At 45.4% G+C, this 72,089-nt stretch overlaps 1 protein-coding gene and 1 pseudogene across 1 annotated transcript; both read right to left on the bottom strand.

The window, feature by feature from the left end:
• Positions 1–20,616: 20,616 nt before the first annotated feature.
• LOC147968098 (WAT1-related protein At5g64700-like) lies at positions 20,617–58,633 on the bottom strand. The gene is made up of 6 exons (XM_087523387.1): positions 58,253–58,633; positions 57,539–57,575; positions 55,163–55,178; positions 52,883–52,932; positions 36,979–37,278; positions 20,617–21,112 (listed from the first exon to the last, which is right to left on the bottom strand). The coding sequence occupies exons 1-6, from the start codon at positions 58,506–58,508 to the stop codon at positions 20,617–20,619; spliced, it is 1,155 nt and encodes a 384-aa protein (XP_087379513.1). The 5' UTR covers positions 58,509–58,633.
• On the bottom strand, positions 56,081–57,872 carry LOC147968099 (uncharacterized; annotated as a pseudogene).
• Positions 58,634–72,089: the final 13,456 nt, after the last annotated feature.

The raw sequence follows: 72,089 nt of genomic DNA, 5'->3' as shown, positions 1-72,089 counted from the left end.
CATAGTCGGACCTTGAGTGTATCTGGACGAATGTAATGTTTTATTCTTGTATTGTGTGAAGTGGCGATTGTAAGCCAACTATGTATCACTTTCCATTATGTATTACATGGGTTGTTGTGAAGATTACCTCACTTGCGACATTGCTTTCAATGCGGTTATGCCTCTAAGTCGTGCTTCGACACGTGGGACATATAGCCGCATCGAGGGCGTTACAAGTTGGTAATCAGAGCCTTCCCCGACTTAGGAGCCCCCTGCTTGATCGAATCGCTAACGTTGTTGAGTCTAGAAAAATGTTTTGAGTCATTTAGGATTATATATCGGAGAGTTAGGAATTATTTTTACTCCTCAGTCCATTCGTCGCTCTGGTGAGGCATCCTGACGTAGAGTTTTGACTCTTCTCTTCTCAAATTTCACTAAAAAAAATTTAGGATCACACGGGTATCTTGGAATCGTTCCGATGGTTTTGTGACGAGAACATTGTTCTTGGTGCCTCCTGACATTTAGGGGTTGTGGCAGTGTCCCGGGGAGTTGAGCTTCGAGGTGTTGTCGTCACAATTTTATCGTTGCAGTTCTGGAATACCTGAGTTAGCCGACATCGAAAATCTCTTTTATGCAGTTATTGGTGAGATAACCTCGACGCCACCCAGTACTGGGCGGGAGTTCGGGAGTATTTCCATAACTCGTATAATAGATGCTTTTCGAAGGTTGAGGTAAACGATTTCCGAAGGTTTCTTGGTTATGTGTTGAAGGATGGATACAGCTGGATGTAGGATTTGCTAGCTTTGGGTGAGATATTATGCTTCCCCTGTATCCCCAACACCTGATTGCATAACCGGAAAGGTTCGGGAGTTTATAAGTGGGAATTCAAGTACCTCTTAGGATATCTTTTCGACAGAGGTATGATATGAAATTGGGGTTCGACGTGTAGTGGTCTGCCTATCCACGGTTGGTTTTACAGTGGTCTCATTGTGTCTTAAAGAGTCCTTGGCTATGCTGACTCGGGGACGCTTCGTATGTCATGTGCACTGCCTTGTACATGATGGTGTTGTACGATCGAGCCCGTGTAGGCCCCACCATGAAAACTTCGGACGAAATCTCTATCATATATTTGTTCCGGCTTATTTTGCAAGCCAGTCCTTTGTTTTGTTTTGAGTTGTGGTATTCGAGTTGCTTCGAAGTCAAATGTTGATTCCATACCTTCCCCAAGCGGTGTTCTCATACTCCGATGTGAATACTAATCCTTCATGATAATCGAGATTGCCATGTCAATCCTTTTTCAACCGGCGTGTCTCTTTTCAAGTGGATCCGATCAACATCCGCAAAATCAATTCTCATTTCTTCTCAACGGTGTTTGTTTCATCCATCTCCAAGTTGCCTTTGTTTTTCTCGCCCTCCCTCCCTTGTTTTCTCCGAGGACTCAGAATTGTTACTCAAGTATCCTTTTATTGATGGGAAGTCTCTCCATTCCTTTCCGTCAATGTTCGTACCCGGTGATGCTCATGAAGATTCTAACGGAGCCTCAAGTTTATCATTCTTTGTTCTTTTATCTTCCCCGGTGTGTTCAATGCAATCTTTCGATGGTGATCACATCCTTTTCCTCGTTTCAAATGTGTTCTTATGCCGTTGCACCTCATAATCATTCCCCGCTTGCTATTCAATTTTTCCGGAGTGGTGAAGAAATCTCAAAAGGCTCGTTTTGTCATTCAAGATCCGTTCAACTTATTTCGAGGTTGTTATCTCATTCAAGCCGTTAAATTCAACCGGTGCATTCTCTCTTTTAAACCATTGTACGGTGTTTCTTTTGAGTGGGCCCTAAACCACAGGTCTTTTCCCAGGATCTTACCCGACTCTTCTAATTTTCCCGGAGCTATTCTCAAATCTTTTAAAGTTTGACGTAAGAATGAATTTTTCATCAGTCAAATGCTTTTCTCCAAGATCTTTCAAATTCTGTTCATCATTGGCTCAACCTTTCTATTCTTCATTCCGGAGTGCCTCAACAATTCTCAGTGGTGGTTCTCGTCATCATTCTCAACATTTGAAGACCGAAGAAGATTTTTCTCTCAGTCTTGCTCCATTATCTTCAAGATTCATGGTTCTAGCTTGATGCCATCCTCTCATAATTGTTTTCATTGTGAGAATTCTTTTCACCTATCTGGAGCAGTCCAGGAGTCTTTTCAGTTTGATTCTCCATAGCCCATCATCTCAGAATTATTCATTCTCAGCTTTCATCTCTCGTTCTCCAAATCTTACTGGTGCATCATTCAAGTATTCTCTTGTCAGCTCGTGATCTCTTCGTTCTCATGGATCTAAATTCTCTCTAGCATCTTCGTTTATTTGCTAATCCTTCCCGGTGTTTCTTCATGTTTTATTCGTTCTTTTTCAATTCTTACCGGTGGTTCGTTCAAGAGTTCTCTTCCTTGGTTATCATATCAATTCATTCGCTGTTTCCAAATCCTACCGGTGCTTCGTTGAAGACCTTCTCAAGTTTATGTTATATCTATCTTAATCTTTTTTACGAGAATAAGTAATATGTCAAATCCGTTGATTGTCATCAATTTAATTGGTGAAGGATAAGCATAATGTAATTCTTATTCTTGTTTCATCGAGTGAACTCAATTCCCTATTCCGGAGGCTCATCAAATTCTTGATTTCATTTGTTCATCTTTCTTTCCCGGAGTCCCAGGCTCGCACAATTACATCATCACAGAGATCCATCTAAATCATTACGAGGGTTCACCTTCTGTTTTCAACTTCTCTATCTTTTCGTTATCCTTTTGTTTACCGGAGTTCTTCATGGAGGCTCTACATGATGGTTCATCAAGGATTCAATTCCTTCTTGAAGTGTTCATTGAGATTCTTTTCAGAGGAGCTCAAGTATTCTTCATTTTGCATTCCGAAGTGCAATTCGTTCTATCGTATCATTTGAGGTGGTGCTATGTCATTCTTCATAATTTGAGTTCATGTTTCATGATTCACATGTTGTCAAGAATGGGATATCTTAAATCCATCAATCTCTTCATTGGAGTTATCTTGGGTTATATTTCACCTAAAACCTTCCCTAAGGATTGTCGCTATTTATGGTTCTCATAAATGACCCAAGTTCTTCATTTATACTCCCGGTGAAATAAGTTTCTCGTCTCCTTGTTCATATCAATCCAATCTATTGTTTCCCGTTAGTGGCAGAAGTTCACCTCATAATTTTGAGATGTCTTACATAAGCCCACATCAAGCTTATCCTTTCGTTGTTGATAATCCAACAACTCCGTTCTAGCATTTGTTGCAAGCGTGCTCTCTCAAGACCTTGTTTTCCCTCCGTTTAATCCTTATTTTTAAGGATTCTCTCTCAAATTCATTTGGGGGTAGAACATGTTTTTTTCTTCTCCGTTCTTTTCTTTACATTCTTCCATTTCTTCCGGAGGCATTGTGATGATGCTCTCTTCACTCATCATCTCGTATTGTGAAGATCATGTTCTTTTCTTTGTTTATCTATTCAACCGGAGTGTCATGTTTTCTTTCGAACTCTCTCATCTTATCAAATTTTGCCTCCATTCTCAACCGGAGTGCTGCCTGAGATCTTTCTTACACCTTGCTCCATTCATTCATTAGTTCCGGAGGCAGTGTGTTGTCATTTCATCAAGTATCTTCTAATATTACCAAGTTCTTATTCAATTCCTTTTCTTTTCAATCGGAGTGCTGCCCGAAGTTGTTCTTCCTTGTCCCTCGTTTCTGATGGAGTGTTTTCAACTTCGATCATCTCCGTTGTATCCTTTTCTCGAAATGTCTTAACCTTTTCAAGGTTATTTGGTTTCACTCATTGGTCAAAGAAGCAACTTAGCTTTACCTCTTCTCTTTCTCTTCCATTTTCCCTCTGGTGCCATTCTAGATCTCGGGACGAGATCCTCTCGTAGTGGTGGAGTGTTGTAGCGCCCCGAGACCGATGTGCCAGGTGTCTTCCAGTTATTTGCTGTCGTTGCCTTATCTTTTCTTGCGTGTCATGCATTCCATATCATGTCATCATGTGCATTTCATTTGCATACATGTTCGTCTCATGCATCCGAGCATTTTCCCTTTTGTCCGTTTTGCAATCCAGCGCTCCTATGTCCTCCGGTGTCCCTTTCTACCTCTTTTCGTGTGCGGGTGTTAAACGTTTTCGGATTGGACCGAGACTTGTCATGCGGACTTGGTTTACTACCGGTAGACCGCCTGTCAAGTTTCGTGCCATTTGGACTTCCTTTGATACTCCAACGATTAACCGAGGGACCAAAAAGGCCTCGTGTGTGTCGCAGCCCAACACCCCTCCAAAGTGGCCCAAAACCCTCTCCATCATCTAGGTCGTTCGATCACGATCGCGTGGCCACAAACCGCACCTCATTTGGAGTTTCCTAACTCCCTCTACCTATAAAACTAGACCTCACCTCGAAATTTCGGATCTCTTCCCCGAAACCCTAGCCCCCTTCTTCCTCCGCGCGACAGACAACGTCCGCCGGCGCCGGACGTGTCCGACTTGTCCCGCCGCCGCACGTTTCCTCCTCCCATTGGTTCGGCCGCCCCTCTCACCGCGCGGCCCGGGGATCCCGGAGCAGGCCCGCCCGGGCCCGGTCGCCGCCCGCCCGACGCAGCGCCTCCCGCACTGGCTCACCGACGCCTTCGGCGCCACCGCACCCCTCGCCGGACCGGCGTCCCCGCAGCCGCGCCTCTCGCCGGCGCGCCGCTCGCCGGTGCCGACCCCGCCGCCCTCCGCCGCACCTGCCGCGCCCTCGTCGGCCACCGGATCCGCCCCGCTCCGGTCGGCCTCCTCCAGTACTCCGGCGACCTCGACATCTCCGGCAAACAATACTCCGGAGACCTCGGATTGCGCGCAGCTACAGTGCCTGGATCCAGATCTGAGATCCGGTTGACCTTTTTGACCTAATCCCCGTAATTTTTAGTATTTTTCCGCATGCCATAACTTTGCACCCGTTGCTCCGATTCGTGCGTGTAGCTTATCAAAATGTTCGTCTCGACGAGTACATCATTTCATCTCATTGCATCATTTTCATTTGAGCTCATCTTGATGCCCGAAATGCTGTTGGAAGAGGGCTATGTGATGATTATTTCAGATCTGTTTCAGCAAATAGCCTTTTGTCATTTTTGCCATGATTAATGTGTGCATGCTATGATCTTGAGTTCTACATGTGTTTTGTAGAATGCCATGCCATCTTTATAGGGGTGTATGCCATGTTTTTTTGTGATCTTTGTGGTGAGTAGCACAAGCATGCAAAGTAGCTTACTCAATGATGCTGATTTCAGGGACTTGGAATTTCACCAAGTCCTTGTCCTGTTATTGTTTTTATGCCATATGTTCATGTTGTTTCCTGGTGATCCGTTCCTCTTTTGAGGATGATCAGTAAGGATATTTTGTAGATAATGTTGAGCTCTATCCATCCATGTCTTTGTTTGCAATTATGGAGCACCCTAGCTTGAGTCAATCGAGCTCTACTTTTGCTATAAAATATTCCTGGCAGATTGTTAACATGTTTAGCACTTTTGCCGAGGTTGTTGCTATTGATCCGTGCATGTTATGTTGTTGTTCCTGCCATGTATAGCTTCTATGCCATGTCTACTTGATGGGTGTATGCTTAGTTTTTCATGCCATGCTTTGTAGTGAGTGCATCGAGCTCGTAAACATGCCTACTTGTTATCTGTTTTGCATGCTCCGGTTTTTCACGAAGTCTGAATCTGTTTATGTTTTTGCTATGTTCACATGCTTGCAATTGTATTTTCTGATCCCTTTTGGCTCATGGTCACTAAGGGACTTTTGTTATATGGTTAGAGTAGCTTCATGCCATGCCTTGCTTTCCATGATATGTTCCTGTAGCATGTAGTTTTCATGCTCTCAACATTGCTTCCTGATGATAAATTCCTGATTTGTTGTTATTTCACTAAGTCTGAAACCTGTTATCTTTTGCACTTTTTCCATGCTTGTTTGAACCTGTTAATGGATGAATTAGCCGTAGCTTAGTGTTCATCTTTTGTCAAGCATCATGAGTGAATCCCTGCCATGTATTTTGTTTCCATGTTTGAGTGCAGTAGTTTATTTATCTTGATGCATTTAGTAGGCTACTTGTTGTTTATCGCAGACCGGTGCCATATTTGTTTTGCTTGTCATTTCCAAACCGTGCATCCGATTCCGGTGATCTTTATATCGATTTCAACCGAAATCAACTCACCTTTGCAGTGGCACTCTTGGATTTCCATGTTGAGGCCAGGTTCACTCATTCCTTTCCAAATCATGCATATGCATCACATACCGCATCCCGCATATCATGCCATGTTCATGTGGTGGTTGTTTACTTTGTGTTTTGCTTCTTTCCGGTGTTGCTTCTTCAGGCTAGTTCCAATAACATCGTGTTTGTGAGGATCTGTTGGCTACGTACGTTTGTCTTCTTCATGGACTCGTTCTTCTTCCTTGCGGGATTTCAGGCAAGATGACCATACCCTCGAAATCACTTCTATCTTTGCTTGCTAGTTGCTCGCTCTTTTGCTATGCCTATGCTGCGATACCTACCACTTACTTATCATGTCTCCCATATTGTTAAGCCAAGCCTCTAACCCACCTTGTCCTAGCAAACCGTTGTTTGGTTATGTTACCGCTTTGCTCAGCCCCTCTTATAGCGTTGCTAGTTGCACGTGAAGATTGGAGTTTGTTCCATGTTGGAACATAGATATTTTGTTGGGATATCACAATATCTCTTATTTAATTAATGCATCTATATACTTGGTAAAGGGTGGAAGGCTCGGCCTTATGCCTGTTGTTTTGTTCCACTCTTGCCGCCCTAGTTTCCGTCATATCGGTGTTATGTTCCCGGATTTTGCGTTCCTTACACGGTTGGATTATAATGGGAACCCCTTGACAGTTCGACTTGAATAAAACTCCTCCAGCAAGGCCCAACATTGGTTTTACCATTCGCCACCTAGCCTTTTCTTTCCCTTGGGTTCTGCAGACTCAAGGGTCATCTTTATTTAAACCAGGGGCAACTCTGGGTTGGTCTACCGGAACCTTGGACAATCCGGTGTGCCCTGAGAACGAGATATGTGCAGCTCCTATCGGGATTTGTCGGCACATTCTGGTGGCTTTGCTAGTCTTGTTTTACCATTGTCGAGGATGTCTTGTAACCGGGATGCCAAGTCTGATCGGATTGTCTTGGGAGAAGGAATATCCTTCGTTGACCGTGAGAGCTTGTGATGGGCTAACTTGGGACACCCCTGCAGGGATTTGAACTTTCGAAAGCCGTGCCCGCGGTTATGGGCAGATGGGAATTTGTTAATGTCCGGTTGTAGAAAACCTGAAGTTGATCTTAATTAAAACGCATCAACCGCGTGTGTAACCGTGATGGTCTCTTCTCGGCGGGGTCCGGGAAGTGAACATGGTGTTGGAGTTATGCTTGACATAGGTTGTTCTAGGATCACTTCTTGATCATAGATTCTCGAACGTGCTTTGCCTTCTCTTCTCGCACTCATTTGCGCATGTTAGCCACTATATATGCTAGTGCTTGCTGCAGCTCCACCACATACCTTTTCCCTACTTATAAGCTTAAATAGTCTTGATCGTGAGGGTGTGAGATTGCTGAGTCCCCGTGACTCACAGATTACTTCCAAAACCAGTTTCAGGTGCCAATGATACCGTGCAGGTGACGCAACCGAGCTCAAGGAGGAGCTCGATGAAGATCTTGTCCTTTGTGTTGCTTTCGTTCTAGTTGATCAGTAGTGGAGCCCAGTTGGGGTCGATCGGGGATCTGTGTAGCATTTGGGGTAGTCTTCTTTTATTTTGGTTCCGTAATCGGACCTTGAGTGTATCTGGATGAATGTAATGTTTTATTCTTGTATTGTGTGAAGTGGCGATTGTAAGCCAACTATGTATCTCTTTCCATTATGTATTACATGGGTTGTTGTGAAGATTACCTCACTTGTAACATTGCTTTCAATGCGGTTATGCCTCTAAGTCGTGCTTCGACACGTGGGAGATATAGCCGCATCGAGGGCGTTACATCAATGGTTGTTGGATGTTTAGTATCACCTTGATCTGTAAGAACTTGCCAACTGCTTTCCCATCAGGCCCAACATCCACATCCACCACTTCATGGAAATCCTTTCCTATCAGTTCGCCAGTTGCCCTATTCATCGAGCCAAGCTGGAGCCCCAAAGCCCGAACCCACATAGGGATCAGATTGAAGTCATACTCTGCCACGGTTTTCTCTGGGTCAAAGGCTTCTGTCGTGGAATTGTCATGGCAGATTTCCTAGTGTGAGGACTTAGTCATGAGGCCAACACATCTATGTGGTAGCTTGAGAGGGGTTGAGCGGAATCGAGAGACGCAACACAAGACGAGGATTTAGACAGCTTCGTGCCCCGGGAAACATCATCCGGTAACAACCCTACGTGTTGTTTGTGGTTAGGTCTTATTATCATCACGAGGGAGTCGCCGTAAACCGGCTCTCCCAGTTATGTCTAGCCCTAAGATTATCCTCCCCCTCTTGGGGTGCCCTGCCCCTCCTTATATATGTTGAAGGGGCGGGTTACATGTAGAGTCCAACTCGGATTAAGACTTAAACTATTCTGACTTCTCTTCATGGGCTTCTTAACGTCTTGGGCTTCATAACGTCTTGGGCTTCATAACCCCTAGCAACCGAGTTATCACTGTCTGTCGGGTTATGACTGGTGTCGGTTTATGATGGCCTACCGGGTTATCACTGTCTGCTGGTTTATGATTGTCTGCCGTATTATGATCGGACTTAACTCCTACCGGGTTATCATCTGACTTAACTCATGTCATTTTATCATCTGACTTAACTCCTGCCAGTTTATCATCTGACCTAACTCCTGTCGGGTTATCATCTGACTTAACTCCTGCTGGTTTATCATCTGACTTAACTCCTGCCGGGTTATCATCTGACTTAACTCCTGCCGGGTTATCATCTCCGGCCGGGTCATACCGCGGGGTATATCCCCGACATTAGCCCCCAGTTTAATTTGGATTTATCCATGTTAAACTGATCCTAATCATCCTTAAGTCCTTGTTACGTCCTTCTTCTAGAAAATTCGGGTCAATAGGCCAGCTTCATAATCAATTTGCTGACATTGGTTTGTCACAGAGAAATATTGTGAAGAATAATTCATTTGACTCAGCTCCCAATGCTTAACAAAAATATTGGTCTTTGAAATACTCATCTGATCTTCAGCCGGTTTAAGAATGTAGAACTTTGCCGGTTTATCATTGCCGGTTTACAAATATTGATGGCACCGGGTCATAATTGTAGTTAACATCAAGCTTGAAAATATACCTCTTATATGCCTATCACTTGTAGCCCCCAAGTTTTAAGAAGGTAGCATAGCAACAGCTTAAGACTTGCTTCAATATAAATATCACAATCTTGAAGAAATCCAATTTGTTCATCCCAGTCATTAGTCATAAACTGAGTATTCCATATATGTAGTCCCCAAGTGCCGGGTTGTCATGCTTGCAGCAACCTGGGACTTGTAATTACCTGATGCTCATAAAAACTTCAACCAGTGTAGCCCCCAAGGGCCAGGTCATTATGCAATAATGAGCAGGGACTTTGTAAATATAATCATGTAAACTTTGAACAGCAACGTGTATCCCCCAAGGACCGGCTCAATAAGATAATATTGAGCTGGGACTTGATATATACTTCAATGAAAATAACATCATATGATGTAACCCCCATCATGGGGCTTGAACCCACGTCCACAAGGTTAAGAGCCTTGTGCTTTACCACCTGAGCAGTGGACCCTTCAATATAATGGATTAAAAGCTTTGTACCTTGAATTGTTGACAGGAGCAATTGGTAGCCCCCAAGGGCCGGCTCATTACGATGTGATGAGTCGGGTCTTCAATAAGGTGAGCAAACAATGACTTTTCATTAGCCCCCAAGTGTCATGGTGCATGCTTGCAGCAACATGAGACTTGTGTATTTGATGTAATCCAACTTGAATCATGTAGCCCCCAAGTGCTGGGTCATAAGCTTGCAGCGACTCGGGACTATTCCTTCCATTGTAGAATAAATTATATCCATTGCGCTGAAGCGACTTTGAAAACCTCAATCATAATATTGGTTATTGATAACCATAATAAAAATCCATCCGTGTTGGCTATTAAAGATTTGAATAATATAACCTGGTTTGAAAACCGGTTCCTGCCATATAAACCGGTATATCCGTGCCCATATGATACATGGTATGATGATGTAATGATGATGCAATGTATGACGCAATATATGACGATGTATGTGTATGATCAAGAGGGTTTAAGCTATACGACCAGAGCCCCCAAGTAGTCATAATTATGGCATTGCGCCGATCAAGAGGTGTAGCTATGGTTCGGATATGACCAGAGCCCCCAAGTGATTTCCCTGGTGGCCTTATGCCTATCAAGAGGTGTAGCTATGGTTCGGAAACGACCAAGCCCCCAAGTGATTTCCCTAGTGGCCCTTATGCCTATCAAGAGGTGTAACTATGGTTCGAACCCATAGCCCCCAAGTGATTTCCTTGGTGGCCTTATGCCTATCAAGAGGTGTAGCTATGGTTTGGATACGACCAAGCCCCCAAATGATTTCCCTGGTGGCCCTTATGCCTATCAAGAGGTGTGACTATGGTTCGAACATAGCCCCCAAGCGATATTGTGAGTTGTGCTCAAGGGATACCCATGTTTGAGTTGTGTTGTGTGGCAGACTCTCTTTGGCCCCTTATGATAATATTGGCTTGATAGCCAGATTACTGAAGTAACCAGAGCTGTGCTCTTATGATAATATTGGCTCCTATGATAACATTGGTAGTAACGCTATGTTCTCTTTGGTGAATACACCCATGTTTGAACAGGAAGCCCCCAAATGATATTGTGAGTTGTGCTCAAGGGGCACCTATGTTTGAGCTGTGCTACTCGAACTTGTGAGAGATTATTCTTCTGAACCGGAAATTCTTAAACCGGATATTGAGAGCTTCAAAGCTTTGTGGGAGACAACTTTCCCTTGAACCAGATTTAAACCGGAATCCTTCTTTTTAAGCCGGAAATTTTCTGACGGCCTTTAAATTTGCACCAATATGGCGGTTTAGGGTCCTGCATTAGATAACTTTGCAAGCCGGAGTAATTGCTCTTTTAAAGAAAGCAATATATAAAAAAATATACAGGATGGATTTCACATGATATGTTAGGCTAGAAATTATCCACCGCAGAGTTGATCATCACCACAGTGAAGGTATGTATCCATCGAGCATCACGACACGGACAAGTACTAGTGCAGAAGTGATATTGGCGCACACCCCTTACGCGACACCCACTCTTTTTTTGTAAGGAATAATGGTTCTGTGGGAAATATTATAGACCAAGTAATTGTTCTTTGACAAAAACAATATATGCTAAAATAGACTTAGATAGACATCCCCTGACTTGTCTGAACGACGAATGATCCGTACACATAACGTCCATGAATAATCCATGGTGATTCCAGTGGCGCTTTAATCACTCTCTCGAGGAGACCTTAAACCGGTGCGTCTCTTGTTTTTGATTCTCACGTAGACGTTGGTGCTTGGCCCTTCACGTGGGTGGTTCGAGCAATTTGAGAAGACAAAATTTTAAAGCAGTAGTACCCCTTGCTTCTTTTCTTCACATGATAAGATACCATGACGACCTTGCATCAGCTTTTTTTGGGACTTGTGTAGCAACACTAACATTTTTATCTTGGACTGCTCTTGAGCTCTCCTCCGAGGTGCCCTGTCATTAAACATCTGACTATAAAGGTCCAAATCATCAGAACTTCACCCGGGTGTTAAGTGCTATGAATCCTGTCGCGGGCATGTACTGCACCCGCATGTCCACTATGCACCAGTAGCGTCGTTCGGGGCATGCCGTATGTCCACTATGCACCCATATGTTCAGATTACGTCAATCTCATCAGGTGATTTCGAGTATGCAGCCTGATGTACCAATACCGGGCTTCAAACGCCTCAAATCTGAAACATGTACCCAACAGCGACAATTTCCGGTCAGAGGAAAAAACAGGTTCGGTGATTTGTGATTTTGACAGCCACGTGAGACATAGGAGCAGCGGGCGTTGGCTTGGCACATCAGGCGGCTCACGCCGCTGCTGGAGGCGAAGATAAAACGGCAGCAGGTTCCGGTGCGTGGGGAATAGCGAGAGGAGGCGCGGCCACGACGGGTCAGAAATGGTGCAGCAGAGCCAACAGTGGGCCGGCATGGGCGACCAGCATGAACATCAGCAGTAAACCGGCGACGGCGGTTTGTAGTAGAAGAAATAAACTGGCGGGGCGGCTTGAGACAGGCCACGCGGAGCGGAGGCAGGCCGGGCAGCTCGGAGGCGGGGCCACACACCACCGCGGCAGAGTAGTCCGGGTAGCGGTCATATCCACTTCTGGATCATGGGTGACCTGTGGCAAACAGCAGCAGGCGATGCCGACTCACGGCAGTTTTAGCGATTCAAGGTGCGGTGGAGGAGGCGGCTAACAAGGCCGGCCTAGAACGAGGCGGGCTGCTTAAGGCAAGGCCTCCTCGGCACAACCTCTGCTGAAGAGGTGCAGAACCGGGGCGGTTCGGTAACGACGTCTCAAGGCCACTCCTGGCAAGGGTGGCACGTTGGCGAAGAGAGGCGCTGGCGACTTGACTTGGCACAAGACCAGCGACTCGGAGTGAAATTGGCAAGATGATAGGGGTGGTCGGCGGCTCAAGCACGAGTTCCGCGGAGGCTGCTCGGAGCGGCGACTTGAAAGGTATGCGAGACCGGTGTGAAGTCCGCGCCGGGCGGAGGCGGTAGCTCGGACAGCGGGCGAGCCTAATGGCGACTCGAACGGGAGGTGAGGCCTATCAGCGACTCAGACAAGAGGTGACTCGTCGCGGCCCATGGCGGCGAATTAAGCAGACGGATAGTGGCTCGGCAGTTTGGCCGGCTCAAAGCGGCTCGTCTCTGGCGGCGAGGACGGCCGAACCCGACGCCGCTGTAGAAGGGATGCACGAGCTGAACCGACGCAGAGCGGAGAGGCTCGGCGGGTCAGGCGTGCACTGTGGAATCCAGGTTGTGGCCGTCACAATAAAGAGGAAGACTCGGCCGGCGATTCGGCGGCTAAAACATGCTCGCAGGTGATCCGGCCAGCTTCGACGGAGACCGGCTTGAGACGGGGCGAGGCCGCAGCAGAGGCAGTTTGATTCGGCCGCAACGACGGTTTGGCGAGGCGGACCAGCAAGCCGGTGGAGGGCTGAGAGGCACTGCGAGCCGCCGGCGGGTGGAGAGCGTCTCCACTTTCGAGCCATGGAGAGTTCGATGAATCCACATTTGTTTCCCGTAGTAGCCTCCCCCCTTTTTTTAACTCTGTCTTTTCTTCTATCCAGATCAGTATTGAACTGGCGACGGTATCTTTGGAAGCGCCATCAGCTCGTTGAAAGTGCGCGACGAAGACTGGCGATTTGAGACAGGCCTGCGACAGACAACGACTCGTCGGTGCGAGACGAGGCCTACAGCAGCTTGAAGCAGACGTAGCAGAAGGGCGCCGGCGACTCGGCAAGGAAACGACGGCAGTGAGGCCGGGTCCACTTGACCCGGCGGCGGTTTAACACCGAGACGGCAGCTCAATGATGGATGGCTTTGAGTGCGTGTATGCAGAAGGTGACTTGCAAATTGACAGCAGTGACGTAGCGGACGTTTGCGTCCATCTCGGCAGATTGTACAGGAGCCGATCACCGGGTGAATTAAACAGCAGAGGCAACCGCCATCGTGTCCTCCGCCATCGTGGCTTTTCGCGTTGGAGAGTAGCAGTACTGGTTGATACCCTCGGGACTTGAACTGCCTAATCCGTAAATAGGTTGCGGAAGAATTGATAATCTTGACTACTAAAAGCGGCTCTCTTTCTTTCTGTAAACCGGACAAGTATTATTACCAACAGTAATTGTCTGATCTACCCCAATTAGTCTCAGACTCGGCGGGTTATCATGGCGCATGTAACGGGCGCTCAACCTGCAAACCTAATTTTTTTAATTGTTCGTCGGATGTCTTCTGCGCCAGCTCTTTTTCATCCAACACATCGCAAACTTCTCGATCCCTGAGATAGATCCCTCCAAGAATCTCAACACCACCGTACGCAAGCCCCAAGGTGGGCGCCAACTGTCGTGGAATTGTCACGGCAGATGTCCTAGTGTGAGGACTTAGTCGCGAGGTCAACGCATCTATGTGGTAGCTTGAGAGGGGTTGAGCGGAATCGAGAGACGCAACGCAAGACAAGGATTTAGACAGCTTCGGGCCACGGAAAACATCATCCGGCAACAACCCTACGTGCTGTTAGTGGCTAGGTCTTATTATCATCACGAGGGAGTCGCCGTAAACCGGCTCTCCCAGTTATGTCTAGCCCTAAGATTATCCCCCCCCCCTCTTGGGGTGCCCTGCCCCTCCTTATATATGTTGAAGGGCGGGTTACATGTAGAGTCCAACTCGGATTAAGACTTAAACTATTCTGACTTCTCTTCATGGGCTTCTTAACGTCTTGGGCTTCATAACCCCTAGCAACCGAGTTATCACTGTCTGCCGGGTTATGACTGGTGTCGGTTTATGATGATCTGCCGGGTTATCACTGTCTGCTGGTTTATGATTGTCTGCCGTATTATGATCGGATTTAACTCCTGCCAGGTTATCATCTGACTTAACTCATGTTGTTTTATCATCTGACTTAACTCCTGCCGGTTTATCATCTGACCTAACTCCTGCCGGGTTATCATCTGACTTAACTCCTGCCGGTTTATCATCTGACTTAATTCCTGCCGGGTTATCATCTGACTTAACTCCTGTCGGGTTATCATCTCCGGCTGGGTCATACCGCGGGGTATATCCCCGACAGCTTCCGTTACCAGCAACTCATTGTCAAACCACCATGGTCCATCCTCCAAAACTCTTTTCCAACCTACTGCCTGCCGAAAAGCGAATAAGAAGATGTTTGCTTCTAGTTCTGTGCAACCCACCCCTTTGATTGGGCACCAAATTCTTCCCAACGTGTTCCCAATCACGCTCAAATTCACTGGTTTCTCCTAGAACAACTTCCCAACCACATGCGGATCATCCTCTGCCCACTCAATCACCTTCCCCTTCTCCACCTTCTTCAACTTCAAACCCCTCTTCTCTGCCTCCGAAAGCCTAAGCCCTCTCATCATCCACGCCACCTCCTCCATCCTCTCAATCTCCCCCTCCTCACCTGGACTGATGGGTTTTGTGTGTTTATACGAACGTGGGATCTTACACCCTCGACGGACACTGGGTCGAAGGAGGAGAGACCTAGACCTGGCCGTAATCACAGAGAGAACGGCAGGCCTGCGTTACTGGGAGGATTGACGACCAGGAGCGAGAGGGAGCCGACGAACCCTAGGGTAGATCGGATCGCCTCGAGATCGCCCCTGCGCAAATTACGGAACCGTCACCCAGGAGCTTATATATGTCTTGGAGAGAATAAAAACGGAGTGTAGGAAGCGTGTTACAGCGTTAGAGCATCTCCAACGGCCGCACAAAAATTTGGCGCCCAATAAAAGTTATAGCGCGCCACTTTAGCACTTTTAGTGCGCCGGGACCAACATCGCTTTTCCAGACACTCAAAAACGCGCGCACAAAAAGCACACAGTGCAAATTGTGAAGCGCGCGCAATCCAGAGTCCAAAATATACTGCACGCGATAGCGTTTTTCAGCGCGCGCCTAAAAATTTTTAGCGCTACAGCATCTGCTGGAGCTGTGCGGCGCCAAAAAAAATAAAATTTTAATACGCGGAGCTTTTTTTGGGCGCCTGTTGGAGATGCTCTTACAGCGAATGACTCCTGAAAATCTACTGCCGCTGGAGTCTGCCCCACCCACGGCGAACGTTCGCCGGAATTTGTTTCCGTTATTATTAAAAAGCAGCAAAACGCCCACTGAACTCGGACATCGACTCCTATCTGAAACGTTATGCCCCACGGCCCGGCCGGCCTTTATATATGAACGGCCCGACCGGCTCGTCTCCAACATAGAACGATCGGCTCAAAAAATTAAAATAAAAACATAGAACGATCGATCCATCCGACCCCACAGACTGAATCTTCCGCCGCCGCCTTGCCGGCCTTGCCGTATCGCATGGCCAACTCTTTTCCGCCGGCCGATGGCCACTCCGACCAGGTTCCCATGCATCTCCCGTCCCTCTCTTAACCTTTTTCTTTTCTGCTCTGGTCCACGCGCGGGCGCACGGCTGCGAACCCACAAGCATGTTTTGATTTGTTGTTCACCTTATTAATGTTGAGATTTTTTTTCTCCCTAGGAACAGCGATTGATCTATTCGGGCCCGATTAGTTCTATTTTGACTAATCGGTTCGGATTTGCTTGTGGCAAGCTGGGTGACGGAATTGCTTATTTTGCTCTTTGACGATGTTAGTACGTACTACATCCATTCTGACTTAATTTTGACTGGATTGCAGCATGAGTGGACTCCGGTTGTTTTAGAGTGTAAACACATCAGGAAACCAGACGGTACTCCGCTCTGACTCCATCTTCACTGCAGGCCAAATCGTCCAAGAACTCAACAATACCCAACATACACCACCACCACCACCACCGACCGTCCTCCGGTGCCTCCCGAAGCCGGAGCGACCAAGGTGGTACGCCTGACCAAGATGCTCTCGCCGGACGATCGCCTTGAGGACGACGGGTTCGATGGCCTGGTGGAGGATGTCACAGAAGAAGCGCGCAAATTCGGTAACCTTGTGATGGTCGTGATCCCGCGGCCCGGCCCCGGCAGTAGTCCGGCGGTTGCTGGAGCCGGGAAGGCGTTTCTGGAGTACGTGTGCCTCGACAGCTCGTCCCATTGCAGGAGGAGTATGGATCGCAGGTGGTTTGCTGAGAGGCGAATTACTGCTGGGTTCTACCATGAGGACATGTTTGCTGCTGGAGACTACGGCTATGACGTTGACTGCCCTGAAGATGATGGATAAAGTATTTGGTAGTTAATTAATCTCTTGTTTCTAGTGCCTATAAGACATGCACGCGAGCATGGATGTTGATCTGAAAGCACATTGTATGAATGCTACATGTGTTATATGTAATTCAAACTAAGAAGTTCGAAGAAGGAGGAGGAGGAGGAGGAGGAAGAAGAAGAAGAAGAGGAAGAAGAAGAAGAAGAAGAAGAAATTGAACGATCCTATATGATTATTTTCAGGTTAGCTTGGCAGATTAACAGTGCAAATTAAAAAAAAACTTGTGGCAGATTATCTGTTTACAGTAAAATCTTGTTTTTCGCTGGCAGACCTTGAGTTTCCGTCCGGGATAGGTCACACTACTGTTATCTCTAAGGGTCTTGATTCAAAGGAATTTTATGATTTGTGGAGGATTTGAATTCTTAGTATTTTTCCAAAACATTGCTCATTTGATTCACATCATTGGAATCCTTACGAACATTTCCTTACAATTCATTTGCACCCCAGGAAAAAAACATTCTATCAACTCAAAACCATTTTCAGAATTCCTTTGTTTTCTCTATGCTATGAAATACTCTCTTATACTAGGATTCAAGAGGATGTGGCACTCTAGTTATATAGGTTTTTCAATTTGCGCGTTTTGAAAATACTGTGAATGGCCTCTTTGAAAAATATGCTACTAGGGTTCCTCTGACAGCCACCGGTTCCCCTCGGTTCCAGGTGCCTTCGGCGCCGAGGAGGAGGGGGACCCCGGTTGGCTTGTCTTTGTAGTCTTCGGTCACGCTAACTTCAGTTAGGATCAAGTTCATGTATCTCGCTAGTGGTGAGACGATGGTGTCATTCATGGCTAGGAATAAATTATCCCCGTCCTATCCACGTTCGGCGATGTTGTTCGGCATTGGCGGAGGGCATGTGAAGTTTCAGCCAGGGACAGATATTGGACCTCATTTCTCTCTTTGTTTTGTGTAGGTAATCGACGGTAGGGGGTGATATTGCAGTGTGTCATTTTACTCGGGTTCCAATGGCGGCTCAGCAAGATGGGGTTGCAGTAGGGAACTTGCAAGGTTTCTATCCCCCTCCTCTATCTTCTCGGAGTTGGGATTATCTTCTGGTCCTTCTAAGCGCCAGCTTCTCCGGGATGGTGATTTTCCAAATCGTATCGGTGTCTCTTGGTCTACATTGACAACTTCTCGGCCACTACTTCTCCAAGCTCCTGGCTTTCCACAAAGTTTCCCCGCTCAGATGGAGACCTAAAGGTGGCAATGAGCTTTGCTCACGGCACGCCGCCGGTGGATGCAGAAGGAAGATGGTGTTTCTTTCCTCAAGGACTTTCTTTTAGTTTCTTATTTCTGTAAGGAGCTTCTTATAAGGGCTCGTTTTATCTAATATATGGCCTTCTGCCTTTTTACTAAAAAATGCTATTAAATATATGAACTAGGTTAAGTTCTCCTTTACTTGTTAGTTTCTGTTGATTATGGCTATTTCATAGCACTAGTGCTATTTGTTGTCTAGTTCAGATTTCTCAATTCTATATCCTAGGATATTTTAGCCCGGCTTAGCTATTGAAAATTAAATTTTGGTATACCTTTAGCACAAGAGTGAGTAACAAGTTGAGGTGGGAACACTCAAACTATAACTTTTGAAGTCATAGCTTTTGCTGATCACTTTTGTTTACTTTAAACATTTATTAAGCATATCATCATGGACATAACACTAAAAGATATTTGACTTAAAAATATCATGCAATGGATCAAGAATTATGTTTGAAACCGTGCACGGTTACAAAAGCAATCATCCGAAGTACCGAACTCTAAATAGAGTTGTACTCCCTCCGTTCCAAAATAGATGACCCAACTTTGTACTAACTTTAGTACAAAGTTAGTACAAAATTGGGTCATCTATTTTGGAATGGAGGGAGTAGTTTGATAGCAAATTAATTACATACTCTATTATTAGACCATCGAAGCAAGAAGGGATTTGTTCTGGTGCAGTTAGACTCTTCGACCGCCCTCTCCTATCTCTCTGGGTCAAGTTTGGATCGTTCGGATTATGGTCATTTAGTTGTTGAGATTAAGTCTTTAATAATCGATAGAGAGTTTATTCCACATAAGCTAAATAGAACTCAAAACAGAATTGCAGAATGCATGGCAAGGTATAGTCGTTCAAAGCAGGCCACAATAGTGTGGCTCGAAAGTGGTCTCCCGTGTATTGAGGAGCTCTTGCCTCTAGATTGTAACTCTATTATTATGAAATAAACTACTATTGAACCTGCAGAAAAGAAGGGATTTGTAAGTTCATGTAGTGTTCACCAATGAGAATCTTCCCCTCTCTCATTGACGTAGACTACGAGTAAATTCGGCTCATGCCATGGACTCCGGCCGCCCTTATTCCTCCCTCCTCTGCCCATGTTGTCGACCGGAAAGGGAGGGAGAGGGTGTGCCCGTGTGTAATAGTAGATTTTACTTTCATCTGCTTCTCCTGCCAAAATAAAGAGGTGGTCGGATCTAGATCTATCCTGATTCTTCCTCAACCTCCTCTCCCTCTCATTCATAGGTGAGATAGAGGGTCAAAGAGGCTCATTACACTCCTATGCTAGCACCTCTTAGCCAGATACATGGGGACGAGCCGTTATTGCCGCCATCGCCCTCTCTACTCTGACGAGTCGGGGAGATGATTAGGCCGGAGGCCCTAGTCGCCCCTGATCTGGAGGAGCTTCAGTCTCTCCCCCTCCTCTCTTCTTGTCATCTCGGTGGTGCAACGACGGAGGGGAGGTGGATTACTAGAGTTTAGTGTTCGGACAACAATTCGTTACCATCGGTGCTTGCATTGAAGCTAACGCTCATGTCTTCATCCCAACCATGATTGTCAAAAGGAAGGTAGTATCACTTCGATCCAGAGTCTATGGTGTCCTTCTCCAACAAGCTTTGCCTATGGTTTGAAGGCAATGATGATTGCATCGAACCAAGTGGTTCATCTCCGACGTCAATGCAATTGGTTTTGCGTTGGGGGTAGTTTCCAGACCCAATTGTAATCTAGTTTCTCTGTTGGGTTCCTTCATGAAAAGGTCAGGGGGCAAGTTGCTCTTTCCTTTGAGTTCTTGTGTGAGAGCATGTGCTCTCCTTCCACAAAGGACCCACCCTCTAGTAAGAAAATGGTATTGTACTACTGTTGAATGATAAAATTAATTTCAGCCCTAGGTAAAAAGGAAAAACACATGCCCTCTCTTTATTTGTCACAAAATTTGATTGAAGCACGTCGAGTACTAAATAGATACTCCATTTTTTTACTATCCTATGAATATGATGGTTAACAAGTTATAATGAAGCAGGTATGCATAATTGCATACACTACTTGTGCATTCTTTTTTCCGTTGGCACATACTGCACACATGGTGTCACTGGATTCAGTTGGCATATAAGGATGAAAACAACCGTCTGTGAATGCTCTACACATATGTGCTGAACGTCTGTTTGTGATTATTTCTGTCTATGCTTGTATCTGAATCATACCGAACGTGACGGACTAGCACATAACATTGTGCGATATGATCTCAGGTTACTACTACGGTTGAGTAATCCCATCTGTACCTAGGTTGGATAAATCGCTACACAATCGTCGGCGTCTCATGCATGCCGCAGCTACTGCTCGGCATTGATCGCCTTAGCAGCCGCGACCTCTTTGCTTTTGCCCCACAGGAACGCGCAGAGGCCGACGACGACGAGCGCCGCCCCCAGCACCCCACCAAGGCAGGCGTCGGTGCAGAACACGACGGCGTCGACGGCGGTGGTGGCGACGAGCGACAGGGAGTTGAACATGGCCGGGTACACCGGCCCGCGGCGCTCCACCGCCCAGGACACGAGCACGAACGTGACGCCCGTGTTGAACACCCCGGAGTAGACCACCGTGGCCAGCTGCAGGTCCCAGCGCAGCGTCCACATGGGCGCCCATCCATATACGTCGCCGGCGGCGACGATGATCGGCACGGAGACGGGCAGGGCGGACTGCAGGCAGCCCACGAGGCACGTGAGCGCCGTGGTCCAGTACCGGTACGGGAACACCTTGGCGACCTTAGCCTGCACGACGAACCAGAGCGCGTAGCTGACGCAGCTCCCGCACAGGAACAGCGTGCCGACGATTTTTTTTTTCAAAACTATGACATATTTTATAGCATTTTCGGAAACTATAGCATGGTTTGGATAAAAATTAAAAGTAGTACCCCGTCGACCACGCGCTGGCCGAAATGGGAGTTTTCGGCCACCTCTAGGCCGAAGTGCAACATCCGAAGACCGTCTACACGTATCGCGTGGTGTCTAGTTCCCACAACAAAGGCAGTTGGGTACATATCGCTCGTGAGAGGGGCTTCGATTTGATCACGAGCATCCGATGAAACCATCTCATGGCTGGTTTTCGGTCACCCCGTCTCGTGGCTGGAGGAGGAAGTGCAACATCCGAAGACCGTCTACATGTAACAGCTGCGTAAATCCCGCGTAGCTTGTCATCAAGATGCCTCAATCATGAGACGCCCTCTCGCGGTGGGGTAGTTTCTCCCCTCTGAAAGTGTTGCATTAAGGCGGAAACCTACTCTCGCGCCTGTACTGTCAAGTCACCCTGTACATGAAGAGTTAACCAATTATATCCTCGTTGTATGATAGACACCACGAATAGATAACCAAGCGAATATGTCCAAGTTAACAAAAGACTTAACATATGAGAACCAAGGCACGTATCGCGTGGTGTCTGGTTCCCACAACAGAGGCAGTTGGGTACATATCGCTGGTGAGAGGGGCTTCGATCTGATCAGGAGCAGATGATGGAACCAAGTAGATCCTCGTTGTATGCCGGTAACGCTGCAAATAAAACCCGAACATTTCCCAGTTAAAGGGCCGAACCTCATCCCAGATATTTGTTGGCGCGATAGTCCATTCGTCAACGTAAGGGGTAATGCTCTTCAGCCAATAAGCCATGGACTTGTTTCCTCATAGGCGACTGTCCCTGAGATTGACATGCGCGATACATGATTAGGTATATTATGAATGCAGAGCTGAAAACTAAAATAGTATTAGTACTTACTTGTGCACGTGTTCTGGCAACTGTGGAATATCTGAAATCTCAGGCTCTTGATATAGACCGAACTGTCTCATCACCCTACGAAGAGCCATCTCCTCAACCGTCACGCTCGAACACCAACTTAGCCTTGGTCATCCAATAGTGCCGATCTCTAGTGCACAATCCAGAAATCCCAACTGGGCACCTCGATGATATAGCCTCAGGCGAGTATGGCTTCCAGATAACTTGATCCTCGTGCAAACTATCAAACTGTGTCATGAAGGACGGGTAGCATCCCCTAACCTGGCTATGCGCAAATTGTCTCTGTGCATGACAACAATTAAGCATTAGTAATACTAAATGAATGGCAAGAAATAGTGGGATTAATTTTATTTAATATAAAAGTACCTCTCGCCGTGCCCAAACAGATCCCATAGTAGGCAAGTCGCCGATAGCAGGCACATAAGCCCCAGCTAAGTCCTCCAAACCAAAAGGTTTATCAACGTAGACATAGGGTCGTTCAATAGGGAATCTCTCGTATGACCAGAGCTGCAACAATAATGGACATCCAACAAGACTAGATTTTCTAGACTTCAACAAGCAAGCTTTGCACAGGCCTCTGTACGTAGCCGCTAACATAGCAGAACCAAAACTCCTCGGCAGAATATCCCTAGGGCAACGTGCATCAGCTATCTCTCGTGCAATACCGATGAGTCGTGCATCGACAGTGGTCACGTGGTTCTCCGTAAACATCGTCTTGCCGAACAGCCAAAGAATAGATGGCTCTAGGGACCGGTCAATATGTGCCTCCGACAACTGAACATCGGGATATCCTAACAAGACAATCTACATAGAAACGTAATGATTGTATGAACATCGGGGAACTAAAAAAACAACATTTGTTTAAGTGGCCGTGAAGGTTACCTGAAATTGGCTCAACCATCTAAAAAGAGGCCCGTGAGGATCGTTGTCTATGGCCCTAGCAGTCGGCACCGCAGCCAAAAAACGGGTCCGCATCGCTGCTTGCCAACCAGATTCTGCCTCTAAGGGACCTATGGCAGCATCGGCCAGAGGTAATCCCAACAAGTAAGACACATCCTGTAAAGTAGGCGCCATCTCTCCCCAGGAAAAGTGAAACGTATGTGTCTCTAGTCACCATCTATCTACTAAGCAGGCAGTTTTTTTTCAAAACTATCATGTTTTTTGAAGCAAATTTGAAAACTATAGGACAAAATGGGAAAATTTCAAAAGTATGACCCTGTCGGCCTTGCTTGGGCTGAAAAGGGTGTTTTCGGCTAAACTTTGGCCGAAAAGGGGTCTTCGGCCCCGGGTTGACCGAAGACGGGCTTTTCTGGGCCGAAGACATGGCATCGGCGGTGGCCCAGCCAAAAATAGTAGCTTCGGACACCAGCTGACCGAATTGGGCCGTTTTCGGCCGCCCATAGGCCGAAGTAGTTTTCGGCCATCCATCGGCCGAAAAGGCTGGATAAGCCAGCGCCGCGCCCGTCTTCTTCCTGTCGCCTCTGTTCTTCTTTCTCTCGTTCTCTCTCCCAGTTCTTCTCTGTAGGTCGCCACCCCACTCCGATCTCCTCCATTTGCCACCCATTTTCACATCCAAGCCATAGAATCGATAGATCGTAGCAATCCCCGACAGCCTACAGTGTTATTTCTTGCTATGGGATAGTTTTTGATGTGTTTGGGGAGGAGTAGCCATGGTGGGGAGGAGGAGCCATGGTGGGGAGGAGGACGTGGGGTTGGGCAGTAGGTGGTGGTGAGGAGGAGCAGCAGCTGTGGAGGAGGAGGTGGTAAGGAGGAGGTGCGGCTTGGGGGGTGACCGGAGTTGAACCTCCGGTCGTCGAGGGGGCGGCGGTGTCGTTGTCCGGTGGTGCAAGAACTCTGCGAGGTGGCCGGTGTCGCTGAGTCGAAGAGAGGAGCAAGAAGCTAGGGACACACGCTTTGAAGGTATAACCATGTCATCACAAATTGATTTTATCTAAATTGTATAGTTTAGTTAGTGTATATAAGTCATATTGCGAATTTTAGTGCTAATATATTTGTGGAGGCATTTTAGCGCATAGTTCGTGTAGCGGGTAATATTAGTGTTCGTTGTGATTAATGAGAAGATGACAATGTCTGAATCGGTAAATTTGAATGTTTACTACGGCACTGGTAATGTTTGATATAATGAGTCTGGGGTTGGTATTAGCAAGTTCAAAACAGGCGTCATGACACTAGCAGACCCAGACAGACTGGACATTAGACAGTTGAAGTACTGGTTGACAACTAGTTTCGGGCTGGATCCTGAAGTATGTTCCGTTAATATTCATGCATTGTGGACCAAATCCTATAAAAATGTCAAGTGGGAGTTGATGCCGATAGATAGGAGCCAGCATTGGTTTTCCCTGTTAAGACGCTGCCGAGACTGAAGAATCCACCCATATGCACTTATGCAACCTGTGCCGAAGGAGAAAAATACCGTACAACTCCACAGGGGGTATGAACCCGGCCAAGGCAGTGAGGTGGCTAATGAGATTGTTTTATCTGGGTCACAACCACAAGATGTGGATGCTAGCCAACCCAAGAAAGAGTCAGACTACGTGCCACACAATGTTTGTGGTCCTGATACTGGGCAGAGTAGCCAGTCGATAATATTAGCTGGTTCTAGTTTTGCTGATGGGGATGAGGAAGGGGATGAAATGCATAGGGTGATGGAGGAAGAGGACGAGGATGGATTGGTGGAGGAACTGGATTCTGAAAATTCTGAGGATGAAGTTGAGGTACCGATTCCTTCTGCATGGGAGCAGGACATATCCACCTGCCTTACAGTCAACGATGGCCATGAGACTCTATGGCAGTATAATCTGAACCAAGTATAGATAGGGGCTATGTTTGATAAGAAGAAAAAATTGAAGTATGCGGTGATAAAGTGGGCTATGTCTACGCAGAGGGTTTTCCGGACACACATATCAAGTCCAACAAACTATACCGTGAAATGTGTTGAAACAGGTTGTCCTGCGAAGGTGCACGGGCACGTGTCGAAGTATGACATCCACTGGGTTGTCACCATTGTCGTCCCACATAATTGTGTGAGGAAGAACCTGCTGGTGAAGCATCCGAACCTGACTTCAAGTCTCATTGCGCAACTCATGTATACTAAGATAGTATAGAAGAAAGATATGGAAGCAAAACACATCCAGACAGCAGTGAAGGTCAGATGGAATTATGTCATTCCTTATGGGAAGGCTTGGAGGGCTAAGCAGAAGGCTATGGAGGAAAGGTTTGGGACGTTCTTCGACTCATATGATAATGTTGTCCGTCTCCTTGGCATACTGAAGGAGAGGAATCCCGGCACTTATGTGAACGTACAACACATGAGGTTGCTGAGTATACCAGATTTCATGGTGTTGAAACGAGTGTTCTTCTCTTTCACTATGTGCATCGAAGCTTTCCGGCATTGTCCTCCTGTTATGTTTGTGGATGGTACATTCCTGACCGGTCAGTATAGATGGCAAATCCTGAATGCTATTGGTGTGGATGGGAACAATCAAATCATCCCACTTGCCATGGCTTTTGTGGAGGGTGAGAACTTTCCCGGCTGGGTATGGTTCTTCCGGCAAGTGAAAATTGCCATCGTGAAGGACCGACCAAACGCGTGTGGCATTCATGATAGACATGCTGGTATATTGAAGGATGTGAGGACACTACGTAATCCAACAGTTGACGAACCAACACCTTGGAGGGACTTGCAGAGCCGGTGGTGCATGCGCCATCTTGGGGCTAATTTTTTCTCACAGTTCAAGAACAAGCGGTTGATGAACTTGTTCAAAAAATTATGCAAGCAGAGCCAGCAGCGCAAATACGGATTTATTTGGTCAAAACTAGATGAGTTCACTAAGAAGCAGGTCCGTGCGAGAAAGAAAATGGAAGAAGATCAGGTTAAATTAGCAGCACTCATCGCGGAGCTAGAGGAGCCACTAGGTCTTTGTGACTTGCCATCAATTGACACTCCTAATACTAAGAGAAAGAAGGGAAGGGCAATAAAGAATTTTTCTGAGTGGATAGAGAAAGAGCCTCCAGTGAATTGGTCTTTGCTGCATGACACACATGGAGCTAGGTATGGCCACATGACAACCAATCTTGCAGAGGTGTATAACTTTGTGCTAAAAGGGAATAGAGCACTGCCACTCACAGCTATTGTGGAGGCTGTATTCCATGGCACTTTGAGATATTTCAGAGAAAGGCTCGAGTTAGCAAAGAAGCATATTGAAGATAATCAGAACACACCTTATTGTAGCCGTGTCATGGAATACATGGCAAAGAAGATAGAGAAAGCAAAGAAGCACACTGTCAGACTCATAGGGAATCAAGAAAGGAGGTATGAGGTTCAGGTTCCTACCGATGGTTTTGGTTCTAGACATGAGGTGAAGACACACGAGGTAAAAATTGGAACGGAATTCTATCCAACGTGTGAGTGTACATGGAACAAACCGAAGTTGTTGCACCGACCTTGCTCTCATGTGTTGGCTGCCTGCGGCCAGATTGAGTTGGATGCTATCTCCTTCGTGCCCCCATACTATTTAAAAGAGGCAGTGCTGAACACATGGACAGGTGAGATGACATGGTTTAGAGTCGTCGGCTATTTCAACAAGGTAAACGACGGTGAGAGAGTATACATTCCGCATCCAGACCTTCGGCGAACAAGTAGGGGCAGATGAAAGGCCCGTCGCATCCGGAACGATATGGACCAATCTGAAGCTCGTGGAGCAACCAGACAATGTTTGTTATGCGCGGCTTATGGGCATAGGATGAAATATTGTCCCGGCCTGAACAAAGATGGTGCTTCCACATCGACGACTGCAACAACAGGAGCAAGAGGCGGACATGGTCGTGGCAGTCGAGGCCGAAGGGGCAGACGAGGAAGAAAGAACTCACACGCTATATAATGTGTCGTAGTGGGTTTTAATTTGTAATATGTCAGGACTATGTTTTAATATGTAATATGTCAGGGTAAAACATATGTGATGTGTCGTACTGTGTTTCAATATGTAATATGTCAGGACTATGTTTTAATTTGTAATATGTCAGGACTATGTTTTAATTTGTAATAAGTCAGGACTATGTTTAATTTGTAATGTGCCGTACTATGTTTTAATTTGTAATATGTTTGTACTATATTTTATTTGCACCTGAAATTTGTTAATTGAATTGCAGATATGTCTTCATATCCGTTGCTTAACGGTAACATCGATAGAAAGCACCGGGGCGCCCTTATGGAAGCGGGGAACAACTTAGATGTGTTGGTCACTTGTACCCCAAAGACTAACTGGATGATACATGATTCATGGGTTGATAGGTATGTGTGCATATAATAGAATCCATATAATGACTTACTATGTTTGTCATACTTTTCATAGACCCTAAAAATCTCTTTATTTTGTAGGTTAAATTGGGCTGGACTTCTACCCTTGGCATGACTGGTTGAGGGTACATTGGATGAGTGGGTTGATGGTCCAGACTTAGATGAGGCAGGTGAACCATTGCAGTTACACAAGAGGCAAGTGAAACGTTTCTCTTATGACAAGTCACTCCTTACCTACTTAGTAGATAGATGGAGACCAGAGACACATACGTTTCACTTTCCCTGGGGAGAGATGGCGCCTACTTTACAGGATGTGTCTTACTTGTTGGGATTACCTCTGGCCGGTGCTGCCATAGGTCCCTTAGAGGCAGAATCTGGTTGGCAAGCAGCGATGCAGACCCATTTTTTCGCTGCGGTGCCAACTGGTAGGGCCATAGACAATGATCCTCACGGGCCTCTTTTTAGATGGTTGAGCCAGTTACGGGTAACCTTTAAGGCCACTTCAACAAATTTTGTTGTTTTTAGTTCCCGATGTTCATACAATCATTACGTTTCTATGTAGATTGTCTCGTTAGGATATCCCGATGTTCAGTTGTCAGAGGTACAGATTGACCGGTCCCTAGAGGCATATATTCTTTGACTGTTCGGCAAGACGATGTTTACGGAGAACGACATGACCACTGTCGATGCACGACTCATCGGTATTGCACGAGAGATAGCTGACGCACGTTGCCCTGGGGATATTCTGCAGAGGAGTTTTGGTTCTGCTGTATTAGCGGCTACGTATAGAGGCCTGTGCAAAGCTTGCTTGTTGAAGTCTAGAAAATCTAGTCTTGTTGGATGTCCATTAGTGTTGCAGCTCTGGTCATACGAGAGATTCCCTATTGGACGACCCTATGTCTACGTTGATAAACCTTTTGGTTTGGAGGACTTAGCTGGGGCTTATGTGCCTGCTATCGACGACTTTCCTACTATGGGATCTGTTTGGGCACGGCGAGAGGTACTTTTATATTAAATAACAATTAATTCCACTATTTCTTGCCATTCAATAGTATTACTAATTCTTAATTATTGTCATGCACAGAGACAGTTTGCGCATAGCCAGGTTAGGGGATGCTACCCGTCCTTCACAGTGCAGTTTGATAGTTTGCACGAGGATCAAGTTATCTGGGAGCCATACTCGCCTGAGGCTATATCATCGAGGTGCCCAGTTGGGATTTTTGGATTGTGCACTAGAGATAGCCACTATTGGATGACCAAGGCTAAGTTGGTGTTCGACGTGACGGTTGAGGAGATGGCTCTTCATAGGTGATGAGACAGTTCGGTCTATATCAAGAGCCTGAGATCCCATATATTCCACAGTTGCCAGAACACGTGCACAAGTAAGTACTAATACTATTTTAGTTTTCAGCTCTGCATTCATAATATACCTAATCATGTATCGCGCATGTCAATCTCAGGGACAGTCGCCTAGTAGGAAAAAAGTCCATGGCTTATTGGCTTAAGAGCATTACCCCCTACGTTGACGAATGGACTACCGCGCCGACAAATATCTGGGGTGAGGTTCGGCCCTTTAACTGGGAAATGTTCGGGTTGTATCTGCAGCGTTACCGGCATACCACGAGGATCTACTTGGTTCCATTAGCTGCTCCTGATCAAATCGAAGCCCCTCTCACCAGCGATATGTACCCAACTGCCTCTGTTGTGGGAACCAGACACCACGCGGTACGTGCCTTGGTTCTCATATGTTAAGTCTTTTGTTAACTTGGACATATTCTCTTGGTAATCTATTCGTGGTGTCTATCATACAACGAGGATATAATTGGTTAACTCTTCGTGTACAGGGTGACTTGACAGTACAGGCGCGAGAGGAGGTTTCCGCCTTAATGCAGCACTTTCAGAGGGGAGAAACCATCCCACCGCGAGAGGGCGTCTCATGGTTGAGGCGTCTTGATGACAAGCCGTGCGGGATTTACGCAGATGTTACGTGTAGACGGTCTTCGGATGTTGCACTTCCTCCTCCAGCACATCATCTGCCACGTCCCTATGTACAACATTCAGAACCACGACCCTCTGTGCACCATTCAGAACCACGATCCTCTGTGCACCGTGCAGAACCTCATCCTTCACAGCCAGGGAGTTCTTCCTCACATCTGCCACCTCCTTCACAGCCAGGGAGCTCTTCCTGGCATTAGCCACCTCCTTCATAGCTAGGGAGCGCTTACTGGCATCAGCAGATGGAACTAGGCAACACTACTCACTACATTCTTTTCAATAGTGTAGTAATCATTCCTGCATTCTCAGTTGTCACTTATGCTTATTGTGGTGCTTCGTTCATGCATTTGTATCGATTTTACATGTTTTACTTTACCATAGGCGGCAACTAGTCGCAACCGTTCATGCATTCAGTGCTCACCGATGCTTAGTGGTGGTGCTTCGTACTTTGAGGGCGACGGCGAGGATGATGACTAAGCTACAAACATTTATGGCTTCTCGCAGACAGTGTTTCACACTCCACCACCACCATCGATGCAGGAGACACAGACCGTGACAGACGAGGTTAACTATGGTCGTGGTTATCGCGAGCCTCATCCACTGCGTCAGCGCTTATCGCCTTCCGGTCCTCGCCCAAGGAAGACCCAGACTCGTCGTCGTCCCCCGTAGTGATATGCTTATCTATCTATGTATGACTCATTATCTATGTTAGTTTCAGACTATTCGCAGTTGTGAGTCAATATTTATGTATGAGACATGCTTCATGTATGTGTTACTATCACACTTGCTTCTATCTGACCAGGAGACATATATTGTTTTATGTATGCGAGAGACATATTAATATTAATTCGCATTCTTATCCCAGTTACATTTCCAAAGAGACTACAACCGAAATTCAAATGAAATTCAAATAGAATATAATGCCCTACAATAATACAGTACAAACTAATAATGCAAGTACATCTGAATGAAACAGTACAACTAGAATACATCTTACATACTACATGAAGTCATCGTCGTCATCCTCCATTGATACAGCCCTCTTGCCCTTCGATGATGCGGTCCTCTTGCCCTCCGTCGATGCAGAACTCTTTCCCTTGGTCGATGCAGAACTCTTGCCCTTCGAGGATGCAGAACTCTTGCCCTTCGACGATGCAGAACCTGGAAGCGGCAGCATGAAGATATCATCTTCGTCCGCTCTCCTCAGTCCATCAAAAATGTATTCTTTACTGCATTCCTTCTGAAAGTTTCACTCTTCGGCTCCACCACCTTCTTCCACCTTTCATGCAACCTCAGAAGTTCTTTACGTACCTCCTCATAGGTCCTTTCAGGCCACCCAGACCTATGTAATTCGTGAGCCAACTCATTTATTATGGTGTCACTACCGGTGAGTTCGTCCCATGGAACTATCCTATTGTCCATCCTGGAATCGGTAGCTAGACTCAGAAGAGTCCTGCTCATCTCAGGGTGAAAACTACGATCGAATGGATAATGGGACATCTCGACTACACTACACTGGAATGCTTATCCACCTCCGCCTGAAGGGTGTTTTATAGATAGAGAGGAGAAAATGGCGGGAAAGAATGACTGTGGTATGGCGGGAAAGGGTTGGCCGGAAACGGGTGGCGGGAACATATGGTGGGAAGGGGTTGGCGGGAAACGGGTGGCGGCAACATATGGCGGGAAGGGGTTGGCGGGAAACGGGTGGCGGGAAAATACATTTGAGCCTAATGTATGAGCCATGCAACTTCGGCCTACACGAGACCAAAAAGGACTTTTCGGCCTAAACTTGACCAAAAAGTCTATTTCAGCCTACACTTGACCAAAAAGTTCCGTTTCAGCCAGGTGACGTCTACTACACAACCTTCTTCTTGTAGACGTTGTTGGGCCTCCAAGTGCAGAGGTTTGTAGGACAGTAGCAAATTTCCCTCAAGTGGATGACCTAAGGTTTATCAATCCGTACGAGGCGTAGGATGAAGATGGTCTCTCTCAAGCAACCCTCCAACCAAATAACAAAGAGTCTCTTGTGTCCCCAACACACCCAATACAATGGTAAATTGTATAGGTGCACTAGTTCGGCGAAGAGATGGTGATACAAGTGGTATATGGATGGTAGATAAAGGTTTTTGCAATCTGAAAATATAAAAACAGCAAGGTAACTAATGATAAAAGTGAGCACAAACGGTATTGCAATGCGTTGAAACAAGGCCTAGGGTTCATTCTTTCACTAGTGTAAGTTCCCTCAACAATAATAACATAATTGGATCACATAACTATCCCTCAACATGCAACAAAGAGTCACTCCAAAGTCACTAATAGCGGAGAACAAACGAAGAGATTATTGTAGGGTACGAAAGCACCTCAAAGTTATTCTTTCCAATCAATCTGTTGGGATATTCCTATAAGTGTCACAAACAACCCTAGAGTTCGTACTAGAATAACACCTTAAGACACAAATCAACCAAAACCCTAATGACACCTAGATACTCCAATGTCACCTCAAGTATCCGTGGGTATGATTATACGATATGCATCACACAATCTCAGATTCATCTATTCAACCAACACATAGGACCTCAAAGAGTGCCCCAAAGTTTCTACCGGAGAATCACGGCGAAAACGTGTTCCAACCCCTATGCATAGGTTCATGGGCGGAACCCGCAAGTTGATCACCAAAACATACGTCAAGTGAATCACTTGATATCCCATTGTCACCACAGATACGCATGGCAAGACATACATCAAGTGTTCTCAAATCCTTAAAGACTCAATCCGATAAGATAACTTCAAAGGGAAACCTCAATTCATTACAAGAGAGTAGAGGGCGAGAAATATCATAAGAACCAACTATAATAGCAAAGCTCATGATACATCAAGATCGTATCACCTCAAGAACACGAGAGAGAGAGAGAGATCAAACACATAGCTACTGGTACATACCCTCAGCCCCGAGGGAGAACTACTCCCTCCTCATCATGGAGAGCACCGGGATGATGAAGATGGCCACCGGAGAGGGATTGCCCCCTCCGGCATGGTGCCGGAACGGGTCTAGATTGGTTTTCAGTGGCTACGGAGGCTTCTGGCGGCGGAACTCCCGATCTATTGTGTTTTCTGGAGGTTTCAGTATTTATAGGATTTTTTGGCATAGGTCTCACGTCAGGGGGGGGTCTCCGAGTTGTCCACGAGGCAGGGGCCCACGCCCAGGGGGTGGGCGCGCCCCCACCCTCGTGGGCAGCCCGGGACTCTCCTGGCCCAACTCTTCTACTCCGGGGTCATCTTTTGGTCCATAAAAAATCGTCAAAAATTGGCACGTCAATTGGACTCCGTTTGGTATTCCTTTTCTGTAAAACTCAAAAACAAGGAAAAAATAGAAACTGGCACTAGGCTCTAGGTTAATAAGTTAGTCCCAGAAATCATATAAAATAGCATATAAATGCATATAAAACATCCAAGCTAGATAATATAATAGCATGGAACAATCAAAAATTATAGATACGTTGGAGACGTATCACCAGGTCCCCACCATTTCGGCCAAGGGAAGGCCGAAAAGTCTACTTCGGCCTAGAGGTGGCCGAAAACTCCCATTTCGGCCAGCGCGTGGCCGACGGGGTGCTACTTTTGATTTTTATCCAAATCATGCTATAGTTTCCGAAAATGCTATAAAATATGTCATAGTTTTGAAAAAAAATCAGGAGTGACTTGTCGTAGGAGAAACGTTTCACTTGCCTCTTGTGTAACTGCAATGGTTCACCTGCCTCATCTAAGTCTGGACCATCAACCCACTCATCCAATGTACCCTCAACCAGTCGTGACAAGGGTAGAAGTCCAACCCAATTTAACCTACAAAATAAAGAGATTTTTAGCGGCTATGAAAAGTATGACAAACATAGTAAGCCATTATATGGATTCTATTATATGCACACATACCTATCAACCCATGAATCGTGTATCATCCAGTTAGTCTTTGGGGTACGAGTGACCAACACGTCTAAGTTGTTCCCCGCTTCCATAAAGGCGCCCCGATGCTTTCTATCGATGTTACCGTTAAGCAACAGATACGAAGACATATCTTAAATTCAAACAACAAATCTCAGGTGCAAATAAAACATAGTACAAACATATTACAAATTAAAACATAGTACGACATATTACAAATTAAACATAGTCCTCACATATTACAAATTAAAACATAGTCCTGACATATTACATATTGAAATACAGTACGACACATTACATATTAAAACATAGTCCTAACATATTACATATTAAAACATAGTCCTGGCATATTACAAATTAAAACCCACTACGACACATTATATAGCTTGTGAGTTATTTCTTCCTCATCCACCCCTTCGGCCTCGACTGCCACGACCATGTCTGCCTCTTGCTCCTCTTGTCGCAGTCGTCGATGTGGAAGCGCCATCTTTGTTCAGGTCGGGACAATATTTCATCCTATGCCCATAAGCCGCGCATAACAAACATTGTCTGGTTGCTCCACCAGCTTCAGATTGGTCCATATCGTTTCGGATGCGACGGGCCTTTCGTCTTCCCCTACTTGTTCACCGAAGGTCTGGATGAGGAATGTATACTCTCTCACCGTCGCTTACCTTGTTGAAATTGCCGACGAATCTAAACCCTGTCATCTCACTTGTCCATGTGTTCAACACTGCCTTTTTTAAATAGTATGGGTACACGAAGGAGATAGCATCCAACTTAATCTGGCCACAGGCAGCCAACACATGAGAGCAAGGTAGGTGCAACAACTTCGGTTTGTTGCATGTACACTCACACGTTGGATAAAATTCCGTTGCAATTTTTACCTCGTTTGTCTTCATCTCATGTCCAGAACCAAAACCATCGGTAGGAAGCTGAACCTCATACCTCCTTTCTTGATTCCCTATGAGTCTGACAGTGTGCTTCTTTGCTTTCTCTATCTTCTTTGCCATGTATTCCATGACACGGCTACAATAAGGTATGTTCTAATTATCTTCAATATGCTTCTTTGCTAACTTGTGCCTTTCTCTGAAATATCTCAAAGTGCCATGGAATACAGCCTTCACAATGTGGCAATGCTCTATTCCCTCTCAGCACAAAGTTATACACCTCTGCAAGATTGGTTTTCATGTGGCCATACCTAGCTCCATGTGTGTCATGCAGCAAAGACCAATTCACTGGAGGCTCTTTCTCTATCCACTCAGAAAAATTCTTTATTGCCCTTCCCTTCTTTCTCTTAGTATTAGGAGGGTCAATTGCTGGCAAGTCACAAAGACCTAGTGGCTCCTCTAGCTCCGCGATGAGTGCTGCTAATTTAACCTGGTCTTCTTCCATTTTCTTTTTCGCACAGACCCGCTTCTTAGTGAACTCATCTAGTTTTGATCAAATAAATCCATATTTGCGTTGCTGGCTCTTCTTGCATAATTTTTTGAACAAGTTCATCAACCGCTTGTTCTTGAACTGTGAGAAAAAATTAGCCCCAAGATGGCGCATGCACCACCGGCTCTGCATGTCCCTCCAAGGTGTTGGTTCGTCAACTGCTGGATTACGTAGTGTCTTCACGGCCTTCAATATACCAGCATGTCTGTCATGAATGACACACACATTTGGTCGGTCCTTCACGATGGCAATTTTCACTTGCCGGAAGAACCATACCCAGCGGGGAAAGTTCTCACCCTCCACAAATGCCATGGCAAGTGGGATGATTTGATTGATCCCATCCACACCAATAGCAGCCAGGATTTGCCCTCTATACTGACCGGTCAGGAATGTACCATCCACAAACATAACAGGAGGACAATGCCGGAAAGCTTCGATGCACATAGAGAAAGAGAAGAACACTCGTTTCAACACCTTGAAATCTGGTATACTCAACAACCTCATGTGTTGTACGTTCACATAAGTGCCGGGATTCCTCTCCTTCAGTATGCCAAGGAGACGGACAACATTATCATATAAGTCGAAGAACGTCCCAAAGCTTTCCTCCATAGCCTTCTGCTTAGCCCTCCAAGCCTTCCCATAAGGAATGACATAATTCCATCTGACCTTCACTACTGTCTGGATGTGTTTTGCTTCCATATCTTTCTTCTCTACTATCTCAGTATACATGAGTTGCGCAATGAGACTTGAAGTTAGGTCCGGATGCTTCACCAGCAGGTTCTTCCTCACACAATTATGTGGGACGAAAATCGTGACAACCCAGTGGATGTCATACTTCGGCACGTGCCCGTGCACCTTCCCAGGACAACCTGTTTCAACACATTTCATGGTATAGTTTGTTGGACTTGATATGTGTGTCCGGAAAACCCTCTGCGTAGACATAGCCCACTTTATCACCGCGTATTTCAATTTTTTCTTTGTATCAAACATAGCCCCTATCTGTACTTGGTTCAGATTATACTGCCATGGAGTCTCATGGCCATCGTTGACCGTAAGGCAGGTGGATATGTCCTGCTCCCATGCAGAAGGAATCGGCAACTCAACTTCATCCTCAGAATTTTCAGAATCCAGCTCCTCCACCAATCCATCCTCGTCCTCTTCCTCCATCACCCTCTGCATTTCATCCCCTTCCTCATCCCCATCAGCAAAACCAGAACCAGCTAATATTATCGACTGGCTACTCTGCCCAGTATTAGGACCACAAACATTGTGTGGCATGTAGTCCGACACTTTCTCGGGTTGGCTAGCATCCACATCTTGTGGTTGTGACCCGGATAAAACAATCTCATTAGCCACTTCACTGCCTTGGCCGGGTTCATATCCCCTGTGGAGTTGTACGGCATTCACCTCCTTCGGCAAAGGTTGCACAAGTGCATATGGGTGGATTCTTCGGTCTCGGCACCGTCTTAACAGGGACAACCAATGTTGGCTCCTATCTATCGGCATCAACTCCCACTTGACATTTCTGCACCACTGGACAATGACACCGCCGCCCCCTCGACGACCAGAGGTTCAACTCCGGTCACCCCCCAAGCCGCACCTCCTCCTCACCACCTCCTCCTCCACAGCTGCTGCTCCTCCTCACCACCACCTACTGCCCAACCCCACGTCCTCCTCCCCACCATGGCTACTCCCCAAACGCATCAAAAACTATCCCATAGCAAGAAATAACACTGTAGGCCGTCGGAGATTTCTATGATCTATCGATTCTATGGATTGGATGTGAAAATGGGTGGCAAATGGAGGAGATCGAAGTTGGGTGGCGACCTACAGAGAAGAACTGAGAGAGAGAACGAAAGAAAGAAGAACAGAGGCGACATGAAGAAGATGGGCGCGACGCTGGCTTATCCAGCCTTTTTGGCCGATGGATGGCTGAAAACTACTTCGGCCTATGGGTGGCCGAAAACGGCCCAATTCGGTCAGCTGGTGGCCGAAGCTACTATTTTTGGCTGGGCCACCGCCGACGCCATGTCTTCGGCCCAGAAAAGCCCGTCTTCGGTCAACCGCAGGCCGAAGACCCCTTTTCGGCCAAAGTTTAGCCAAAAACACCCTTTTCGGCCCAAGCAAGGCAGACAGGGACATACTTTTGAATTTTTTTCCATTCTATCTATAGTTTTCGAATTTGCTTCAAAAAACATGATAGTTTGGAAAAAAATCCGTGCCGATGGCCATGTCGCCGTCGCCGTGGGGCGCGGCGAGGTGGGGGTTGGCGTGGGAGGATATTTCAAGGTGCGGCAGCCGGAGATGGGTGCCCTTGCAGAGGCTGACGACCATGGTGCCGGCGACGCCCACTACCACTCTTAGGAGCTTCATCCCACTTGGCCAGGCGGCGAGGGAGAGCTGCTCGACCCGGAGAGCGGCAGCGATGATGAAGGTGGCGACAGGGATGAGGTTGAGGAAGTTGATGGCGTAGGCGGCGCCGCTGGTGCGTAGGCCACAATAGTATAGCCCAGGAGCCAGCAGTACTCTACATACAATCATATACTTGTGTGAGAGGAATAGCATCTCTGCTATTAACGGAGGATCGAACATCGTGATGGTTCGACCTCGTTCCCCTCCCTCCCCTTCGCACGATCGCACGCAGTAAAAAAACTACCCCTCGCGACCTGGTTCCACCTCCCCTCCCAGCCTTCCTTCGCGCAATTAGAAAAAAAACAGGACCCACTCCCGTCCCACATCCCGTCTCCCCCGCCTCTCTTTCCCGATCCGTCCATTCTCTCGATCTCGTGAGAAAAATCACCGCCGCAGCCTCTGCCCCGACACTCGTCCGCCACGTTGAACTGCCCATCTCCATCGCCGTTCGGTGCTCATCTCAGTCGCCATGGTGCAGCCCGTGCAAGCCGCCCTTGTACGGCCTCCTCGCCTCCACCACCGCAACAACCGTCACTTCCATGGACTACGTCGCCGATGTCTTAGGAGGTTGACCCCTGCGGGGAAGCTGGCGGGAGCTCGCGGCCAACTAGATCCAGTGCAGCACCGCCGATGTATGGGTGGAAGACGAGCGCGAGCTTCTGGGGTCAGCATACCACCGGGGAGGAGGGCATACAGATGAGAGGGAGGCTCTCCAAGGAGGAAGCCGACCAGCTTGTCACCAGGGGAAGCCGACCAGCATATATAGGCATGGTTGTCGTTGACAGAGATTGTGAGTTTTTTATTGTTGATAGGTTTTCGCCCCATAGCCTCTACTTCTTCTGCTAATAGGTAGCCATTATCTCGATCTATTGGTGGTTCATGATGGATGTGTTGGAAATATGCCCTAGAGGCAATAATAAAAGGATTATTATTATATTTCCTTGTTCATGATAATTGTCTTTTATTCATGCTATAATTGTGTTATCCGGAAATCGTAATACATGTGTGAATACATAGACACCAACATGTCCCTAGTAAGCCTCTAGTTGACTAGCTCGTTGATCAACAGATAGTCATGGTTTCCTGACTATGGACATTGGATGTCATTGATAACGAGATCACATCATTAGGAGAATGATGTGATGGACAAGACCCAATCCTAAACATAGCACAAGATCATATAGTTCGTTTGCTAGAGTTTTTCCAATGTCAAGTATCTTTTCCTTAGACCATGAGTTCGTGTAACTCCCGGATACCGTAGGAGTGCTTTGGGTGTACCAAACGTCACAACGTAACTGGGTGACTATAAAGGTATACTACGGGTATCTCCGAAAGTGTCTGTTGGGTTGACACGGATCAAGACTGGGATTTGTCACTCCGTATGACGGAGAGGTATCTCTGGGCCCACTCGGTAATGCATCATCATAATGAGCTCAAAGTGACCAAGTGTCTGGTCACGGGATCATGCATTACGGTACAAGTAAAGTGACTTGCCGGTAACGAGATTGAACGAGGTATTGGGATACCGACGATCGAATCTCGGGCAAGTAACGTACAGATTGACAAAGGGAATTGTATACGGGGTTGCTTGAATCCTCGACATCGTGGTTCATCCAATGAGATCATCGAGGAGCATGTGGGAGCCAACATGGGTATCCAGATCCCGCTGTTGGTTATTGACCGGAGAGCCATCTCGGTCATGTCTACATGTCTCCCGAACCCGTAGGGTCTACACACTTAAGGTTCGGTGACGCTAGGGTTGTAGAGATATGAATATGCAGTAACCCGAAAGTTGTTCGGAGTCCCAGATGAGATCCTGGACGTCACGAGGAGTTTCGGAATGGTCCGGAGGTGAAGAATTATATATAGGAAGTGCAGTTTCGGCCATCCGGAGAGTTTCGGGGGTCACCGGTATTGTACCGGGGCCACCGGAAGGGTCTCGGGGGTCCACCGGGTGGGGCCACCCATCCCGGAGGGCCCCATGGGCTGAATTGGGGAGGGGAACCAGCCCATAGTGGGCTGGTGTGCCCCCTTCGGCCCACCCCATGCGCCTAGGGTTGGGAACCCTAGGGTGGGGGGCGCCCCACCTGGCTTGGGGGGCACTCCACCCCTTGGCCGGCGCCCCCCCTAGGAGATCCCATCTCCTAGGGCCGGCGCCCCCCTAGGGGAGCCTATATAAAAGGGGGGGAGGGAGGGGCAGCTGCACCCTTGACTCTTGGCGCCTCCCTCTCCCCTGCTACACCTCTCCCTCTCGCAGAAGAACGGCGAAGCCCTGCTGCGGTGACTGCTGCATCCACCACCACGCCGTCGTGCTGCTGGATCTTCATCAACCTCTCCTTCCCCCTTGCTGGATCAAGAAGGAGGAGACATCACGCTGGCCGTACGTGTGTTGAACGCGGAGGTGCCGTCCGTTCGGCGCTAGGATCTCCGGTGATTTGGATCACGTCGAGTACGACTCCCTCATCCCGTTCTCTTGAACGCTTCCGCTCGCGATCTACAAAGGTATGTAGATGCATCCGATCACTCGTTGCTAGATGAACTCATAGATGGATCTTGGTGAAAACGTAGGAATTTTTTTTGTTTTCTGCAACATTCCCCAACAGTGGCATCATGAGCTAGGTCTATGCGTAGTTCTTTTTGCACGAGTAGAACATAATTTGTTGTGGGCGTAGATGTTGTCAACTTTCTTGCCGCTACTAGTCTTATTTTGCTTCAGCGGTATTGTGGGATGAAGCGGCCCGGACCAACCTTACACGTGCTTACGTGAGACCGGTTCCACCGACTGACATGCACTAGTTGCATAAGGTGGCTGGCGGGTGTCTGTCTCTCCCACTTTAGTTGGAGCGGATTCAATGAAAAGGGTCCTTATGAAGGGTAAATAGAAGTTGACAATTCACGTTGTGGCTTTCACATAGGTAAGAAAATGTTCTTGCTAGAACCCTATTGCAGCCACGTAAAACTTGCAACAACAATTAGAGGACGTCTAACTTGTTTTTGCAGCAAGTGTTTTGTGATGTGATATGGCCAAAGTTGTGATGAATGATGAATGATATATATGTGATGTATGAGATGTTCATGCTATTGTAATAGGAATCACGACTTGCATGTCGATGAGTATGACAACTGGCAGGAGCCATAGGAGTTGTCTTTATTTTTTGTATGACCTGCGTGTCATTGAGAAACGCCATGTAAATTACTTTACTTTATTGCTAAACGTGTTAGCCATAGTAGTAGAAGTAATAGTTGGCGAGAAACTTCATGGAGACACGATGATGGAGATCATGGTGTCATGCCGGTGACAAGATGATCATGGAGCCCCAAGATGGAGATCAAAGGAGCTATGTGATATTGGCCATATCATGTCACTATTATTATTTGATTGCATGTGATGTTTATCATGTTTTTGCATCTTGTTTACTTAGAACGACGATAGTAAATAAGATGATCCCTCATAATAATTTCAAGAAAGTGTTCCCCCTAACTGTGCACCGTTGCGACAGTTCGTTGTTTCGAAGCACCACGTGATGATCGGGTGTGATAGATTCCAACGTTCACATACAACGGGTGTAAGACAGATTTACACATGCAAACACTTAGGTTGACTTGACGAGCCTAGCATGTACAGACATGGCCTCGGAACACAGAAGACCGAAAGGTCGAGCATTAGTCGTATAGAAGATACGATCAACATGAAGATGTTCACCGATGTTGACTAGTCCGTCTCACGTGATGATCGGACACGGCCTAGTTAACTCGGATCATGTTATACTTAGATGACTGGAGGGATGTCTATCTGAGTGGGAGTTCATTAAATAGATGAACTTAATTATTATGAACTTAGTCTAAAATATTTACAATATGTCTTATAGATCAAATGGCCAACGTTGTCCTCAACTTCAACGCGTTCCTAGAGAAAACCAAGCTGAAAGACGATGGCAGCAATTATACGGACTGGGTCCGGAACCTGAGGATCATCCTCATAGCTGCAAAGAAAGATTATGTCCTAGAAGCACCGCTAGGTGACGCACCTGTTCTCCCTGTGGAACAAGACGTTATGAACGCTTGGCAGACACGTGCTGATGATTACTCCCTCGTTCAGTGCGGCATGCTTTACAGCTTAGAACCGGGGCTCCAAAAGCGTTTTGAGAGACATGGAACATATGAGATGTTCGAAGAGCTGAAAATGGTTTTTCAAGCTCATGCCCGGGTCGAGAGATATGAAGTCTCCGACAAGTTCTTCAGCTGTAAGATGGAGGAAAATAGTTCTGTCAGTGAGCACATACTCACTATGTCAGGGTTACATGACCGCTTGACTCAGCTGGGAGTTAATCTCCCGGATGACGCGGTCATTGACAGAATCCTTCAGTCGCTTCCACCGAGCTACAAGAGCTTTGTGATGAACTTCAATATCCAGGGGATGGAAAAGACCATTCCTGAAGTATTTGCAATGCTGAAATCAGCAGAGGTAGAAGTCAAAAAGGAACATCAAGTCTTGATGGTGAATAAAACCACTAAGTTCAAGAAAGGCAAGGGTAAGAAGAACTTCAAGAAGGACGGCAAGGGAGTTGCCGCGCCTGGTAAGCAAGCTGCCGGGAAGAAGCCAAAGAATGGACCCAAGCCCGAGACTGAGTGTTTTTATTGCAAGGAAAGTGGTCACTGGAAGCGGAACTGCCCCAAATACTTAGCGGACAAGAAGGCCGGCAAAACGAAAGGTATATGTGATATACATGTAATTGATGTGTACCTTACCAGTACTCGTAGTAGCTCCTGGGTATTTGATACCGGTGTAGTTGCTCACATTTTTAACTCAAAGCAGGAGCTGCGGAATAAGCGGAGACTGGCGAAGGACGAGGTGACGATGCGCGTCGGGAATGGTTCCAAGGTCGATGTGATCGCCGTCGGCACGCTACCTTTACATTTACCTACGGGATTAGTTTTAAACCTCAATAATTGTTATTTAGTGCCAAGTTTGAGCATGAACATTGTATCAGGATCTCGTTTAATACGAGATGGCTACTCATTTAAATCCGAGAATAATGGTTTCTCTATTTATATGAGAGATATGTTTTATGGTCATGCTCCGATGGTGAATGGTTTATTCTTAATGAATCTCGAGTGTAATGCTACACATATTCATAATGTGAGTACCAAAAGATATAAGGTTGATAATGATAGTCCCACATACTTGTGGCACTGCCGCCTTGGTCACATAGGTGTCAAACGCATGAAGAAGCTCCATGCAGATGGACTTTTAGAGTCTCTTGATTACGAATCATTTGACACGTGTGAACCATGCCTCATGGGTAAAATGACCAAGACTCCGTTCTCAGGAACAATGGAGCGAGCAACCAACTTATTGGAAATCATGCATACTGATGTGTGCGGTCCAATGAGTGTTGAGGCTCGCGGTGGTTATCTTTATGTTCTCACCCTCACTGATGACTTGAGTAGATATGGGTATGTCTACTTAATGAAACACAAGCCTGAGACCTTTGAAAGGTTCAAGGAATTTCAGAGTGAGGTTGAGAATCAACGTGACAGGAAAATCAAGTTCTTGCGATCAGATCGTGGAGGAGAATACTTGAGTCACGAATTTGGCACACACTTAAGAAAAAGTGGAATAGTTTCACAACTCACGCCGCCTGGAACACCTCAGCGTAATGGTGTGTCCGAACGTCGTAATCGCACTCTATTAGATATGGTGCGATCTATGATGTCTCTTACCGATTTACCACTATATTTTTGGGGCTATGCTTTAGAGACTGCCGCATTCACTTTAAATAGGGCTCCGTCGAAATCCGTTGAGACGACACCGTATGAATTATGGTTTGGGAAGAAACCTAAGCTGTCATTTCTAAAAGTTTGGGGATGCGATGCTTATGTCAAGAAACTTCAACCTGAAAAGCTCGAACCCAAGTCGGAAAAATGCGTCTTCATAGGATACCCTAAAGAAACTATTGGGTATACCTTCTACCTCAGATCCGAAGGCAAGATCTTTGTTGCCAAGAATGGATCATTTCTAGAGAAAGAGTTTCTCTCGAAAGAAGTAAGTGGGAGGAAAGTAGAACTTGATGAAGTATTACCTCTTGAACCGGAAAGTGGCGCGACTCAAGAAAATGTTCCTGAGGTGCCTGCACCGACTAGAGAGGAAGTTAATGATGATGGTCATGAAACTTCAGATCAAGTTGCTACTGAACTTCGTAGGTCCACAAGGACACGTTCCGCACTAGAGTGGTACGGCAACCCTGTCTTGGAAATCATGTTGTTAGACAACGGTGAACCTTCGAACTATGAAGAAGCGATGTCGGCCCGGATTCCGACAAATGGCTGGAAGCCATGAAATCCGAGATAGGATCCATGTATGAAAATGAAGTATGGACTTTGACTGACTTGCCTGTTGAGCGGCGAGCCATAGAAAATAAATGGATCTTTAAGAAGAAGACAGACGCGGATGGTAATGTGACCATCTATAAATCTCGGCTTGTCGCTAAGGGTTATCGACAAGTTCAAGGGGTTGACTACGATGAGACTTTCTCACCTGTAGCGAAGCTGAAGTCCGTCCGAATCATGTTAGCAATTGCCGCATTCTATGATTATGAGATATGGCAAATGGACGTCAAAACGGCATTCCTTAATGGTTTCCTTAAGGAAGAATTGTATGATATGCAGCCGGAAGGTTTTGTCGATCCTAAGAATGCTGACAAGGTGTGCAAGCTCCAACGCTTGATTTATGGGCTGGTGCAAGCATCTCGGAGTTGGAACATTCGCTTTGATGAGATGATCAAAGCGTTTGGGTTTATGCAGACTTATGGAGAAGCCTGCGTTTACAAGAAAGTGAGTGGGTGCTCTGTAGCATTTCTCATATTATATGTAGATGACATACTTTTGATGGGAAATGATATAGAGCTTTTGGACAGCATTAAGGCCTACTTGAATCAGAGTTTTTCAATGAAGGACCTTGGAGAAGCTGCATATATATTAGGCATCAAGATCTATAGAGATAGATCAAGATGCCTCATAGGTCTTTCACAAAGCACATACCTTGATAAGATATTGAAGAAGTTCAATATGGATCAGTCTAAGAAGGGGTTCTTGCCTGTGTTGCAAGGTGTGAAATTGAGCTCAGCTCAATGTTCGACCACGGCAGAAGATATAGAAGAGATGAGTGTCATCCCCTATGCCTCAGCCATAGGTTCTATTATGTATGCCATGCTGTGTACCAGACCTGATGTAAACCTTGCCGTAAGTTTGGTAGGTAGGTACCAAAGTAATCCCGGCAAGGAACACTGGACAACGGTCAAGAATATCCTTAAGTACCTGAAAAGGACTAAGGAAATGTTTCTCGTTTATGGAGGTGACGAAGAGCTCGTCGTAAAGGGTTACGTCGACGCTAGCTTCGACATAGATCTGGATGACTCTAAGTCACAAACCGGATACGTGTATATTTTGAATGGTGGGGCAGTAAGCTGGTGCAATTGCAAGCAGAGCGTCGTGGTGGGATCTACATGTGAAGCGGAGTACATGGCAGCCTCGGAGGCAGCGCATGAAGCAATTTGGGTGAAGGAGTTCATCACCGACCTAGGAGTCATACCCAATGCATCGGGGCCGATCAAACTCTTCTATGACAACACTGGAGCTATTGCACTTGCCAAGGAGCCTAGGTTTCACAAGAAGACCAGGCACATCAAGCGTCGCTTCAACTCCATTCGTGAAAATGTTCAATATGGAGACATAGATATTTGTAAAGTACATACGGACCTGAATGTAGCAGATCCGTTAACTAAACCTCTCCCTAGAGCAAAACATGATCAACATCAGAATTCCATGGGTGTTCGATTCATCACAATGTAACTAGATTATTGACTCTAGTGCAAGTGGGAGACTGTTGGAAATATGCCCTAGAGGCAATAATAAAAGGATTATTATTATATTTCCTTGTTCATGATAATTGTCTTTTATTCATGCTATAATTGTGTTATCCGGAAATCGTAATACATGTGTGAATACATAGACACCAACATGTCCCTAGTAAGCCTCTAGTTGACTAGCTCGTTGATCAACAAATAGTCGTGGTTTCCTCACTATGGACATTGGATGTCATTGATAAGGAGATCACATCATTAGGAGAATGATGTGATGGACAAGACCCAATCCTAAACATAGCACAAGATCGTATAGTTCGTTTGCTAGAGTTTTTCCAATGTCAAGTATCTTTTCCTTAGACCATGAGTTCGTGTAACTCCCGGATACCGTAGGAGTGCTTTGGGTGTACCAAACGTCACAACGTAACTGGGTGACTATAAAGATATACTACGGGTATCTCCGAAAGTGTCTGTTGGGTTGACACGGATCAAGACTGGGATTTGTCACTCCGTATGACGGAGAGGTATCTCTGGGCCCACTCGGTAATGCATCATCATAATGAGCTCAAAGTGACCAAGTGTCTGGTCACGGGATCATGCATTACGGTACGAGTAGAGTGACTTGCCGGTAACGAGATTGAACGAGGTATTGGGATACCGACGATCGAATCTCGGGCAAGTAACGTACCGATTGACAAAGGGAATTGTATACGGGGTTGCTTGAATCCTCGACATCGTGGTTCATCTGATGAGATCATCGAGGAGCATGTGGGAGCCAACATGGGTATCCAGATCCCGCTGTTGGTTATTGACCGGAGAGCCATCTCGGTCATGTCTACATGTCTCCCGAACCCGTAGGGTCTACACACTTAAGGTTCGGTGACGCTAGGGTTGTAGAGATATGAATATGCAGTAACCTGAAAGTTGTTCGGAGTCCCAGATGAGATCCCGGACGTCACGAGGAGTTCCGGAATGGTCCGGAGGTGACGAATTATATATAGGAAGTGCAGTTTCGGCCATCGGGAGAGTTTCGGGGGTCACCGATATTGTACCGGGGCCACCGGAAGGGTCCCGGGGGTCCACCGGTTGGGGCCACCCATCCCGGAGGGCCCCATGGGCTGAAGTGGGGAGGGGAACCAACCCATAGTGGGCCGGTGCGCCCCCTTTGGCCCACCCCATGCGCCTAGGGTTGGGAACCCTAGGGTGGGGGGGCGCCCCACCTGGCTTGGGGGGCACTCCACCCCTTGGCCGCCGCCCCCCCTAGGAGATCCCATCTCCTAGGGCCGGCGCCCCCCCTAGGGGAGCCTATATAAAGGGGGGAGGGAGGGGCAGCTGCACCCTTGACTCTTGGCGCCTCCCTCTCCCCTGCTACACCTCCCCCTCTCGCAGAAGAACGGCGAAGCCCTGCTGCGGTGACTGCTGCATCCACCACCACGCCATCGTGCTGCTGGATCTTCATCAACCTCTCCTTCCCCCTTGTTGGATCAAGAAGGAGGAGACGTCACACTGACCGTACGTGTGTTGAACGCGGAGGTGCCGTCCGTTCAGCGCTAGGATCTCCGGTGATTTGGATCACGTCGAGTACGACTCCCTCATCCCCGTTCTCTTGAACGCTTCCGCTCGCGATCTACAAAGGTATGTAGATGCATCCGATCACTCGTTGCTAGATGAACTCATAGATGGATCTTGGTGAAAACGTAGGAATTTTTTTTGTTTTCTGCAATGTTCCCCAACAGGATGACTATCCTTTGTTTCTTTTGATTGGATTTGGTGTAGGGGTGGACTATCTTTGAGATCCTGCGGTACATGTCAGAGCATAATTGGTCGGCGTACGAGGAGGCCCTCAAGGCCAATCCGGTTCTTGCCAAGATGATGATCGCGGCGTCGTCTACTCCCTCGGCGACTGGATAGCCCAGGTGCCAATCCAATCCAATTCCCCCTTGCAGACTGACTGTTTTACTTTTACATCCCCTTTCTGCTGCTGCAATAGCTAATTCGGTTTGTTTTGTTTTGTGTTGCTCCTGCATATTTTATTTGTTGATGTTTACAGTAGAAACTGAATTAATAGGAGCTTACTTGCTCTACCTTTTGGTATTGTTGTACGCAATGAAGCTGACAGGAGCATGGCTTTCCTCCTGCTAATGGAAATTTCGCTGATTCATGTCATGATTAGCCAGATTTTTCATTGCATATAGTTCAGTGAAATGATGGATTTGGACCAGCGCACTATGGATCGCTGATGAACTTCAAGAAACTACAAATAGAAAATGATTAGTACAAAATGAGGCCCAAGCTGTCCTGTTAATGTGCAGGCCAGATAATAATTAATCATGCACTTGAAGTAGCATGTTCTTCCGAAAAATATATCTCCATGTCCATGTCTTCTTATATAATCAACTAATTAGTGTGCCTACTACTCTAGCATTTCTGAGCAAAATAACAATGATAAGAATAGGTGCTCTGCTAGCTAAACTGAAGTAAAATATAATATGCAGGCATTTGAATACTTTGGTGAAATGCCAATTACTTCTCTGTAAGGGTAATAAGATAAAGATTGATGCTTCATGTGCAATCAATAGAAGTGACAAAGTATCGTCTTTTAAAAATTATATAAGCTTGAGTTGTCATGACAACCAAACATTGTACATTACCAAGATATTTTTTTACTAAAGCAAACTGAAATTAAGAAATAGAATAAGGTACGTGCTAATACTTCTGTTGCACAAATCTGTAGGTTTGCTCATTAATTACACGCATTGATGATGTTTGTGGTACCAGGGTGCTCGAGCACGACGACACGCCTACTGAGTTCCTAGCGCTTGCGAACGCCGGAGTTGGACGTGCCCGTGCATGCATTTTAGCTCCGAGGACGACATTGTGAACATATGCACTCAGGTGCTCCTCAGTAGTAGTTGACCCACGTGGGGTTCTACTTGAGTTCCTCCGTCCCCTGGCAGCGAGGCAGCAGGTCCCCGTCCTCCCTCTCCGTCTCCGGCATGTTGATCCCGGTGGCATCACAACGGTGGAGTGTGTGGTGCCATGTCATAATAAGGTAGCATCTGTTCTTTCCCCACCCTAATTTTTGTGGTCAGCGACCGAAGCCCAACCTACCGATCGTTGTCCCCAAACCTCACCGACTTCTTCTGTGGGTGCTCTTTCTTCCCCCTCTCACATTTCACTTGATGTTGATAGTTGATTGCTAGCATCCTCGATTGTGCTCTTGTCTTCTAAATTTGGCATGGTATGCATTTGCTTGAGATGAGGGTATGGGATGGAAGTGGCTCTAATTTTGAGGCTGTTGTTTATTGGGCTTATAATTTCGACATGATTAATGATATGAACCGTATGTTCTGTTTTCCACAATATAGGTTCTTTTTATGCAATATGAGGCTATGTTTCAAGTTATTATTATCTATTGCCTTGCATTCGATGGCTGTACAGTAACATGCTCTCTGAGAAAAGGTTATGTTTCACGTTATTATTATCTATTACCTTGCATTCGATGGCAAATTGACAACCTATGTGTCATATCTTTGCCCACTCATGATGATAATAAATAGTTTAAACAAATAGAAAGACTTATATATTTCACTATGCTAGCTACATATGTTTATGATGGTTTATTTTCACCAAAATTTTGCTGCACTTTGGTAGTAGACTATGTCATAATTTGTAATAGAGTTCAAAGAAACTGGGCAACACACAGTTCCAAAAGTGTGCACTGCACATGGAAGCAAACTGTAGTGTTAGCTGTTGTAATCTACGAAATTTCGTACTGCGTGAGTGCCAACTGATTGAACTTGTTCACAACATTAACAGTAATCATGATAAACTTAGTATTCCCGACTTTCTATTTCTTGTTGTTTTCTACTGTGGACCTATTTGCAGTTTTTTACAGAGGAATTAGTATAGGTGTTACTGGTTCACTTGCTACAGCTGTAGCATATTTTGTTGTTATTGTTATTGAATCAACTAAGACATGGCTAGAGCACACTAATCCTAATCTAAGAGGTCATTTCTCTCACTTATTTGCTGGAGGAGTTAGAGAGAAAATATTTTTTATGACTACTGTGTTTTCTTTCAGAAAATCTGCATGACGCGGTGTAAAATTTATACTGGTTCTCAGCATGTTACTAGGATCTAGCTGCACAAATGGATTTTTGTATGTCCTGCGTGAAGTTCTCAATAAGTTATTCCTTGTCATTTTTTAGTGCCACCAATGCAAGGGGTCTTTGTATATTAAAACTTTTCCGATCTCTGTTTTGGCTCATGTAATACTTACCGATATGATTTACTTGTTCATCAGAATAATGTGTTGATTCCTTGACACATCATAAGCTTTTTTTCAAGCTCATTCTAGGAGATACACTTGCATCTTTTATCTATGTGATGTGCCTTGTGAAGTTATGAAACAATGAATGCATGACCAAGGATCCAACAATCATCAACACTAAATGCTATAGAAGGAAATGATCTATGCCATCTGTTTTATCTAGAGAGATCATGGTGTGAAGGGACTCAATGTAGGGTACTGGTACTGAGTGCTTGTTGCTATAACATATTTCTTCTGTTTTCTAATAGAGAAATAAATGAGTTCTTTCAGCCCAACAAATTAAAAGAGAACATATAGTATCTTCAAGGAAGCAGCCTTTTGAGTCAACAAATTATCCCCCCCATGCCAAAACTGAATCCATGGTAGTATAGCATACTCGAATACTATGATACAAGTAGGAGTATCAAATACAAGAAATTTCTTTTTTATGCGCACATTCCTGGAAGCATGAGTGTATGTTCATGGAGAAAACATGGTCAATTTTTGTGTAAAAAAACTGATAATGTTCAATACATGTTTAGCATGGGCAGCCAGATGTTCTTGTGTTGGAAATATGCCCTAGAGGCAATAATAAATTGGTTATTATTATATTTCCTTGTTCATGATAATCGTTTATTATCCATGCTAGAATTGTATTGATAGGAAACTCAGATACATGTGTGGATACATAGACAACACCATGTCCCTAGTAAGCCTCTAGTTGACTAGCTCGTTGATCAATAGATGGTTACGGTTTCCTGACCATGGACATTGGATGTCGTTGATAACGGGATCACATCATTAGGAGAATGATGTGATGGACAAGACCCAATCCTAAGCCTAGCACAAGATCGTGTAGTTCGTTTGCTAAAGCTTTTCTAATGTCAAGTATCATTTCCTTAGACCATGAGATTGTGCAACTCCCGGATACCGTAGGAGTGCTTTGGGTGTGCCAAACGTCACAACGTAATTGGCTGGCTATAAAGGTACACTACAGGTATCTCCGAAAGTGTCTGTTGGGTTGGCACGAACCGAGACTGGGATTTGTCACTCCGTGTAAACGGAGAGGTATCTCTGGGCCCACTCGGTAGGACATCATCATAATGTGCACAATGTGATCAAGGAGTTGATCATGGGATGATGTGTTACGGAACGAGTAAAGAGACTTGCCGGTAACGAGATTGAACAAGGTAGCGGGATACCGACGATCGAATCTCGGGCAAGTATTGTACCACTAGACAAAGGGAATTGTATACGGGATTGATCGAATCCTCGACATCGTGGTTCATCTGATGAGATCATCGTGGAACATGTGGGAACCAACATGGGTATCCAGATCCCGCTGTTGGTTATTAACCGGAGAACGTCTCGGTCATGTCTGCATGGTTCCCGAACCCGTAGGGTCTACACACTTAAGGTTTGATGACGCTAGAGTTATAAGGAATAGATGTACGTGGTTACCGAATGTTGTTCGGAGTCCCGGATGAGATCCCGAACGTAACGAGGAGTTCCGGAATGGTCCGGAGGTAAAGATTTATATATGGGAAGTCCTGTTTTGGTCGCCGGAAAAGTTTCGGGGTTTATCGGTAACGTACCGGGACCACCGGGAGGGTCCCGGGGGTCCACCAAGTGGGGCCACAAGCCCCGGAGGGCTGCATGGGCCAAGTGTGGGAGGGGACCAACCCCAGGTGGGCTGGTGCGCCCCCCCACCAAGGCCCAAGGCGCCTCCAAGAGGGGAGGGGGCAAACCCTAGGGCAGATGGGCCCTAAGGCCCACCCCAGGTGCGCCTCCCCCTCTCCCCCTTGTGGCCGCCACCCAGATGGGATCTGGGGGCTGCCGCCACCCCTAGGGAGGGAACCCTAGGTGGGGGCGCAGCCCCTCCCCTTCCCCTATATATACTTGAGGTATTGGAGGCTGCAAGACACACGAGTTCCTCTCCTTCTTGACGCAGCCCTACCCCTCTCCCTCCTCGTCTCTCGTAGTGCTTGGCGAAGCCCTGCTGGAGTACCACGCTCCTCCACCACCACCACGCCATTGTGCTGCTGCTGGATGGAGTCTTCCTCAACCTCTCCCTCTCTCCTTGCTGGATCAAGGCATGGGAGACGTCGTCGGGTTGTACGTGTGTTGAACGCGGAGGTGCCGTCCGTTCGGCACTAGGATCTCCGGTGATTTGGATCACGACGAGTACGACTCCTTCAATCCCATTCCCTTGAACGCTTCCGCTTAGCGATCTACAAGGGTATGTAGATGCACTCTCCTTCCCCTCGTTGCTGGTTTCTCCATAGATAGATCTTGGTGACACGTAGGAAAATTTTGCATTTCTGCTACGTTCCCCAACATGAATTACTAAGCATATGGATAATTCATCTCTTAAGCATTGCAATCTGGCCTCAAATCTTTCTGGTTGCTCCGCCAGACAAAACCTGGTAGCAATGGGTTGGCAAGTGGGACAAACAGGAAAAGAGAACTGAGAAGAAGTGTCAAGTGGTCTGCTTTGAGTTAGCGGAATTCAAAGTGCATTTGTGGTTATTGTTTCTGAATCATGCTTGTATTCACAAATTGTTCGACAAAAATGGAAGCAACTATGTAATAGTCAAGCATATCATCAAAGAACGAATAGCTAAGCAAAATTACTTCTGTTTTTATTTGCATATGATGCCAATAGCTTTACTTGAAACACATTTGAAGTCGAAGTGACATCTTGTTGCTTTGGGGTATTCTATGACTATTTTTCATACACATGTGAAAGAAACTTGAAATATGTGAGGCGAATGCATGTGTAAGGGAAGCAAGTGTAAGGTGATGTTTTTGAAATGCAGTGATAATTGCATGGCACTCATTCTTGAAGTTACAATGATGTTTTAATCAATGTCTCAATATGCATGTTTGTTGAGCCTATAAATCTTCATAAAATAATTGAAATTAATGTAGCTTGTGCAAAAATAAGAGATTGGCCGTGTTCCTACATATTTCTATTTGCATTTCGTTCACTGGTGATTGTTATTTTTGTATAGAATGCATATCTCATTATTATTATTGTTAACCTTTTGAAATGGTAAGGAAGATCCAGATATGCATACATGATTCTCCGGATGATTTTTTGTAGCCTGCACCAGGAGTGCCCAAGAGCAAAAAGGTTGGGTTTGTACAAAATAATATTTGTTTGGACAAACTCATAACCTGATTGTGACATACATGATGTAACTTAGTGATAATTCGACAAATGTCTCTTTGCCTAAGATTGTTATCTATCCCGTAGCAACGCACGGGCATTCGACTAGTAAATGTAAATGAAAAATAACTAAGAATTAGTTTATGCATCTGTACATCTCTATTTCAGGTATACTGTTTTTCTTCTACTCGGTAAGATCCTTGAAAAATCATGCTTTTTTTCTTCGGATTTGCTGTTTCATTAATTATAACTGAGGTCTGGCAGAACTTTGCAAAAGGGCAAATCATACATGCATTTCTAAAGATAGAACTGCTGGCTGTGTAAAATACACACGCTACTAGTAGTTGTAAGAGTAAGTGCGATGGATGCGAGCCCGAACATTGCGTTGAGGGAAATCCAGCCCAACACTCCCGGGTTCATCTTCTCACTACTCACCCCCATGCAATAATTTATTTAATTTAGAGGTAAATACACCAGGAGTCATAGAACTTGCACGTGATGGTCAGTTTGGTGCATAAATTTGCAAAATACGTGTTTCTGGTCATCAAACTTGCGTGGACGTGTAAATACGGTCACATTTCCTGTACATGGATGTATTCACTGCCTACATGGCATGCCAGCATGGCCGGGGCCCATTGTCAGTGGCTGAAGCGTTGTGCATGTGATATTTTTTATAAAAACACCCTCAAGTTTTTTAATACTTCGTACAAAAGCCCTCCATTCATTCATTCTGCGCTATATTATGTTTTATCTAGATTTTTTAATATATTTTTTTGAATTCTAAGCGCATCTCTAGCAAATCCCTCATATCGCGCCGACCCTTAAAATAATCGCCAGTTTGCGGTTTTGCGCTAAAAGGTTGTCTGAACAGACACTGTAAACACACTATAAGGGGTCTGCTACAGATACTCTAACGGAAATTGGTTGCTTTGTCCGTAAAAAATATATGCATTCATTCCAAAAAATACTCTAATTCAAAAGAGAAATCTAGTCAATCTGTCCAAAAAATTTATCTAGAATATAAGTTGTTTTCTTACATAGAAAAAACAAAAGCAAAATACATAAGATAAATTGTGTTTATCTTTTTATGTGTCATTGTGGCTGGATGGTTCGAACCCGGCTTCCACCTTTTCGCGAACCCTTTTCTGGTTTTAATTTCTATTTTAATTAGGATGGTGCTCGTATATAAAGCTAATTGTGCACGTTAGACGTCAAACGTCAGTTAGCTGATTAGCGGGCAATATGCATGCGAATTGCAGGTGTGGTTGAATCCCATCAATACTGATCCATGCTTTTTTTTCGTTTTATTTCAGAATTTTCTGTGTAAAAAGATGAAATGCAAGGGTGCTTTCTGAAGAAAAAAACGCATGCGGGTTACCCACCTCCTCAGCCACTGACAGCGGGCCCATGTAATGTTGGCACGGCACGCATGCATGTAAGATACCCAGCTACGGTAGAAAGCACCGTATTTGCATGCCCACGCAAGTTTGATGACTAGAAACATGTAATTTACAAGTTTATGCACCAAACTGACCGTCACGTGCAAGTTCTATGACTGCCCGTGTATTTACCTTTTTAATTAATTACTATCAAAAATAATTAAGCAGGAACTTAGGGCCTGTTTGGTTCTACATAAGTCATCAACTTATAAGTCGAAAAGTGAAAAAGTGACTTATTTTGCCAAACAGATCCGACTTATAAGTCACCCCAACTTATAAGTCATAAGTTGCTCTACCCCAACTTAAAACTTATAAGTCACCCCTTTTGCATGGGTCCCACCACCTGCATGATGTTGATTGGTGTGGAAAAGTGTGTCAGGTGACTTATAAGTCAGGTGACAACCAAACAGACGTGACTTATAAGTCACTAGTTTTAAATCACCCGATTTATAAGTCGGATGACTTATTGAAACCAAACAGATCCTTATTAATCCGTGCAACAAGGAAAAACTACTCCCTCAGTTGAAAGGTCAAAGGAGGGAGTAGTTTGTAAGGAACTCCTTCCCAGATATTGCATGCATGGATCGACGGGAACAGACGTACGTTATCTCAGTTGTTCTCAACAGCAACAAAAATTAGTATCCCAGTTAATTAGCACTAATGTGTTGTGCTCTCACCTGAAGAGGCTATATTCACAGGAGTAGGTGTGACATTCCAAATTGACAGAGACACGGAGTAGTAGGAACATAGTGCATTAATTAGCTGCAGTTGGCATGTTTAGCGCTAGCTAGCTGTCAGCAATCTGACACTGACCCGTACTAAAAGTAAAAGACAGACCAAGTCATCCTTGTCCCAACTTTCCAGTTCTGCCCAATGCTATTCTGCTAGCTGTGCACAAGAGATTGCGGTAGACAATCGATCAAGGAGGACTGAAACGAACGCGCGCACACACAATTAAGGGTCTGTTTGGTTCTAATAAGTCACCTGACATATAAATCAGGTGACTTAAAACCAGTGACTTATTAGTCACGTCTGTTTGGTTGTCACCTGACTTATAAGTCATCGACCACACATTCTTACTTTATTTTTTATATAAAGGTGGTGGGACCCACGCAAAAGAGGGTGACTTATAAGTTTTAAGTTGAGGTGGAACAACTTATGACTTATAAGTTGGGGTGACTTATAAGTTGGGTTTGTTTGACAAAACAAGTCACTTTTTTCACTTTTCGACTTATAAGTTGATGACTTATTTAGAACCAAACAGGGCCTAAGAAGTAAGGTAGCAGGGTTACTTAGTGCATGCATTTTCCAAATCGGCGCAGAGTACATTAATTAGTGCAGTTACCGTACGTGTCACTACATATGTGCAAGCATGATCTCGGCCGTCCATCCATATATCGACCAGCACAAATTAATGGACAGAGCTGCATGCGTGTAGTGGATGTCTAGCTCTAGCACCATCACAAAAACTAGCTAACTGTTTTTTTCTTTTTGACAGTACGAAAACTAGCTAATTGTACGTAACTGACCTCAAAATTAACAAAGATTGTCGAATTTGCCAGTTGTGGCCATATGGGTGTCAAAAGTTTTAGTTTTATACTACATGAACACACGCAATAATTTCAGTGCGTGCAGCTACGTACGTATTGCTATAATCAAATAAACTGCGTGAATATCTATATATGAGCCAGACAATCCATCATATTAACACCGCAGCTAATCGGCCGGCGCGGGTCAAATATGTCCATCGAGCTAGCTACTCCCTCCGTTGATGGCCAGCGTCTCAAGCATAGCATAGCGAAATAATTACTCTCTCCGTTTTAAATTACTTGTCGCAGAAATGAATGTATCTAGAACTAAAATACATCTAGATACTTTATCAAAAAAATACATCTAAATACAATCATACTTGCGACAAGTAATTCAGAACGGTGAAAGTAGTTAATAAACAACTTGTAGTATATACTGAAATATTGTTGCCGTGGCCTTTCTCTTGCACTCTTTCTTTGAACCTCCTTCGTGCTCTCTTTTTCTGACACAACAAAGATGAAGGAGGAAGAAAGAAGACAGTGAACACGAGAGATTTTATCGGCCGACGCACGAACACCGTCATGGGCGCACGAACACTCAAATTATTTTTCTTTTTACACTGGCTACATCGCTACAACACCGGCAACTCCCCCCTTTGGCTACATCAGGTCTGAGGGATTTTATACCTGCACGTACGCACCCCAGCACACACGCACGCACACATCACCGGCCTGAACTCACGGCCACTAACATGTTCACACACAAGTACAAACTATACCACTAAGCTAGCTACATGCATGGCGTCCATATCCAGGCGCGCATCAGTTCCTCGACAGCCGGCCACACGACCTGGTAGATAGCATGCATGCATCTAACTAACTCCACGTATGACCGGGCCGGCCCGCTCCACTCTCATGTCAAAGATTATGCCTAACAATTCTCCTAATCTTGATATGGCTAGTCGTCGACCGTCAACTTGACCGTCTCCGTCCAACGATGTGACGTGCCGCCTGCTTGTCGTCATCAGAGTTGCAACTCCTGTTATTGTCGTCATCACGGCGGTGACCCAGCCCGCGGACCCGACCCGGCACATCGACGTCGGTCGCACCGTCATGGACCCGACCTGACGCATTGATGCTGGTCGCATCGTGCTCCGTCACGATCCTGACGACATACGCCGAGCTCTTTCTCCGCCGGCGACACATGCCTAGCGTCCCTCTGCGTCCCGCATGTCTCGTGCGCACCCGGCGCGTCCGACGAGCCCGACCGCACCAGTGCGTCCCGCACGTTCTGCGCGCACCCGACGTGTCCGACGAGCCCGACCGCACCAGACGCTCCCGCGTGCCGCCTCCGCGTCCGCCATGGCAGCCGCCGGCGACAAACGCCGGAAGGATGTAGCCGAACTCGAGCACGGATTCGAGTACAGCGGCGACATACGCCTCCTCCCAACGTCAACCGCACGCTCGTACGCGCGTCCGGGTTCCCGGCGCGCCCGACGCGTCCAGTGCGCACCCATAACACGCACCGGTTGCGCTCGGCTCGCCGCCGTGGCTTATTGCCCTGCACCGCTGCAGCCTCAACCGCAGCGCATCACCTCCATGCCACCACGCTGCGCCACCGCAGCCTCTGCGCCACCACGCAGGTCCACCGCGGCTCCGTGCCACGCGCCTCCACGGTTGTCGCGCCGAGCCGCCGCGACCTCTGTGCCACCACGCAGGTCCTCCGCGACCTCCTCGTCTCCGCGACCACCGTGCTCTTCGCACGCACGGCGTCACACCGCACAGCCGCGGACTCGTCGCGCGTCGCCGACGCCACGCGCTCGCCGCGCGCCGCAGCCGATGCCTCCATGTCGGTCGCGCACGCCGCGCGCACGCCACCGCGCGCCACGGCCGCCCCTCGAACCTTGTGACTCTGAATACCAATTGTTGTTGCCGTGGCCTTCCTCTTGCACTCTTTCTCTGGACCTTCTTTGCGCTCTCTCTTTCTGACACAACAAAGACAAAAGAGGAGGAAGAAAGGAGACACTGGACACAAGAGATTTTTCCGGCCGGCGCACGAACGCCGCTACGGGCGCACGAACGCCCAAATCTTTTTCCTCTTTACACTGGCTACATCGCTACAATATCGGCAACTCCCCCCTTTGGCTACATCAGGTCTGGGGGTTTTATACCTGCGCATACACGCAGTCCAGCACACACACACACATCACCGGCCTAAACTCACGGCCACTAACCCGTTCACACGCAAGTACTAACTATACCACTAAGGCCTTGTTTGGTTAATAAGTCTTAAGACTTTTTTTAATCCCAACTTATAAGTCTTAAGTCTCTAGAAAGTCCCTACTTATCTGGTTCCTGAGACTTAATATGGACTAAAAGACCATATTACAACTATAAGTCCTTTTTTGAGAGTCTTATTTCATAAGTCCCAAATTATCACTTTAAGTCCCTATAAGTCTCTAGGGACTTTTTTAAGTCCCTAAAACAATAAGTCCTTGGAAACAAACACCCTCTAAGCTTAGCTACATGCACGACGTCCATATCCATGCGCGCATCAGTTCCTCAACAGCCGGCCACACGACCTGGTAGCTAGCATGCATGCATCTAAGTAACTCTACGTATGACCCGTCCGGCGCTCCATTATGCCTAACATGAAACAAAAGAGAGTTCATGAATGATGCATGGAAATAAAATACGATCGCATCGCGTGCCGCGAACGCGGCGAACACGCATCGTAGTATATACCATCCATCGATAGGTCGATGGATCACGCGCGCGCCTGCGTTGCGTACCTCTCGAAGACGATGGCGAGGAGGAAGAAGAAGGCGGCTGCGACGAGGTTGCGGTAGGCGAGCAGGATGAGGGGGTGCATGTCGTTGAGAGCCACCTTGGTAAGCAGCATGGTCACCACCGTCAGCACCTGCACAAGCAGCATGCCGGTCGGCAGCGTGACCTGCTCCGCCCGCCTCCTCCTCCTTGCCTCATACTCCGCCACGGTCATCACGGCCACGTCGTCGCCGCGCCCCGCCATGTCCAGAGTCGATCAGGGGCCGGCCTATCGAGAGCTTAATTTCCTGGGACGCGATCGAGCAAGGAGCAACGCAACGCCGAGAGGAGGAGGGAGATACATATATAGCCGCGAACGAACAAGCAAGCGATATGATCGTGGAATGCAGCTGGCTGGTGGCTTTGCGTCTGCGTGGTCACTGACTGGTTGGTGTGGTAGGTGTATGCTTTTTTGCGGGGTGTGGGTCCTATGTTTTCAATTGAATGCATATGTACTCCATTCGTCCGCGAATTTTAAAATTTTGACCAACTTTATGAAAAATAGTAGTAACATATATGAAATCAAATTGATATATTATCAAAGTACATTTTAAAACGAATCTAGTGATACTAATTTGATGCCATAAATGCTTTCACTTTTTTCTAAAAATGTAGTCAAAGTTCCCTAGCTCCCCGCAAAAATAAAGTCAATGTCCCCAATAATTTGCCATATGTGTTGTCGGGTGTGGCTAGGTCTCAGTCGACTGAGACTTAACTAAGTCTCAGTCAAGTGATATACTATGTAAGAAGAAAAAGAGAAACTGAAAATATATTTTTTATACAAATCTCTATGCAAAATCAAAGGAAGGTAGCATCGATTGAGACATAACGAAGCAAAACTGTTGTAATGTTATGCAATATGAATACAATCCAAAACATTTTGTAAAAATAATATTTTAATTGCCTTGGCCGGTCTTGATACAAACAAGCGAGAAAATATTTGAAATATGTTGAGACATTGATTTATTTTGTCCTCAAGGAGGGATATTGCGCCATGAATACCGGTGGCACCCCTGATATAATCACACCTACTCTATGGTTATTGGGGGTGCTCAATTTACCATCTTGGTAGCCTCTACCTTACTTTGCTCATTGTATCTCTCCCTTTTGTGTATAGTGGTTTTCATATTGATGATCTCATTAGAAAATAGACCTTCATTGTCGCGACTTCCTTTACCCAGAAAATTGTACATATGTGCTATTTTTGGCTCTTCTTTAGCCAAATTTATATGGCTGGTGGTGCTTAGTGCTTTTGGTATTGCTCGATCAACATGATAGGACTAATGCCATGCTTGGCAGATGGATACCTTCTTTTGCATTGGATCCACATGAGCTGGTGCTATGTGGTTGACAACTTGGAAAACAAGGAAATGTAGTTTGGGTAGGCACACTGTCGATGTCAGAGAAAATTAAACACTACAGGGATCGCAAAAACGTAGTTTGCTTGTAGTTTAGTGTTGCAAATGTAGCATGGCTTTAGCATAATGGAGACAGTCTAATTACAATATGAGGAAGGAATTATAATCAATATGTATATGATGACTTGTCCACGTTGACGAAAGAAGAAAAGGGTCCCTAAGAAAAGGCAAAGGCTTGTTCACTCTGTTACTAGTTCATATCATGATGACTTGTCACACATATATGCTTTGATGATGACCACGATCACATGAAGCAAACTAGTCTATGTTTGTCAAGCTATTACCGATGTTTTATTTATTTTTCTAGTTACATTATTGTTGTCACGGAGAAGCCATTACCGATGTGTTGTTTATGTATTATTTTGAGTTGGCCGATGATGAGCGACGGGCGTCTGCATTGTGTTCTTGTTGAAGGTGGTGGATTAAATCTCAACTTTGAGGATGAAAATCCCATGACTGACCTATGTTTGGACTTGTCACAATTAGCACACGTGCGGTATTTCCCTCTTGAAGGCTTAGCCTAGGAGTTGTATACTTTTTTGTTGTTGTGGACTTTTACCATATGGTTAGTGGTTGTCTGGCGGCACTACTCTCGCGAGGCATGGCCTCGGGTTTTATTTTTCGGGTCGAATTTGTTCCGTTGCGTGATTTTCTTTCTTGAATAATATATGGCTATATGCATCTTTTGATGCAAAGGCCGGGAGTTATCCTCTTTTTCGAAAACAAATGATGTGGCTTGTTTCATGGTCCCATTTGAAGTCATTATTTTTCATGATCAATTTTGTTAAGCATATCCTCATGGACATAACACTAAAAAGTATTTGACCTAAAAATTTCATGTCATGGATCAAGTATGTTTGAAACTGTGTATAGTAACAAAAGCAATCACCTGAAGTACCGAACTATAAATAGAGTTCATGATAGCAAATTACTTACGTATTCTATGTTATTAGACCATCAAAGCAATAAGGGATTTGTAAGCACATGCGGTGTTCATCAATGACACTTTCTTTCTTCCTTTACCCCATTCATGTAGGCTGAGCTCTGAGTGAAGTCAGGCTCATGTCGTAGACTCCGATCAGCATTATTCCTCCCTCTTCCACTCGCGTTGTCAGCCGGAATGGGGGGAAGAGGCCGTACCCGTGTGTAGTAGTAGGGTTTGCTTTGCTTTGCTTCTCCTGCCAAATAAAGAGGCAATCAGATCTAGATCCACCATGATTCCTCCTCTATCTCCTCTCCCTTTCATTCATGGTGATGTAGGCAAGGTAGAGGGTCGGACAAGATTACGCTCCTAAGTTGGCACCTCTTGGCCAGATCCATATGGCAACGAGTTGTTTTCACCGCCAACGCCCTCACTAACCCGCCCCCTTTTGCTTCTCTAAATAAAGCTGATCTCGGTTATCCTCTCCTCGTTAGGAAAAATTGTTCGAGTTGGGGACTCATCCCTGATTTGGAGGAGCTTTAGCCTCTCCTCCTCCTCTCTTCTACTCGTCGTGGTGGGAAGATAGGGGGTGGATTACCGGAGTGTAGTGTTTGGGCTACAGTTCGTCACCCCTGGTGTTTGCATTGAAGCTACCACTCCAGTCTTCATCGCAACCATGTTGGTCAGAGGAAAAGTTGTTCGAGTTGGGGAGATGGTCAAACCAGAGGCCCTAGTCACCCCTGATCTGGAGGAGCCTCGGCCTCTCCTCCTCCTCTCTTCTCTTCATCATGGTGGTGGAAGGATGGAGGGGGAGGGAGGGATTACTGAAGTGTAGTGTTTAGGCAGCTGTTCGTCACCGCTGGTTTTGGGTTGAAGCTACCGCTCGGGTCTTCACCGCAGCCATAATTTCCAAAAGGGAGGTAATTGTCCTTTGATATAGAGTCCATGGTGTCCTTCTCTGATGAGCTATGCATATCCTTCGAAGGCAATGATGGTTACATCAAACCAAGTGGTTTGCCTCCGGTGTCAGTGCAATTGGTTTTGCATTCAGGTAGTTTTTACACCCGATTATAATGTAGTTTCTCTATTGGGGCTCTCCATAAAAAGGTCAGGGCCAAATTGTAGTTCTCTTTTCTTTGAGTTCTTGTGTCAGCATGTGATGTCCGTCCACAAAGGACCCATACTCTGTTAAAAAAAGTTACTACGATTGAATGGTCCAACTAATTTCATCCCTAAGAAAAAAGGAAAAACACATGCCATCTCTCTATTTTTCATAAAATCTGATTGAAGCCCAATTACTTTTGTGTCGAGTGCCAAATAGACACTGCATTTTTGCTCTAACTTATGAATATGAGTGCTGCCAAGTTATAATGAAGCAGGTAGGCATATACTCGTGCATTCTTTCTCACGTTGGCACATATTGCACACATGGTCACTGGATTCATCTGTTGGCAGACAAGGATGAATACAACCCTCTGTGAATGGTCTACATACATACATACATGTGTGTGTGTGACGTCTGTTTGTGATCTCTTTCTGTCTCTATTGGTGTCTTAGGGTGTCTCCAACATTGACCTTTAAACCGCCTGCATCCGTTCGGATCGAGTTGTTTGGACCTATTTTGTCATCCAACATGGCACCCCATTGGTTCACAGACCGGTCCGGACTCCGTTTTCCCGCAAATTGGAGCAAACTGAATGGGGGGGGTTGGGAGTTCAAACCGTCGACACGTAGGACTCCGACACCCCCGACCCACTCAAATCCCATTCTGATTCACTTTTCTTCGACTCTGCCCCTACTCCCTCATACTTTGCATCCTCATCCTCCTCGTCCAACATTGTGGTTGTGCCTCTTCAGATGCCACCTAGACATCACAGGACAATCTGCAGCCCCCACCAACGCGCCTGCCCTCCTTGGACTATGCCGCCATCCACCCAAGGTCCCTCCGCCCTGCTGATAATGTCCATGGCGAACACCATGCCCAACAGGTGTTCGGTCAAATGCCATTGAGCTTTTTTTACTTCTTGTTATTTGCTAGAGTAAGCAGGATGGTGGGGTACTCAGTGAAGGAGGATGACTTGTTGTGGGATGCATGGTTGGTCGTATTTGCGGACTCTGTAGGAAGGAACTCAAGGGGCTCGATGTTTTGGCAGCACGCTGCATGCTTCATTTCATGCTGAAGGAAATATGCCCTAGAGGCAATAATTAAGTTGTTATTTATATTTCCTTATATCATGATAAATGTTTATTATTCATGCTAGAATTATATTAACCGGAAACTTTGTACATGTGTGAATACATAGACAAACAGAATGTCACTAGTATGCCTCTACTTGACTAGCTCGTTGAATCAGTGATGGTTATGTTTCCTAACCATAGACATGAGTTGTCATTTGATTAACGGGATCACATCATTAGAGAATGATGTGATTGACTTGACCCATCCGTTAGCTTAGCACGATGAGCGTTTAGTTTGTTGCTATTGCTTTATCCATAACTTATACATGTTCCTATGACTATGAGATCATGCAACTCCCGAATACCGGAGGAACACTTAGTGTGCTATCAAACGTCACAACATAACTAGGTGACTATAAATATGCTCTACAGGTGTCTCCGATGGTGTTTGTTAAGTTGGCATAGATCGAGATTAGGATTTGTCACTCCAAGTATTGGAGATGTATCTTTGGGCCCTCTCGGTAATGCACATCACTATAAGCCTTGCAAGCAATGTGACTAATGAGTTAGTTACGTTATGATGCATTACAGAACGAGTAAAGAGACTTGCCGGTAACGAGATTGAACTAGGTATTGAGATACCGACGATCGAATCTCGAGCAAGTAACATACCGATGACAAAGGGAACAACATATGTTGTTGTGCGGTTTGACCGATGAAGATCTTCGTAGAATATGTAGGAACAAATATGAGCATCCAGGTTCCGCTATTGGTTATTGACCGGAGATGAGTCTCGGTCATGTCTACATAGTTCTTGAATCCATAGGGTCTGCACGCTTAACGTTCGGTGACGATCGGTATTATGAGTTTATGTGTTTTGATGTACCGAAGGTAGTTCAGAGTCCCAGATATGATCATGGACATGACGAGGAGTCTCGAAATGGTCGAGACATAAAGATTGATATATTAGACAGCTATATTCGGACACCGGAAGTGTTCCGAGTGATTTCGGAGAAAACCGGAGTGCCGGAGGGTTATCGGAACCCCCCCCCCCCGGGGGAACTAATGGGCCACATGGGCCTTAGTGGAGAGAGAGAGGACCAGCCAGGGCAAGCCGCCCCCTCTAGTCCGAATTGGACTAGGGAAGGGGGGCGGCGCCCCCCTTTCCTTCTCCCTCTCCTCCTTCCTTTCCCCCTCCTAGTAGGACTAGCAAAAGGGGAGTCCTACTCCTACTAGGAGGATGACTCCTCCTCTCCTGGCGTGCCCCAAGGGACGGCCGGCCTCCCCCTTTCTCCTTTATATACGGGGGCAGGGGGCATCCTAGTACACACAAGTTGATCATTGATCTCTTAGCCGTGTGTGGTGCCCCCCTCCACCATAATCCACCTCGGTCGTATTGTCGTAGTGCTTAGGCGAAGCCCTGCGTCGGTAGCTTCATCATCACCGTCATCACGTCGTCGTGCTGATGAAGCTCTCCCTCGACACTCATCTAGATCGAGAGTTCATGGGACGTCACCGAGCTGAACATGTGCATATCGTGGAGGTGCCGTACTTTCGGTACTAGGATTGGTCGGATCGTGAAGACGTATGACTATATGAACCGCGTTGTCATAACGCTTCCGCTTACGGTCTATGAGGGTACGTGGACAACACTCTTCCCCTCTCGTTGCTATGCATGACCATGATAGATCTTGCATGTGCATAGGATATTTTTTTTGAAATTACTGCGTTCCCCAACAGTGGTATCCAAGCCAGGTCTATGTGTAGATGTTATATGCACAAGTAGAACACAAAGGAGTTGTGAGCGTGGGTATATACATATTGCTTGATGTCACTAGTTGATTCTTGATTCAGCGGTATTGTTGGAAGAAGCAGTCCAGACCGACATTACGCATACACTTATCCGAGACTGGTTCTACCGACGTGCGTCGCACACAGGTGGCTGGTGGGTATTAGTTTCTCCAATTTTAGTTGAATCAGATTCAATGAACAGGGTTCTTTCTGAAGATCAAAAAGCAATCACTATACCGCGTTGTGGTTTTTGATGCGTTGGTAAGAACGGTTCTTGCTCAGCCCGTAGCAGCCACGTAAAACTTGCAACAACAAAGTAGAGGACGTCTAACTTGTTTTTGCAGGGCATGTTGTGATGTGATATGGTCAAGAAATTATGCTAAATTTTATTGTATGAGATGATCATGTTTTGTAACACAGTTATCAGCAACTGGCAAGAGCCATATGGTTGTCGCTTTATTGTATGAAATGCAACCGCCAAGTAATTGCTTTACTTTATCACTAAGCAGTAGCGATAGTCGTAGAAGCAATAGTTGGCGAGACGACAACGATGCTTCAATGGAGATCAAGGTGTCAAGCCGGTGACGATGGTGATCATGACGGTGCTTTGGAGATGGAGATCAAAGGCACAAGATGATGATGGCCATATCATATCACTTATATTGATTGCATGTGATGTTTATCCTTTATGCATCTTATTTTGCTTAGTTCGGCGGTAGCATTATAAGATGATCTCTCACTAAATTTCAAGGTATAAGTGTTCTCCCTGAGTATGCGCCATTGCTACAGTTCGTCGTGCCGAGACACCACGTGATGATCTGGTGTGATAACCTCTACGTTCACATACAATGGGTGCATGCCAGTTTTGCACACGCAGAATACTCGTGTCAAACTTGACGAGCCTACCATATGCAGATATGGCCTCGGAACACTGAGACCGAAAGGTCGAGCGTGAATCATATAGTAGATATGATCAACATAGTGATATTCACCATTAAAAACTACTCCATCTCACGTGATGATCGAACATGGTTTAGTTGATGTGGATCACGTGATCACTTAGATGATTAGGGAGATGTCTATCTAAGTGGGAGTTCTTAAGTAATTTGATTAATTGAACTTTAATTTATCATGAACTTAGTACCTGGTAGTATTTTTCGCATGTCTGTGTTGTTGTAGATAGATGGCCCGTGTTGTCGTTCTGTTGAATTTTAATGCGTTCCTAGAGAAAGCTAAGTTGAAAGATGATGGTAGCAACTACACAGACTGGGTCCGTAACTTGAGTATTATCCTCATTGCTGCACAGAAGAATTACGTCCTGGAAGCACCGCTAGGTGACAAACCCGCTGCGGGAGCAACGTCGGATGTTGTGAACACCTGGCAGAGCAAAGCTGATGACTACTCAATAGTTGAGTGTGCCATGCTTTACGGCTTAGAACCGAGACTTCAACGACATTTTGAACGTCATGGAGCATATGAGATGTTCCAGGAGTTGAAGTTAATATTTCAAGCAAATGCCCGAATTGAGAGATATGAAGTCTCCAATAAGTTCTACAGCTGTAAAATGGAGGAGAATAGTTCTGTTAGTGAACATATACTCAGAATGTCTGGGTACCACAACCACTTGACTCACCTGGGAGTTAATCTTCCTGATTATAGTGTCATTGACAGAGTTCTTCAATCACTGCCACCAAGCTACAAGAGCTTCATGATGAACTATAATATGCAAGGGATGGATAAGACGATTCCTGAGCTCTTCGCAATGCTAAAGACTGCGGAGTTAGAAATCAAGAAGGAGCATCAAGTGTTGATGGTCAACAAGACCACCAGTTTCAAGAAAAAGGGTAAAGGGAAGAAGGGGAACTTCAAGAAGAACAGCAAGCCAGTTGCTGCTCAAGTGAAGAAACCCAAGTCTGGACCTAAGCCTGAGACTGAGTGTTTCTACTGCAAAGGGACTGGTCACTGGAAGCGGAACTGCCCCAAGTATTTGGCGGAGAAGAAGGATGGCAAAGTGAAAGGTATATTCGATATACATGTTATTGATGTGTACCTTACTAATGCTCGCAGTAGTGCATGGGTATTTCATACTGGTTCTGTAGCTAATATTTGCAACTCGAAACAGGGGCTATGGATTAAGCGAAGATTGGCTAAGGACGAGGTGACGATGCGCGTGGGAAATGGTTCCAAAGTCGATGTGATCGCCATCAGCACGCTACCTCTACATGTACCTTCGGGATTAGTTTTAGACCTAAATAATTGTTATTTGGTTCCATGATACGTCCATTTAGCATCATGCTTTTATATCGGTATTTAGCCTCATGTCCGTATTTTATTTTTATCGACACCTCTATCTCTAAACATGTGGACATATTTTTCGATTTCGGCTTCCGCTTGAGGATAAGCGAGGTCTAAGATTTGGGGAGTTGATACGTCCAGTTTGCATCATGCTTTTATATCGATATTTATTGCATTATGGGCTGTTATTACACATTATGTCACAATACTTATGCCTATTCTCTCTTATTTTACAAGGTTTACATGAAGAGGGAGAATGCCGGCAGTTGGGATTTTGGGCTGGAAAATGAGAAAATATTAGAGACCTCTGCACAGTTCCAAAAGTCCTGAAACTTCACGGAAGTTATTTCCAGAATATATAAAAAAATACTGAGTGCAAGAAGTACCATAGGAGGCCACCCACCTGCCACGAGGGTGGGGGCGCGCCCTACCCTCCTAGGCGCGCCCCCTGCCTCGTGGGCCCCCTGGTGGCCCTCCGATGCCCATCTTCTACTATATGAGGTCTTTCGTTCGAGAAAAAACAAAAGAAAGCTTTCGGGACGAGACTCCGCCGCCAAGAGGCGGAACCTTGGTGGAACCAATCTAGGGCTTTGGCGGAGCTGTTCTGCGGGGGAAACTTCCCTCCGGGAGGGGGAAATCATCACCATCGTCATCACCAACGATCCTCTCATTGGGAGGGGGTCAATCTCCATCAACATCTTCACCAGCACCATCTTATCTAAAACCCTAGTTCATCTCTTGTATCCAATCTTTGTATCCAAACCTCAGATTGGTACCTGTGGGTTGCTAGTAGTGTTGATTACTCCTTGTAGTTGATGCTAGTTGGTTTACTTGGTGGAAGATTATATGTTCAGATCCATTATGCATATTAATACCCCTCTGATTATGAACATGAATATGCTTTGTGAGTAGTTACGCTTGTTCCTGAGGACATGGGAGAAGTCTTGCTATTAGTAGTCATGTGAATTTGGTATTCGTTCGATATTTTGATGAGATGTATGTTGTTATCCCTCTAGTGGTGTCATGTGAACGTCGACTACATGACACTTCACCATTGTTTGGACCTAGAGGGAGGCACTGGGAAGTAATAAGTAGATGATGGGTTGCTAGAGTGACAGAAGTTTAAACCCTACTTTATGCGTTGCTTTGTAAGGGGCTGATTTGGATCCATATGTTTCATGCTATGGTTAGGTTTACCTTAATACTTCTGTTGTAGTTGCGGATGCTTGCAATGGGGGTTAATCATAAGTGGGATGCTTGTCCAAGTAAGGACAGTACCCAAGCACCGGTCCACCCACATATCAAATTATCAAAGTACCGAACGCGAATCATATGAACGTGATGAAAACTAGCTTGATGATAATTCCCATGTGTCCTCGGGAGCGCTTTCCTTCATATAAGAGTTTGCCCAGGCTTGTCCTTTGCTACAAAAAGGATTGGGCCATCTTGCTTCACGTTATTTACTTTTACTACTTGTTACTCGTTACAAATTACCTTATCACAAAACTATCGGTTACCGATAATTTCAGTGCTTGCAGAGAATACCTTGCTGAAAACCGCTTATCATTTCCTTCTACTCCTCGTTGGGTTCGACACTCTTACTAATCAAAAAGGCTACGATATATCCCCTACACTTGTGGGTCATCAAGACTCTTTTCTGGCGCAGTTGCCGGGGAGTGAAGCGCCTTTGGTAGGTGGAATTTGGTAAGGAAAAATTTATATAGTGTGCTGAAATTTACTATCACTTGTTACCATGGAAAGTAATCCTTTGAGGGGCTTGTTCGGGGTATCTTCACCCCGACCGGTAGAGCAAATAGTTGCTCCTCAACCTACTATACCTACTGAAAATGAAAATGTTTACTTCAAAATTCCTTCGGATATGATAGAGAAACTGCTGGCTAATCCATTTGCAGGAGATGGAACATTGCATCCCAACTTACACTTAATCTATGTGGATTATTTAAGCTTGCAGGTATGCCCAATGATGTTATCAAGAAGAAGGTCTTCCCTTTATCTTTGAAGGGAGATGCATTGACATGGTATAGGCTATGTGATGATATGGGATCATGGGACTACAAACGGTTGAAATTGGAATTCCATCACAAGTTTTATCCTATGCATCTTGTTCATCGTGATTGTAATTATATATATAATTTTTGGCCTAGCGAAGGAGAAAGCATCGCTCAAGCTTGGGGGAGGCTTAAGTCAATGTTATATTCATGTCCCAATCATGAGCTCTCAAGAGAAATGATTATTCAAAACTTTTATGCTCGGCTTTCTGACAACAATCGCTGCATACTCGATACTTCTTGTATTGGTTCCTTTATGATGAAGACTATTGAATTCAAATGGAATTTATTGGAGAGAATTAAACGAAACTCTGAAGATTGGGATCTCGACGAAGGTAAGGAGTCAGGTATGACACCTAAGTTTGATTGTGTTAAATCTTTTATGGATACTGATGTTTTCCGTAAGTTTAGCACTAAATATGGACTTGACTCTGAGATAGTAGCTTCTTTCTGTGAATCTTTTGCTACTCATGTTGATCTCCCTAAGGAGAAGTGGTTTAAATATAATCCTCGCATTGAAACAAAAGTAGTTGCACCTATTAAAGTTGAAGAAAAAACTATCACTTATGATGATCCTGTTGTCTCCACTGCTTATGTTGAGAAACCACCTTTCCCTGTTAGAATTAAGGATCATGCTAAAGCTTCAACTATAGTCAACAAGAGTAATATTAGGGCACACAAACCCCCTGAGGAAATTAAAGTTGAACCTAATATTGCTATGGTTAAAGATCTCTTGGCTGATAATATTGATGGGCATGTTATTTACTTTTGTGATGAGACTGCTAGAATTGCTAAACCTGGTGCTAAAGATAAACATAGACCTGTGGTAGGCATGCCTGTTATTTCTGTTAAAATAGGAGATCATTGTTATCATGGCTTGTGTTATATGGGTGCTAGTGCTAGTGCAATACCTATTTCCTTATACAAAGAAATTATGCATGATATTGCACCGGTTGGGATAGAAGATATCGATGTTACCATTAAGCTTGCTAATAGAGATACTATTTCACCAATTGGGATTGTTAGAGATGTTGAAGTCTTGTGTGGGAAGGCTAAATATCCAGCTGATTTCCTTGTTCTTGGTTCCCCTCAAGATAGCTTTTGTCCCATTATATTTGGTAGACCCTTCTTGAATACTGTTAATGCTAAGATAGATTGCAAGAAGGATGTTGTTACTATTGGTTTGGATGATATGTCTCGTGATTTTAATTTTTCTAAATTCCGTAGAAAACCCCGTGATGAAGAATTGCCTAGTAAAGATGAAATAATTGGTCTTGCTTCTATTGCTGTGCCTCCTAATGATCCTTTAGAACAATATTTGCTAGACCATGAGAATGATAAGTTTATGAATGAAAGAAGGGAAATAGATGAAGTATTATTTAAACAAAGACCCGTTCTGAAACACAATTTGCCTGTTGAAATCCTGGGGGATCCTCCTCCACCCAAGGGTGATCCCGTGTTTGAGCTTAAACCATTGCCTCATACTCTTAAATATGCTTATCTTGATGAAAAGAAGATATATCCTGTTATTATTAGTGCTAACCTTTGAGAGCATGAGGAAGAAAAATTATTGAAAACTCTGAAGAAGCACCGTGCTGCTATTGGATATACTCTTGATGATCTTAAGGGCATTTGTCTCACTCTATGTCAACACAAAATAAACTTAGAGAAAGACGCCAAACCAGTTATTGATCACCAACGACGGCTGAATCCTAAGATGAAAGAAGTGGTAAGAAAAGAAATACTAAAGCTCCTTGAGGAAGATATAATTTATCTCGTTGCTGATAGTCAGTGGGTAAGTCCTGTGCATTGTGTCCCTAAGAAGGGATGTATCACTGTCGTTCCTAATGATAAAGATGAATTGATTCTGCAAAGAGTTATTACATTTATAGGATGGTAACTGATTTCCGCAAATTAAATAAGTCTACTAAAAATATCATTACCCCTTACCTTTTATTGATCAAATGCTAGAAAGATTATCCAAACATACACATTTTTTCTTTCTAGATGGTTACTCTGGTTTCTCTCAAATACCTGTGTCAGCTGATGATCAAGCAAAGACCACTTTTACTTGCCCTTTCTGTACTTTTGCTTATAGTTGTATGTCTTTTGGTTTATGTAATGCACCTGCTATCTTTCAAAGATGCATGATGGCTATATTTTCTGACTTTTGTGAAAAGATATGTGAGGTTTTCATGGACGATTTCTCCGTTTATGGATCCTCTTTTGATGATTGCTTGAGCAACCTTGATCGAGTTTTGCAGAGATGTGAAGAAACTAATCTTGTTCTGAATTGGGAGAAATGCCACTTTATGGTTAACGAGGGTATTGTCTTGGGGCATAAAATTTCTGAAAGAGGCATTGAAGTTGATAAAGCTGAAGTCGATTGAAAAGATGCCATGTCCCAAGGACATTAAAGGTATAAGAAGCTTCCTCGGTCACGCCGGTTTTTATAGGAGGTTTATTAAGGACTTCTCAAAAATTTCTCGGCCTCTGACTAATCTATTACAAAAAGATATTCCTTTTGTCTTTGATGATGATTGTGTATAAGCATTTGAAATACTTAAGAAAGCATTGATTTCTGCACCTATTGTTCAGCCGCCTGATTGGAATTTACCCTTTGAAATTATGTGTGATGCTAGTGATTATATTGTAGGTGTTGTTCTAGGACAAAGAGTTGATAAGATTCAATATGCTAGTAAAACTCTAGACAATGCCCAGAGAAATTATGCTACTACTGAAAAAAAAAATTTAGCAGTTGTATTTGCTTGTGATAAATTCAGACCTTATATTGTTGATTCTAAAGTAACTATTCACACTGATCATGCTGCTATTAAATACCTTATGGAAAAGAAAGATGCTAAACCTAGACTTATTAGATGGGTTCTCCTGCTACAAGAATTTGATTTGCATGTTATTGACAGAAAGGGAGCTGAGAACCCCATTGCAGACAACTTGTCTAGGTTAGAAAATGTTCTTGATGACCCACTACCTATTGATGATAGCTTTCCTGATGAACAATTAAATATCATAAATGATTCTCGAACTGCTCCATGGTATGCTGTTTATGCTAATTATATTCTTGCTAAATTTATACCACCCGGTCTCACATA

Source organism: Triticum urartu, chromosome 5A, assembly GCF_056163025.1.
Source record: "Triticum urartu cultivar PI428250 chromosome 5A, HENAU_Tu73, whole genome shotgun sequence".
Classification (NCBI taxonomy): Eukaryota; Viridiplantae; Streptophyta; class Magnoliopsida; order Poales; family Poaceae; genus Triticum; species Triticum urartu.
This window is presented reverse-complemented; position numbering and strand designations above follow the sequence as displayed.

What these genes read in the sequence shown, in the direction of transcription:
- LOC147968098 (XM_087523387.1), bottom strand. Translation starts at nt 58,508, where the DNA reads ATGGCGGGGCGCGGCGACGACGTGGCCGTGATGACCGTGGCGGAGTAT. An exon ending in GAGGTACGCAACGCAGGCGC is followed by an intron (nt 57,576 to 58,252) that starts GCGCGTGATCCA and finishes GCCAGTGTAAAG; the next exon opens with AGGAAAAAGATTTGGGCGTT. An exon ending in CACGGCGACGGCGACATGGC is followed by an intron (nt 21,113 to 36,978) that starts CATCGGCACGGA and finishes GAAAAAAAAAAT; the next exon opens with CGTCGGCACGCTGTTCCTGT.